General features: G+C 57.7%; 1 protein-coding gene and 3 pseudogenes across 1 annotated transcript; 2 read left to right on the top strand and 2 right to left on the bottom strand.

The window, feature by feature from the left end:
* Positions 1 to 11,157, top strand: part of LOC142074670 (TATA box-binding protein-associated factor, RNA polymerase I, subunit C-like) — an 11,766-nt pseudogene extending 609 nt beyond the window's left edge.
* A 196-nt stretch (positions 11,158 to 11,353) lies between these two features.
* Positions 11,354 to 12,495, top strand: LOC142074966 (putative HIT-like protein Synpcc7942_1390; annotated as a pseudogene).
* Positions 12,496 to 21,010: 8,515 nt separating this feature from the next.
* On the bottom strand, positions 21,011 to 43,168 carry LOC142074965 (atrial natriuretic peptide receptor 2-like). The gene is given in 20 exon segments (XM_075135972.1): positions 21,011 to 21,073; positions 21,248 to 21,339; positions 21,435 to 21,530; positions 21,613 to 21,787; positions 21,882 to 21,950; positions 22,054 to 22,177; positions 22,370 to 22,516; positions 22,629 to 22,662; positions 22,665 to 22,796; positions 22,877 to 23,032; positions 23,106 to 23,265; positions 23,351 to 23,422; positions 23,689 to 23,793; positions 23,939 to 24,016; positions 24,182 to 24,256; positions 36,727 to 36,847; positions 36,965 to 37,049; positions 41,153 to 41,806; positions 41,809 to 42,055; positions 42,977 to 43,168. Coding segments are annotated over 20 exon segments (2,877 nt in total).
* Positions 43,169 to 51,510: 8,342 nt separating this feature from the next.
* LOC142074964 (TATA box-binding protein-associated factor, RNA polymerase I, subunit C-like) lies at positions 51,511 to 55,486 on the bottom strand (annotated as a pseudogene).
* Between the last annotated feature and the right edge of the window lie 14,479 nt (positions 55,487 to 69,965).

The following is a 69,965-nucleotide window of genomic DNA, read 5'->3' as shown; positions in this document are numbered from 1 at the left end:
GGACATCTTCTACCGCGGCATTCTGCGCAGGAAGCTCTGGGCAGGCAAGATCCGGAGACACCCTGGGCTTCACCAAGCAGGTAGGGCCTGGGGTGCTGTGTCCTGCCAAGGACCTGGGGGGATGGTGTGGGATCCCTGCATGTCCCAACCCCTCCCTGTCCTTCCTGCACAGCTGGGCCACTTCTTTGTGGATCACCCAGATGATGCATTTGGCTCCCTGGGGCAGCTGCTGCACAAGAACTTCTACCTGGGCAACTCCAAGCTGAGGGTCAGTGTCCATCCAGGGGTGACAATGTCATCCCCCACCCCTCCCCTTGCAGCTGCCAGCCCCAACCTCTGCCCCCTCTCCTCCCTGCAGAGACAGGCCCGGGACAGCACCAGCCAGATGACGGCCTTGATGGAGGAAATTGACCGTCTGGAGGCCAGGCGGTAAGCGCCCCCCATTCCCGAGAGGGCTGGGGGGGCTCCTGCTCTCTCCCCCTACCTGATGCTGATTGTCCCCCCGCAGCAGCTGCCCCCCAGCAGCACCTCGCCTCCCACCTGCACTGGTTCACCCACCTCTGCCGCGACTGGCTCTTCAAGGTGCCACTGGGGCTGCTGGCAGACTGCGTGCACGAGGAGCTGCTGCTGCAGTGGGCCGGCCTGCTCTTTTGATGACAGCTCTGCGGGGGGGGGGGGCGCGCTGGCCTGGCTGCCCCCAAAAGATGTGGGGGCACACATGGACCGCCTGGTGTACCCTGGAGGGCAGGCCATGAACCACCTCTGTATCCTTCCCCACAGGGCATCCCCAGGGAGGGAGGGATCATGTTGCACCGCCCTTAGCCGGCACCCCAGATTTCCAGGATGTGGTACTGGAGGAGCTGCCCCATGCCCAGGGCTCCCCAGCACAGTTTGAGCTCAACGGGCGCATCCGGTAAATGGCTGCTGCTCGGGCGGATGGGGAAGGTGAGCGAGCCCCAGGATCCATGCCCCAGGTTGGGCAGAGAGCCCCCAGCTGGCAGGGGGCCCCCAGGACGCTGCCCTCTCATGTGCCGCCTCCTGTCCCCTGCCAGATTTCATTGGCGTCCGCTTGGACTCTCACTGCGGTGTTTGGAGGGTGCCAGGCAGGACAGGGTCCACCTTCACCCTGCTGCAGGTTATCCGCACTGGCGTGCCTGCCTCCTGCCTCACCATCAGGTAGGCACTGGGGGAACGGAGCTTTGTGAGGAGGGGGCTCTGCTGCCTCTGCAGCCATCCCCGTGGTGATGCCATGGCCCCCGTCCCACAACCCTCACCTCCCTGGGGAGCTGGCCATCTGCACCCAGAGCAGAGCCGTCTATCTCTGGAGCGTCGAGACAGGGTGAGACCAGGCACTCGGGGCCAGGAGGGGGCTCATGCAGATCCCTGGGTCTTGGGGGGGGGTGGGGCAAGCGAGAGGGACAGCTCTGCCCTGTGCCGGTGCTGCCTTCTCCCCACAGGCTGCAGCGGCTCCACCACAACCCCCAGACCGTGTTTTTTCGGGACCATTTGCCCTGGTGCTGGAGTGACTTCACTGCCCACCTGCGGGTGCTGAGCTGCACTGACTGCACCAGCCTGCAGTGCCTGGACACCCAGGTGAGCCCAGAAGAGAGGGTGGGCATGGGGCCGGTGACAGGTGGGGGAGAGGGTCCCCCAGCCTGGGGTGCTGACAGCACCCCCATTTGCTGCTGCAGGCCCCCGAGAGATGCCACTTTGACTTGTTCAAGGTGGGTGAGGAAGCCGGCTGCCAGCAGGGCGAGCGTGTGGTGCTGCCCGTGTACCTGGGCAGGGCTCACCCCTCCCAGCACCTCGTCACCACCCAGGTGAGTCCTGCCACACCCAGGGGGACAGCCAGGAACCGGGGGGGGGACACACGACCCCAGCACAGCACCGGCTCCCAGCGCCCACAGGGCAGGGGGATCACCCAGCTGAGAGGGGCTGACACAGGCTGTTGGGGTGAGCCCCACTGAGCTGTGCTCCCCATCCCAGTTCTCCGTGTACATGCTGGATGAACAGTTGCCGCTGGTGCCTGTGCTGAAGTGGGCACACATGATGAAGGTCCCCCCTCTCTTTGCCCACGTGATGTCAGGGGGCCCTGGGAGGAGCCATAAGGTGCTGCTCGGCACATCCCGCACCCAGGAGCTGCTGCTGCTGCAATACCAGAGTGAGAGACGGGGCTCCAGGGTTGCTGCGGGGCTGGGTCTTCTCTGTGCCCGCATCCCAGCCTCCTCGCCGCTGGCATCGGTGCTCACCGGGCAGTTTTTGGCATGTCCTTCTGTTACGTCCTGCCAAGAAGGAGGGAGAGGTGACTCAGATTCGCTGATTCTCTTGGTTGGAAATAGGGTATACACAACACCCGAGGTCTGTAGGTAAACAAAAACTTTTATTCCAAAACTAGGCTCATCGGTAAATAATTGGGTAGCAGAAATACTTATTGTTTGCCGTGCCTTGCGTTACTTACTAGGAAAAGGTAAAAGAATAAAAGAAGAAGGGGAGAGAGAGGTCACTGGTAAAAGAATGAGAGAAGAAGAGAGATCACCGGTCCGGGTTCCAGCGTTGGTCCAGCCAACGGGGGTCTCTGGTCTGTAGGAGCGCTTGATGTAGTAGGTACAGTATCTACTATTCCATACTGCTCACTTCTGTAATTCTACTGTTCTCTTCTGTAATTCTAAACAATGAAGACTTGTTGCTTAGAAGTTAGGTAACTAGCAGGTGTTGTGTTTGCAGGTGTGTAGTATTGTAACTAGTCTAAATTGTGTATCCTGGAAGCATTGTTAGGCTCTAGTGAAGAGTAACCTTGGAAACTATAAACAAACGTGGTCCAAGCATGGCTCAGGGACAAATTGCGACCCTATAAGGTAAAGAGGAAACAAGTTCATGAAGAGTTCACTACCCTGCCGACCACCAGAGACCACCCGAGACCCTCAAGGAGACCCTAAAGGCTTTAGTGCGCATGTGTCTAGGATGATGTAATGTTATAATGAGTTCTCGGAAATGTAATGAATATGTAAAAGAGAAACTTAAAATATGTATGAGAAGCATGGATATAAACAGAAAGGTGACTAGACCAGGTGTGCTTGATTTGTGGCAAGTCCACCGAGCACCCAGGCCTGAATAAAACAATATCTCTCCTGAGCGTGTGGAATTGGTTACTTGCACGCCGGGCACGAATCCGCTTTTCAGACAACAGTTTTTGGCGACCCAGGTGGGACTGCTGTGAAGCCTTGCCCGGATCGACTTGCCGGCTCTCGGTGGGGAGACCCTGCTCTCTGGACTCCAGCGCACACCGACCTTTTGATCGGGGACTCCGTGAGTATTCTCCCCGACCAGAGCAGGTGAGCGACTCAACGGTGCAACACTAAGGTAAATGAGATATTGTTCTGGGGTATAAAATTGTGCATGCATTTGGTAAGGAATTGTGGCCACGGGTAAAGAGGTATATTCATATGCGTTTGACAGTGACGACTGGAGTATATGAAGTTGTGGTTAAGAACGTTCTTTTTAGGTAAAGGTATGGGAGCTCAACCATCAAAAGTAACACCTTGTTCCCCCTTAGGATGCATCATTAAACATTGGGGAAAATTTGGGGGTGATCCTTTGAGAAAGGATAAATTAATTGAATATTGTACTAGATGGTGGCCAATGTATAAATTAGAAGATGAGGAAAAATGGCCAGAATTGGGAACCTTGCAATATAATACTATTTCACAATTAATGTTATTTTGTAGAAGACAAGGAAAATAGGATGAGGTACCTTATGTAGATTTGGTTTTTTTTTCTTTGAGAAATGATCATGAAATTTGGAGAAAATGTAAACTTTTAGATTCAGATTCTAATGTGGTGATGATGATGATGGAAAATAAGGAACCAAAAGCGCATTGTTGTTCTGCTTGTAGCATAGGAAAACGATGTTTAAAACTAGAAGAAGAGGAGGATACACAAATGTTAGTACCACTAAGCAAGAGGAAGCAATATTTTTCGTCCGATAGCTGGCAGGACTAGAACCCAGCAAGGGTCTGTATTGTTAGCACCCCTTCGCCAGGCAGTGGGCCCAAGGGGGGAGCCAGTATTTGTGAAAGTACCATTTACAACTTCTGATTTAATGAATTGGAAGGAGTTAGCAGGATCATATAGAGAGAATCCTGAAAAGGTGTATAGATCTTTTTGAACAATTATTGAAAATCATAATCCAGATTGGCAAGATATTCAAATTCTTTTGAATAATTTGTTTACTCCTGAAGAAAAGAGGGTAGTATTAGAAAAAGCAAATATGGAAAATGAGAGAATAAATGCAAGAGAAGGTCCTGCTCATTTTATGCCAACTCAAGACCCAAATTGGCATCCTAATAGTAATGATGGGAAATTGATGATTAAACAGTATCAACAATTAATTTTGCATGGAGTAAAGAATGGAATATCCCGCCCAAAGAATTTGGCGAAATTGACTCAAATGATTCAAGGAAAAACAGAGGACCCATCCGCCTTTTATGAACGATTATGTGAGGCAACTAGGAAATGGACAGACTTAGATCCTGAGAGTGATGAGAATAGAGCAATATTTACTACTTTGTTTGTAGGGCAAGCTGCTCCAGATATTCGAAAGAAATTGCAGAAAGTGGATGGGATTACAGGAATGACTATATCACAGTTAATTGAAATTGCTTATAAGGTGTATAATAATAGGGAAGAGGAGGAAAAGAAAAATCAGGAAAAAGAAAAAATAAAAGACAGGAAACAAAAAGCTGCTATTCTAGCAGCTGCTTTTGTAAATGCCCAAGGATCAGCTGGAGGAAAAGATAGAAGATATTTGAGAGGTAGAGGATATTTGAGAGGAAAAGGTAGAGGAGGTAGAGATATGTTTAAACAATATACCCCATTAGGATTTAATCAATGTGCTGTATGTAAGAAACAAGGACACTGGAAGAGTGAGTGTCCAGAGAACAAAGAAGCAGTCGTGACTCAGTCACAGCAGATACCACCTGAGGCTGATTTACTTATGATGGGAGGAGATTCTGAATGATGGGGACTGGGGGCAGAAAATTATATTTTCCCAGCTGAGACCCTGGTTCCAGTAAAGCTGGGAGATGAAGTAGTCGATTTTTTAGTAGATACTGGAGCAAAATATTCTGTTATAAATACATGTAAAGGACCAATGAGTAATTTTAATGTATCTATTGTTGGGGTCACGGGAAAGAAGGAGGTAAGGCCTTTTTTGAAACCTTTAAAATGTAAAATTGGAGGAAAAACATTGATGCATGAATTTTAATATATACTGGAATGTACCATGCCTCTCTTAGGACGGGATTTATTGAATAAATTGGGAGCACAAATTAACTTTAAAAAAGAAAGAATCCAAGTTCATTTTCCTGAAGCTAATGCCTGGCAAGCCCAAGTTTATTTATTACAGACAAACACAGATGAATCTGAAGAAATTCCAGAAGAGATTAAAGATGCAGTTTACCCTTTTGTTTGGGCAACAGAAAAACCAGGAAGAGCGAAAAATGTGGAACTGGTAAAAGTTGAATTGAAAACAGGAGTTCGACCGGTAAGAAAGAAACAATATCCTATTAGTACAGAAGCCAGAAAAGGTTTGGAACCAATAATAAATAATTTTCTTAAATATGGACTTTTAAGAGAATGTCAATCTGATTATAATACTCCTATCCTTCCAGTGGAAAAAAAAAAGCCACATAACCAAGGATATAGGCTGGTTCAAAATCTAAAAACAATAAACCAGTTAGTGGTGGACATTCATCCAGTAGTCCCTAATCCATATACGCTGCTAACAACTATCATTGAATCAAATGCATATTTCTCAGTTATAGATCTGAAAGATGCTTTCTTTTGTATACCTCTGGAAGAAAACAGTCAAAAGATTTTTGCTTTTGAATGGGAAGATCCGTCAACTGGGAGGAGGACTCAGCTCTGCTGGACCGTGCTGCCACAAGGGTTTAAAAATAGCCCAACCATCTTTGGAGCAGCTCTGAATAAGGAACTGGAACAGTGGTCCGGTAAGGAAGATCAAATCACCCTCCTTCAGTATGTTGATGACATCCTATTGGGAGCAGATACTATTGAGATCTGCAAAGAAAAGACTGTTAGCCTCCTAAACTTTTTGGGAATGGCCGGGTATAGGGTGTCAGAGAAGAAAGCACAAATTGCAAAACAAACTGTAATTTATTTGGGGTTTGAGATTTCCCAAGGACAGCGAAGATTGGGAAATGATAGAAAAGAAGCCATTTGCAGGATGGCACCCCCTCAATCCAAAAGAGAGTTGAGAGGATTTCTAGGAATGGCTGGATGGTGTCGCCTTTGGATTCCAAATTATGGTTTGATGGCAAAACCATTGTATGAGGCAACCAAAGGCCCTGAAGAAAATCCTGCCTCTTTAATGCTAAGTGAAAAAGAGAGTGATCCTAATCATGATTGTTTACAAGTTATCGAACAGGTATATGCCAGCAGGCCAGCTCTGAAAGATGTCCCTCTCCAAACTCCGGATGAAGAATTATTTACTGATGGAAGCAGCTTTGTTGTAAAAGGAGAAAGGAGGGCTGGCTATGCCGTGGTAACTTTAACTGAAGATCGAGAAATAAAAGCATTACCTCCAAATACATCCGCCCAGAAGGCAGAAATTATAGCCCTGACAAAAGCCTTAAATTTGGCTAAAGGTAAAAGAGTCAACATCTATACAGATTCTAAATATGCCTTTGGAGTTGTGCATGCTCATGGAGCAATATGGAAGGAGCGAGGACTTTTGTCTGCCAGTGGTACCCCTATAAAATATGGAACAAAGATTTTAAATTTGTTGGAAGCAGTACAGAAACCTAAAGAAGTTGCAGTGATTCATTCTAAGGCTCATCAAAAAAGGGGACTCAAAAGTAATACAAGGAAATCAGAAAGCAGATGAGGTTGCTAAATGTGTAGCATTAAATACTATGATTTATGTTTTAATTCCATCAAAAGAAATTCAGGTGGAATCCCCAAATTATAATGAGAAAGAAAATAAATTAGCTATGCTATTACATTGTAAGAAGAATGATCAAGGATGGTGGATAACTTCACATGGACAATGTATAGTAACCCCTGAAATTATGAAGAAATTAATGGGCAAAACCCATGCTGAAACACATATGGGAGCAGAGGCAATGGTGGAATCAGTAAAACGATATGCGATAGGAACTAAAATGTTATTGATTGCTAAAAGTGTGAGTAATAAATGTGAGATTTGTCTTAGGAACAATCCGAAAATACAAATCCGACCCCCTCCTGGAGAGGAAAAGAGAAGCATAACTCCCGGTGAATATTGGCAAATAGATTTTTCAGAGTTACCGCGATGTAACCAATACCGATATCTCTTGGTATTGGTAGATACCTTCTCTGGATGGCCGGAAGCTTTCCCATGTTGAACCAACAAGGCAAAAGAGGTTGTGAAACGTTTGTTGAAAGAAATAATTCCAAGGTTTGGAGTCCCTTTAGGAATGTCCTCTGATAGAGGCCCACATTTTGTAGCGGAGGTTATTAAAAATGTGAGGAACCAAATATTAAAGAAACAAATTCCTAAAATATATCCAGAAGCTCAGTGGAAATAGATTGAAGCTTTACCATTTGCCTTGTTAAGAATTAGGGTGACCCCGAGAGTTAGAGAAAAAGTAAGTTTATTTGAAATTTTGTATGGTAAACCTTATGATGTCAATCTAACAGGAAGATTTAAACAAATGCATGTAATAGGAGAAAAAAATGTTAACCGAGTATCTCTTGTCTTTGAATAAAATATTAAGTTCTTTACACAAATATGTTCTTTTAAGGACACATTTACCCCTTGAATTTTTGGTACATTCATTCAGTCCAGGAGACCAAGTCTACCTGTGAACGTGGAAGGATGACTCCCTTGAAGAAAAGTGGAAAAGACCCTTCCAAGTGTTAATGACAACAAACACTGCTGTACAATTAGAAGGAATAGACTCTTAGATTCATTATACCAGAATAAAAAAAAAAAAACAACATCCTAGATTGTGGACATCTATACCTAAGGGACCATTGAAATTAACTTTAAGGCGTACTTGATGAGTTATCAGAGAGATGTTGTTAAATTATTTGTGATATTTAAAATATTTATTGTTAGAAAAGAAACCAAATTAATTAAGAAATTGTAGGTTTAGGAGTAGAAAATATAAAGCCTGTTGATATTAATTATGACGATCAGTAAAGCTGAATCCCAATTTCTATTGCCAAAATAAGATAGAAATTCCAAATTTAAATTGGCTTAGACAATTGTTCTTATTTGCAATACTGATCGTCATCTTAGTTATAATTACTTGTTGTATAATTTAATGTATGTCTTTTTGTAGACCAAATGCTTATGAATAAATGATGTGAGACTCATGATGCTCAACATCATAAGTCTCAAAGGGGGGAATTGATGCAGTAGGCACAGTATCTACTATTCCATACTGCTTGCTTCTGTAATTCTAAACAATGAAGACTTGTTGCTTAGAAGTTAGGTAACTAGCAGGTGTGGTGTTTGCAGGTGTGTAGAATTGTAACTAGTCTAAATCGTGTATCCTGGAAGCATTGTTAGGCTCTAGTGAAGAGTAACCTTGGAAACTATAAACAAACGTGGTCCAAGCATGGCTCAGGGACAAATTGCGACCCTATAAGGTAAAGAGGAAATAAGTTCATGAAGAGTTCACTACCCTGCCGACCACCAGAGACCACCCGAGACCCTCAAGGAGACCCTAAAGGCTTTAGTGCGCATGTGTCTAGGATGATGTAATGTTATAATGAGTTCTCGGAAATGTAATGAATATGTAAAAGAGAAACTTAAAATATGTATGAGAAGCATGGATATAAACAGAAAGGTGACTAGACCAGGTGTGCTTGATTTGTGGCAAGTCCACCGAGCACCCAGGCCTGAATAAAACAATATCTCTCCTGAGCGTGTGGAATTGGTTACTTGCACGCCGGGCACGAATCCGCTTTTCGGACAACACGTTCGTTCAAATGTTCCCACCCTATGGCATTTGCCTTCCCCTTTTATGTCCGCCGTTCCCCTCTGCTACGGTGGCAGTTTCGTAGTTCGCTTCTATTGGTTCTTGTATGCCTCGTCTTCACTTAAAGTCACAGCGTCCTTTCTTTTTACTGCGCATATTCAGTGGGGAAGCGGCGTTGTTGGATAGGGGGCTTTTCCTGTTGGTCGGTGTGGTTTTTTTTACCATGCTAATTAGGATAGTTCACCCGTAGTCCAAGTAGTTTCTGGCAGTCTTTGTTCTCTTGGTGCTTATCTTACTTAGCATGTTTCTTCCCCCAAGGCCAGGCCCAGTTCACTCTCTACAGAGGTTGCATTCCTTTATCTCACCAGAGCCTTCCTGGGATTCACCATCCCCCAGTCTTGCGAGTGTTTGAGACATACCTCGGACAGTCTCAGGGGATCTCCACCCCCTGCTCCCTTATCGAGTTTTATCTCCTGTCGTTATCCGCCCTCTTCTGAGAAAACAGCTCTTTGTTCCAGGGGGTTACAAGTTAGCCTTGGTGTTAGCTTCCCGGTGGTCTCCTACACCTTCCACAGGGGGCAGCCGGCCAGCTGGCAGGGCCTCCGCCGAAGCTGCACAGCATCACTGGCTGCCTGCAGCACCTGCCCGCCCAGCTCTCACACCGCCACTGCCTGCTCCAGCAGCGCCTTGGTACCCCCGCTGCCGGTGGGTGTCCCGTGCCTTCCTGGGGTGCAGGTCCTGGGGGAGGATGCAACCCCCAAGCTGTGAGGATGGAGGCGAGGGTACAGCCCTCGCTGTGCCCTGGGGTGGGGGGTGAAAAAGCAAAAGCAAAGCCCTGAACAACCCCGTGCACAGGGCAAGATTAAATACCTAGAAAAGGACGTGGGGGGCAAGAGCCAGCAGTGAGTGTGCTCATGAGGGTACAGAGCCAGACCCCACTGCTGGCCAGGCTCCAGGAGGGGCCCCAGGGCCCAGACCCCGGTGGCAATGCCCACCCTATCCCCGCAGGGCTGGCTGCTGCACTGCAGGAGGACAGGCCGCGGGAGTCCCTGCTGGTTTTCCCGCACTGCAAGGCTGGGGATGTCTTCTGCCAGAGGCTGACCCACGAGGCAGCACAGCCCCCTGCTCCCGCCTGAGGGGACAAGGCCGTGGCAGACTCCAGCTCTTCCCCTCTCTTCGAGGCTCTGGCTGGCAGCCTGCCAGGCTTGGGCAGTGAGGAAGAAGAGGAAGAGCAGACCTTCTACCTGTCCAACCTGGAGGTGATTATCAACGAGGACTGGGAGGAAGAGGAGGACACGGGCATGCCAGTGGCCCTGGAGGAAGCTGGGTGCTCCCAGGAGCCCTATACCAGCCCCCAGCCCTCCCTGGCTGTGCCCAGTCCAGGTGCCGCACTGCTGTACCGCCATTGGCTGAAGGTGCTTTCCAAAGGCTGCGGGGAGCCCCCCTGGCACGCCTGGCCCCCCAACCCTCAGCCAGAAGCACCTCTTCACCCAGAAAGAGCTGGAGGTGCCAGCGGGCCCCAGCACCCTGCACGGGCAGGTGTGCCAGCGGCTGCACCAGGCCGTGCGGGAAGGGGGCTGCATCCAGCACTGAGAACCCCCAGGCCCCTGCCCTGCCGCAGCCCCCGAAGCCAGCAGGGGGTTCGGACCCCCTGAGCGCCCGTCTGATGGCGGCCTGGTCTGGGGACTGGGGGCAGTGGTGGGAGAGGACGAGCCTCAACCTGGCGCAGAGGCAGCGGGCGCTGCGGGAGCAGCGGCATAAGCGAGCCCGGGGCCGGCGCAGTCTCTCGGCCAGCTTCACCTACCTCCCTCATCTACCAGTCCGAGCTGTTGGAGCTGAGCGATGCGGACCCCCTGCCGCCGCCGCTCTCCCCCGGCCAGCCCCCGTGCTCGCCCGGGAAGGCTCCCCGCCGGGCGGGGCAGCCCCCCGGCATCGCCGGCGCCCGACGAAGCCCTGCTTTCCTCCCAGAGCCTGCGCTGCCGCAGCATCCCCAAGAAGCGGCAGAAGACGCTGCGGGACTACCTGGCAGTGTGGGCCGAGGGCCCCCTGGAGTCCCCCAGCAGCCAGGTCAGCCAGCTCTGCATCCCCTCCTCCCAGAGTCAGCTCTCTTCCGCCTCCAAGCCCCGCCGCAAACGCCACTGCATGGGCTTCTGAGCACCCAATAAACCCCACCTGGTCTAGCCTCCACCCTGGGGTCCTTGGCGGGGCACTGACAGCGGGGAGGGTCGGGCGGGAGCTCGGCGCGCTCCTCTCCGGCGGGGGTTCGCGGGCCGGTGCGTGGGTGGTGCCTGCATGGTGCCCCGCGGGGGCGTGCGGGCGCTTTAAGGCGCTGGGGTCCAGGCGTGGGAGTGACGGGGCGGGAGCCAATGGGGTGGCGGGCCGGGCCGGTTCGGCGCGCGGCTGGGCGATGCGGGGGACGCTGCGCGCGGGGCGGGGAGGCGGAGGGGTTGGCCGTGCCTTCGCTCTGCGCCCCGCTCTCCGCTGCTCCCACCTCGGGGCAAGGTCCGCGGCGGGCGTGAGCCCCGCCGTGCGCACCCTCACGGCACGGCACTGCACGGGACCTCCGAGCACCTATGTGCATCCACTCTCACCCCCGCGTGCATCCCCCATCACCCCCATGTGCCCCCCATCATCCCCGCTGCACCCTCCATTACCCCCACATGCACCCCCCATCACCCTCGCCTGTGTGTCCCCCTGTCCCCCCCGCATGCCCCCGCCACCCCAGGCCACGGGGTCACCGTCCCCGCGGGGGCAGGCTGCGAGGCTACGTGTGCCCCCCCGCCCCAGCGGCGCTTCACGGCGCCCGGCGGGCAGGATGGGGAGGTGGGCAAGGCGCAGCGGCGGCCGGCGAGGAGGCGGGCGGACAGCCCACCATCTTCAGCAAGATCATCGCCCGCAGCGTGCCTGCCACCATCCTCTATGAAGACGACAAGGTAGCGGGGACAGCAGGGCGCGTGTCCCCACCGGGGGGGGGGGGGGGGCAACACTCACGGGTGCGGGGCTCACCCTGCTTCCCCCGGCAGTGCCTGGTATTCTGCGACGTGGCCCCCCCAAGCCCCCGTCCACTTCCTGGTGATCCCCAAGCGCCCCAAGCGCCCCATCCCCCGGATCAGCCGCGTGGGTCCCCAGGACGCCGAGGTGAGTCTGGGGGGGTCCCTGGGATGTGGAGGGGGGGACATGCACGGTGCTGACCCTCCCGCTCCCTCCCCCAGCTCCTGGGGCACTTGCTGGTTGGTGGCGGCGCGCACGGCGCAGGCGGAGGGGCTGGCCGACGGCTACCGCCTCGGTGAGTTGGTGTCCCCTCCACCACCCTGCCGTGCTATGGGGCAGGACCCTCGCCGGTGGTCCCGGGGGAGCAGGGCCGTGGGAGGTGGCACGGCGTGGGGCTGGCCTGACCTCTGTCCCTCTCCCAGCAGTGATCAACGATGGGAAGCACGGCACCCAGTCTGTCTACCACCTGCGCCTCCACGTGCTGGGGGGGCAGCAGCTGGGCTGGCCCCCCGGCTGAAACCCCCCACCCGCCACCCCCCAACAAAGCATCTCCTTGGTGGTAGCTTCAGTGGCTCCGTGTCGGGGTGGCCCTCCCGGGGGTGGGGGCAGCCGGCCTGGGACAGCGGTGGCCTCGGGTGTCACAGCAGCAGGGACACCCCAGCAGGACCCGGGGTGGGGACACGGGTGGGACTTGGTGCCCCCCTTCTCAGAGGGGGGGAGTCCGGGCTCCCTGTGTCCCAACCTGCCCACGCTGGAGATGCTTTGGAGCCCCCCCCACTTGGAGCAAGAGTTTTTTTGGGAGGTGCCCACGTCCAACAGGGCAAAAGACCCATCCTGGTGCCAGGTGCCAGGCAGGGAGGGAGCAGGCTGGGTGCCATGGGGCCACCATGTGTGCCACAACCAGGCCGTGTCCCTGAGCTGGAGCACATCCCAGGGGTGCCAGCAGCACCCCATGCCCTGGGCTGCCTGCCCAGCCCCGCTGCCACAACCCAGCCCCAGCACCCCTGCGTGCCCCCCACCCTGCCCGTGGGTGCCCCCCAAGCACCCCCATGTTGCTGCCTGAGCCTCGCGCCAAGCACTGATGCTTCTCTGCCTTGCAAAAGTGAACTAATTGCACTAAATTTAACTAAAAGCACTAATTGCACATTTACTCCTCCTTATCCCCAGAGGGCCCTCATTGGGAGCTCCCAGGTGGTTCATAGTCGTGAGCTAATGGCACTGCGGGACAGTCTGCATGGTGGGCATGCTGCCCCCTGCACATACGCATACCCCTGTACCACCACACTCTCCACACTGCCTACATGTGCACCGCTGTGCAAAACTCACTGCATTGCACACCCCAGACCCCCTGCACATGCACCACTGTGCAAAACGTTGTGTTGTGCACACCAGATCCCCGTGCCTGCATTGCGTCACACACACCAGACCCCTTGTGTATGCACCACTGTGCAAAACACATTGTGTTGCACACAGCAGACCCCCTGTGCATCCAGAACACGGGCAGCACTGTACACACGCAGCAGCGCTCACACACACGTGTGTACACACATTGACCACAGACACATCCACACATGACCATGTCCACCCCAAGAGGGGTGCACACACAGCGGGGCTCACACACACGCATGCAGCCACACACTCGCCATGAGCCAGGCCACACATGGGCGCAACAGGCCGCTCACTTGCTGCCAGTGCGCAGGTGCCTGCGTGCTCCCTGCCCTGCGCCTCCCACTCCTGCTGCACACTTGGCCACGGCCAGGTGCCATGGCTATATTTAGCAGTGGGGGCCGGGGCTGGCGTGGCTCACGGCCCACCTGGCACCGCCGGCAGGGCTGCCTGGGCCCCCGCCAGCTGCGCAGGGGACCGCAGCCTGCCAGGGTGAATGGCAGCTCTGTTCAGTCTCCAGCTCAGTGGCGCTGGCGGCAGGGGCCCCCTGGGAGCAGCGTGGGACTGGCAGAACCCGGTCACACCCCCCCCCCCTTTTAGCATGGGGAATGTTTTTGGGGTGCAAATGAACCTTAAAAATGTTGGATGCTGCTGCTTCCCACCTCCGACAGCAGGAACCTGCCCAAGCCTCAGCACAGGCTGGGGCCACTATTGGACATGGGGCTGGGGACTCCTCTTGGCTGGGGATCCCCAAGGGCATGAGGACCCCAAAGAGGGGCTGGGGATCCCCACGCTCCTCAGTGCATCGTCCCCCAGGGCTCACCCAGAGCAGCCCCACCCAGGGCCACCATACCTGGTGGAGGGTGAGTGCTGGCACGCAAGTTCAGGGTATGGATGCCTGCAATCGTGTTTCCTCCTGCGCCAGGTTTATTTTGTCAGGCCCCAAGCAGCCCCAGGGCAGCACAGTGGTCATGGCCCTGGGGGACTGGGCCAGGGAGGGCCCAGGGCTGTTTTCGTTCCTCAGCTGAAGACTATCACAAATGATGCAAGTTCCCAAAAGAGCCGGGCGGGGGGGTGGCAGGGAATGTGTCAGCTAGCGAGAGGCGGCCAGATGTGCTCCAGCAGCTCCAGGGCTGCTGCCCCACCACGATGCTGCCGGGGTGCCGCCCCATGGCAATGCCTCATGTGCCACCCCAGAGTGGTTTGCCCCACAGTGAGTGCACACCCTCAGGCTGGCATCACCCTGTCCCACACTGTACTGCAGTGCCTCCAGCATCCCTTCAGTGTCCCCAGGCACCTGTGCTGCCCGGCCAGGTTGCCCCAAGGACAAGCCCACACACATCTGGTGGGGAAGAGCACCCTGGGGTGCAAGCTGGGGCAGGGTGCCCAGGCTGCCACCCCACCCCCCCCAGCATAGGCTGGGGCATGGATACACCTCCAGTGCCAGCCTTGGGTCTGGGGCTGAGCGTGGGATCATAGCCGGCAGCATGCACCCTGGCACCCTCGCAGCGAGCACCCAGCCCTTGGGGCACCCAGGCACCCACCTCCGCTGGTGGCGGGGCTGGTGTGACCCTGGCACAGGGGGGCCCTTTGCTGAGCCTGAGCTCCGAGACACCTCTCTCCCTCTTCCTCGCAGCTGTGTGGCAGATGGGCTCAGAGGAGCCCCTGCTTGGCACGGGGCAGAGCGCCCGGAGGGAGGAGCAGTCCCTGCTGGGGGCCCTGGCCGGCCGAGGCCAGAGGGGCCAAGCACAGCTCTGGCCAGGAAAAACAGGCCTGCAGTGGCCCTGGCAGCACGCACCACAGAGCGCTGGAATAACAGCCCTCGCGGCCAGAGCCCCTTGTGTGCTATCAAAGGGCCCTTCTTCTGCCCGGCCTCTGCGGGGATGGAGGCCAGGGGCTGGCAAGGGCTGGCAGCAAGGGGAACCGCTCCACACCACAGGGTGAGTGGGGCCACCCTCCTGCCAGCACCCCGGCACATGCCTGCAGGGGACCGGCTCTTCCCAGCCAGGCACTGGGCCCATCCTGCTGCATCACCCTGGGCCAGCCATGGGTCCCTGGGGCAGACAGGCACGCCCAAGGGCCAGGCCGAAATGGTGGGGGGGGGTCACTTGGGTCGAGTGATGGGGAGCAGTGTGTCCCTGGGCACCTCACGCCCAGCACAGGGCACATCCCTCCTGCCGCCCCAGCAGGGCCGAGCTGTCCCTGCCTGGGTCTGGTGCCAGGGGGGCATTAAGGGGACAGGGGGCCATTAGAAGATGGGGGGCCCAGCCTGGGAGGGGGATCGGGCCTGGGGAGGATGTGGGGGGCAGAGCCCAGGCAGGGGGTGCTGGGGGGGGCAGAGCCCTAGGAGGGGGTATGGGGGGGACACTGGGGGTATGTTGCTGGGGGGGGCAGAGGGGGAGGCTGGGGGCCATGGAGGGGGAAACCCCCCCCTGGAGCAGAGACCCAGCAGCAGGTGCTGCTTTATGCCCCGCCCCAAAGGGAGAGGAGTACCTTGTCCCCTGCCCCAGGTTGGGGGTTACACTGCGGGGGACCCAGGGTCCCCAGCCTCAGGGCCCTGCCCGTGCTGGTGTGGGCTGGGGTCACGGCAGGCGAGTGGGGGCTGAAGGGTGCACCCCGCTGCCTTGCTTCAGGGACTGCGTCCCCATCCACAGGATGGCTCTGACGGGCCACATGCCTCCCGTGCGCCCCAGGGAGAGGCAACCATGCGTGGTCAGGGTCCACAGCAATGTCCTTCTGCCTGAGATGCCCACAGAGAAGCCCCCATGCCACAGGGAGACACTAGTGGCCACAACTGAGATGCCCCAGGAGATGCTGGTGGCCACGAACAAGATACCCTAGGAGATGTCAGCTATGGCCAAGGTGCCCCGGGAGATGCTGGTGGCCACGGCTGAGGTGCCCTAGGAGATGTCAGCCATGGCCAAGGTGCCCCAGGAGATGCTGTCGGCCAAGGTGCCTGCTGAGGTCCTGCTGGCTGTGCCCAGTGTGGTGCCACCCGCTGAGGCCAGGAAGGAGCCCTGCAGGGTCGAGCTGCCTCCCTGCCCTGGAAAGCCGGGGACCTGCCCTGGTGAGGTGCCCCCCATCACAGTGCTGGCACTGCCCGCCTCCCTGCAGAGGCCAGCAGAGCAGCCCAGCCCATTGGTGCCCCGGGGGAGCTGCTTGATCCACAATCGGCAGGAGGAGGTAACCACTAGCTGGGGGCTGTAAGGGGAAATGCCCTTCAAAACCTGCTCCATTTGTGTCCCACCTGCTGACCCTATGAAGCCCCCCGCTCCTGGGCAGCCCCCTCTCTTTAAATAGCCACCCTTGTCCAAGCCAGAGCTCCCTGGATGACCTTAAGCCCGGCTGGATGGAAAGGGGATGAAATTCAATAGCGTGAAAGGCACGGGCAGGCATGTGGGGAGTGACAGCAAGGCTTTGGGCGGAGGGAGCTGGGTGTCGCAGCCCGTCACAGGGATGTGGGGATGCCTGCTTGGGTGAGCTGGTCTGGGGGGGACATGGGGCCAAGCCGTGTCACATCCCAGGGACCCCCTGGTTTGTTTGAATGCCATAAGAGCACTTGCCCAGCCGTAAGGGCAGGCTGGGCACCTGGTGCCCAGGGGGTCTGGGTGGCCGTATGAGGCCAGCTGACCCCTGGCAGGCAAGAGAGGCTCAGCCCTGCCCAAGCTGCAGGTGCCCCTGCTCCAGCTTTCCCGGGGAGCCAGCTAGAAGGACTGTCACTCCTTTTTGCAGCTCGTGCCTCTGGGGCTGCTCCCAGGGCTTGTGCTGGGCACCCAGTTTCAGGGTGACGGGCATGTGTTGGGGGTGATGTAAAGCTTTGGCCCAGTGCAGGACCCAGCTGTGGTGCACCCTGCTGCCAGGGCGCTGGGGGCCCACCTGGAGACCCGAGATGAGGGTGCTGCCGGCATAGCAGTGCGGGCAGGACCCTGCGCTGGGGCAGCGCTCTGGGTGGGCAAAGCTTGGGGGAAACACAAGGTTGGCATGGCCTTGGGTATAGGGTAGTGCCCCCAACTTGGGGACGTTCAGCAGGAGGGGGTGGATTCACCCCCACCTCCTAACCCTGCCCAGAGCCCCATGGGACCATCAAAAGCCTAAAAGCCGGGAGCGGGCATGAGGCACCACTGTTACCATAAGTCGGCAAAATAAGAACTCTCTAAGACTCGTTTTGGAGTTTTAGAAAGCAGGCATTCTTTAATGCGGCGCCAGGCACACAGGGGATTGCTCCACCTAGTGTGCACCCCAAATTATTCAACCATAGAAGTTATATACAATTAGAATATATATATTCATTACATTTCCGAGAAATAATCTAAATATTCATGTTATTTCCCGGAATTCATTAGCGTATGCAAAAGTCTTTGACGCATGCACCCTTGTGTTCATTGGTGGTCTTTCAGGGTCTTCTGGTGGTCTTTCAGGATCCTCTGGTGGTCGTTGATAGTCTTCCTCACAGTGCCCTTTAGTTGAACTCAGTCTTTACGCATGCTCAGTTTAACCCTTGGCTTGGTTTGCACAATTCTCATTAGCACAAACTAGCTTAGGCTGGCACAACCCCCTTGTCTATTCTACTCAAGATACAAAGTTTCAAGGCCTTTTTATCTACTGAATGTCCGGCCTATCTATTCATAAAGCATTCCTAACCCATCTGCATCATTTCAACCAAAGAACCATATGTCTCTTCACTGTTCCTTTGTAATCGGTATCACCACAGGGTGGGCTCCTGCCCCCTTCCCCACTGTCCATCCCCAGAGAGCCACAAACCACCCGGACCCTGTGCCGGGGCGGGAGCCGGGCAGCAAGGGCTTTGCCTACTGGCATGGCCACAGCAGACTGCTGGCCCACCAGCTCCTCTCCCAGCCCACTGACAGCACTGCCGCGAAGGACACCTAACTGCTTGCTGCACATGGCCCCACTGCGGGGGTGAGGTGAGGCTGAGCCCCCCTCCCAAGCCGTGTGCCCCTCAAAAAGGCAGCAAGGGGGGCTCGGCTGCGGGGCTGACGGTGCCTACCCCCCCCAGGGCAGTGGGAGGCCACGCTGGAGTCCATGCTCTACCAGAAATACAGGCAAGCCTGTGCTCCCGTGTGCCACTCACCCCTGGAGTGATACCCCAGAGGGGGGGACCCTGCTGCAGATGCCTGCACAGGGCAGGGGGGACCCCAGAGCCAAGTGGTGAGGGGGGCAGCTCGTGCCTCCTCGCTCTGCCAGCAGGAAGGAGATGCTGGAGGAGATCTGTCCCCTGCGGATGCCCATGGAGTCGGTCTCCACCATGCACCAGGACTACTGTGTCAGAGGCTGCCAGCCCATGCTGCTGCCCGCTACCCAGGTATGGCTCGGCCCAGCCCGGTGCTGCCGGAGCTTGCCTGCAGCAGGCAGGAGACAGCCCCCCCAGCTTGCAGCAGTCCCCAGGGAGCCTGCAAGGCTCCTGTGGCCCCCCTGGGCACACAGTCCCCCCTGCCCATGTGTGTCACATAGCTTCCACCCACAGCCCCACAGCTACTGCATGGAGCAGCCCCGCAGCTACTGGCTGGAGCAAGCCCGCAGCCTGCCTGTAAGCCCCCTGGCACCCTGCCTTGCCAGCACCCGGGGGACTCGGCTGCTGACAGGGACCTCTCTGCTTTCCTCTCCTCCAGGGTGTCACCAGTCCCTTTCGGAGGAACACAGCCTTCTCCACCCCTATGTGACTGTTCACTCAACTCCTGCTTAGATTTTGGCTAACCCAGCTCATGCTAAGGCCTGATGTATGCTGGGAGCAGCGCCATTAGGTCAAAGTGAGAGCACCACATAGGCGGGACAGGTGGCCAGGAAGAGCTGAAGGGCCATGATGCAGCCATTATCACCTGCAAATTGCTGTCTCCTGCAGCCATCATCTTTTGTCTGGCAGTTTTGTCAGAATCCACTAACTTATGGAAATGGTATAGACCAAACCTCCAAGCTGGAAGGTATAAAACATCAGCTTACCAAAAAAAGCTTTTGAAGCAGATCCAACAGCAGCTGGACTGCTGAGGTTTTCATGCTTCCCGGTGTGATACAGGGGACACCCACACGGTGACGGAGGAGGAAGGATGAGCACTCTCACTCTCGGCTAGGTAACTAATTCTTTTTTTTGCTCATAGGTGCACAATATTAAGAGTTACGGGTTATAAGTTATGAAACCTTATGACTTGAATGGTGAATAAGTGAATTCACACGATAGACTAGTCTGGGCAAAAGGGGATTGAGCCCCTGTTTGTCATGTTTGTTTATTGTATTTCTTAATGAGCTCATGAAATAAAGTTTAAATCACAGAGTATGTTGTCCTGTAAATTTGAGAGATCCGAACGGACCTTGACACCCCCATCACTGAGTACCTGGAGCAGCTCCTGCCCTGTGCCCCCCAGAGCTGCTGGCTCCAGCCACACAAGCAATAAAGAGCAGGGGGGCACAGGCGGTCCCAGCGTCCCTGCCACCCCAGGGCATCCTCAGGCTGGGCATTTGGAGGGGGAGCCCCGTGTCCCAGGCACCCCGAGCCCCATGGGGCCACGCAGTGCAGGCATGGGGACACCCTGCAGCCCTTCTGCGAGTCACCGCTGCTCCAAAATGTGGGGGCAGCCCCACTGCTGCCCCATCTGCCCCCCAGGGCATGGCATGGTCCCAACCCTCCTCCTTGGGCATGGAGGGAGAGCCCTGGCATGGTCCCATCCCCTGGGACGTGCCCTCTCCTGGCGCCTGCAGCGGGTGACACGCAGCCCCCGTCCCCAGGCACAGGTGGATTCCAGTAAGAGGTGGTGGTGTGGCCAGAGCATGAGCTCAGAGGAACGCACCGCAGCCCTCATGCCAAAGCAAACCCTGCCATGACGGCTCTGCCTTCCCAGCACCGCCATGAGCCCTCGCCAGTCGCCACCGTGCTGCAGCTGCCCTGTCCTGGCTCCCTGCGCCCGCCCGGACCCCTGCTCCACTCCATGGCCGGACCCCCGGGGTACAGTGCTTCCGGGATGCTCCGGGCAGCCATCCCCAGCCCAGGCTGAGCTTGATGTTGTGGTCTCCCCTGGCCCCCCACCCTGCTTGGCACTCCGGGGCAGAGCAAAGCAGAGGTCAGAGGATGGAGGGGTTTGGGGAAGTTTGTATTTCAACAAAATAGTTTGCAGCAACTCATATTTACACCCGGGGGGGTGTATTTACATGACCCCGTGGGGCTATATACAGGGGAGGGGGAGATTGGGGCATTGAAGCCTGCCCTGCTCTGGCCGAGGAGCCAGTCCCAACGTGATGTGGGCACAACTTCTGCCAGGGGCCAGGTACTGAAAAGAGACGGCAAAGTGCCCTGTGGGGCAGCCAGGCCCCGGGAGCAGCTCAGAGCCAGCTGAGCCGCGGGGGAGAGGGCAGGGGGGGCAAAGAGCCCAGAGGGTGGGGAGATATGGGGTCCCCCAGGCTGGATCGGGGCTGGTTCCCCCCCTCCAGTGGAGGCTGCGGAGGGATGTGGGCTTTGCTGGTGCCAATGGAGGGGGGCAGGCGGTGCTGTGGCCACTGGCCCACCCAAGCCCTGCTGAAGCAGGGGGGCTGCGGTGGTGGTGGGGTGGCTGCAGTGGTAGGGGGCCCTGGTGCATCCCGGGGGGCCAGGCGCTGGGAAGCGTGGCAGCCCATTGAGGTTGGGGGCTCCACCACTGGGCTCAAATGACTTTGGGGTCTTTCCTCTCACCCAGCAGCCAGTACGTCCGCATCTTCCCCTTGCCCTGGGGGACAGAGCGGGGCGGTGAGACCCTCCCCAGTCCAGCCCCTGGTGCTGTCCCTCAGGTGTCATCCCCAACATCGAGGGGGACAGAGGGTCCAAGCCCCGACCCATCCACCCAGCACACGCCCCTGTGGCAGGAAGAGCTGGCACCCCGCTGGGGTCTCTGCACCCTCACCTTCATCTCCACGTCCCTGTGCAGCTCCAGCTTGAAGCAGCCAAACTCATCCAGGACTTCCTTGGTGGTGGAGGAGACGTGGATCTTCAGGGCTGGGCGGCACAGAGGGGCAAAAGGGACATGGCTGGGTCCGGGAGCGAGGCACAACCTGCAGCACTGGACCCCAGCTGCCAGCCCCGCAGCTCACCCTGGCTGTTGGACTCTATGCGGGATGCGGTGTTCACCATGTCCCTGAACAGGCAGTACCGCAGCATCTTCAGACCAACTCCGGCGCACACAGGACCTGCGGGCACAGAGATGCCCGGGGCTGCTGCAGGGCAGGCGAGCACCCCCCAGCCGCGGTGCCAGCCAGTGCAGGGGCTCACCGGTGTGTATGCCGATGCGCAGGCGGAGCTGGTCATTGGGCCGGTGACGGATCTTGAAGGTTTTGACGGTCTCAAGGAGGGCCAGGGCCATGCGGACAATCTCGTGGGCATGCAGCTTCCCGTTGTGCACTGGCAGGCCTGACACCACCATGTAGGCATCCCCAATGGTCTCCACCTGCAGGGTCAGGGGGAGTGAGTACACCCTGGGCTCCCCACTACCCACCTCACTTCGGGGGGCTGTGCTTGCTCACCCCCCCCTCACCCCTCACCTTGTAGACATCAAAGTTGTTGATGATGGCATCAAAGCAAGTGTAGAGATCATTCAGCAGTGTCATGACCTGGAAGGAACAAAGGGGTATGTGGGGCTGGGAGTGGGCACATCCCCCCAGCCCCGGGGATGGCACTGCCAGGGTATGAGCCCCCCCCGAGCCCTGCTCTCACCTGTATGGGGGTGCTCTCTGCCGAGAGGGCAGTGAAGCCCACAATGTCGCTGAAGTAGATGGTGACGCTGTCGAAAGCCTCAGCTCGCACCGTCTCCCTGTGCTTCAGCTGCTCCGCCACAGAGCTGGCGAGGACAGGGGGGACAGTGGTGGGCTCCCTTCCTCCCCAAACCCTGCACCCCCTGTTCCCCCTGCCCCCCCTTGCCCTACACCAGCACAGAGAGCCAGCAAGGGAACCCACGCTTGCATGGCAGTGGGTGCACGCTGACCCCACGCCAACCCCCAGCCCCACACACTCCCATCTCTCATCCTCTCGCTGGGGCAGGATCTGGTAGAGGAGGTTCTCTGCCTTGCGCTTCTCCTCCAGGTAGGCCTGCGTCCGCTCCTCCACCAGCTTCTCCAGGTTGTTGGCGTACTGCTCCATGCACAACAGCAGGTTGTCCAGGATGCTGGTGCTGCCCTCCCTGCTGGGGCACAGGCAGCTGGCACCGCGGGTGGGTAGAGGTGCCCCCCAATCCCCCCATGGCTGTCCCCACTCCCACCCAGGGCCACTTTCCCTGCTCGCCAGCCACCCACTTGTTGAATCTACAGATGAAGATCTTGATCTGCTGAAGTCAGGGCGCTCGGCTGGCTCCTGCACCCAGCAGTGCTCCATCAGCACTGCCAGCTCCTCGCTGTGCACCCCAATGTTGATGAAGGGGTGGAAGAAGGGCTTCTGGCTGTTCCGCACCTTCTGCACGATCTCTGCCAGGGGATGGCTTACATTGAACACCGGACCCCCCTGGCGGGGATGGGACCACCCCATGCCCACCCCCCACCCTCACCTTTGGGGCTCAGGCCCATGCCCTCAATGTAGAAGGGGCCATTACGCAGGGCGACCTCCTGCACGATGATGCCAAAGCTGTAGACGTCAGCTTTCTGCATGCCTGGGGCAGGCAGGCGCCCCTTCTGCAGCAGCTCCGGGGCCGTCCACAGCTTCTCTGGTGGGACACGGCCATGGGGTGGTGAGGCAGGGCCATCCCGTCCCCCCAGTCCCCACTGACGGGCACTCACTGGCGTAGAGGGCATGCGTGTCCTCGTCGTCGCAGGGCGAGTGGAAGCTGGCCAGCCCATAGTCAGTGATCTTCAGCACGAAGCGGCTGTCCACCACGCAGTTGGACGACTTGAGGCTGCCATGGTGGCTGATGATGCTGTTGTGCAGGAAGGCCATTCCCTGGGACAGATGGACAGATGGACATGGTAAAGCTGGCACCCCCCAGGCACCCCCCTCCAGCCCCTCGTGCCCCTTGCTTGGGTACCTTGACAATGTCATTGATGAGAGAGTAGCGAAACATCCAGTCCAGGTTGATGCTCTCATTCTCCAGGACGTCCTGGGGCAGCACATTGAGCAGGTCCCACTGACCGCCCGGGACGGCAGCACTGGCACCAGCCTCACTGAGCACCCAGACACAGGGCGCTCTGTGGCACCCACCCCCTCCCCTCCACCGGCCTCTGATGCCTGTTTGGACAACTCTGCCATGAGTCTTGTGGGGCTTGGGTGGCCACTAGCATCTACAGCCCTGTCCTCAACACCCAGCCCAGCCAGGTCACTAGGAGTGTCTAAGTGTCACCCCCGGTGCCCCCCCCACCCCCCTACCTGCAGGCTGCCCCGTGGGCAGTACTCAGTGACGATGCAGATGTTGGGGGGGTCGATGCATGCCCCGATGAAGCGGATCAAGTGGTTGAACTGGATGTCCCGCATCTGGAGGCGGAAACGCAGCCCAGACAGTGCTGAGGTCGGGGCGGGGGGGATGCACTGCTGCTCCCACCAACCCCCCCACCACTACCAGGACCAGCCCCTGCACCCCCAAGCAAGGTGCCCACCCCAGCCCAGACCCCAAACCTACGTGTTTCAGCTCGAAAAGCACCTGCTGCGTCAGCTCGATGCACTTCTTGTTGATGTGCCTGATGGCCACCACGTTGCCCTGGGGTGCCAGGGAGGGGGAAGAGGTCAGCGCCTGCTGGGCAGATTTGGGGAGGGGAGGAAGGTGCTGGCATCCCGCAGGGTAGGGGTGCAGCAAAGGGGGAGCACCCCAATGGGGCTGGGGGGTTTTGGGGGGAGGGCTCAGCTCCCCACCTGCCACACTGACCTTGAAGTGGCCGGTGTTGGCAAAGATCTGGTACTTGCCATGGGTGGTCATCAGGGAGCCGTAGCTGGAGCCGCGCTGCGGGGGGTTAGGGATGGGGACCCCGGAGTGGGGGATGACAGGCACCGATGGAGGCAGGCAGGGACACCCAGGGATGTACAGGGGATGGTGAAGGACAAGCTCTGAAGGGTCAGCACAAGGTCTGCATGCTCTGTAGGGAGGTTGAAGTCTATAGGATGAGGTATGGTGCACTGCAGGGGATGGAGGGGGGCGTAGGGGATGGATAAGGTGGGACTGCATAGGGGACAGAGGGCTGCGTAGAGGATGGATGAGGTCTGGTGCTCTGTAGAGGATTCAGGGCTGTGTAGGGGATGGAGGGTCACGTAGGGGATGGATGAAATGTGGCTTTATAGGGGATGGAGAGCTATGTAGGGAGGGAGGGCTGTGTAGGGGATGGATGCAATGGGGCTGTAGCTCTGTAGGGGATGGAGGGCCATGTAGGGGATCGACATGATGCAGCCCTGTAAGGGAGGAGTGTCGTGCAGGGAGGGAGGGTGGCTGTCGTGGTTTAACCTGGCAGGCAGCCAAATACCACGCAGCCGCTCACTCACTCCCCCCGCCCCCCCAGTGGGACGGGGAGAGAATCGGAAGGGTAAGAGTGAGAAAAACTCGTGGGTTGAGATAAAGACAGTTTAATAGAACAGAAAAGGGAAAATAATGATAATAAATAATGATAGAATATACAAAATGAGCGATGCACAATGCAATTGCTCACCACCCGCGCTGACCGATAACCAAGTAGCGATCGGTACTTCCTGGATCACGCCTACCGTTCATATACTGAGCATGACGTCACATGGTATGGAATACCCCATTAGCCAGCTGGGCTGGCTGTCCTGATTATGTTCCCTCCCATCTTGTGTACCTAGCTCAGTCAGTAGGCATGGGAGCTGTCCTTGGACTAGGAGGGCACTTAGCAACAACTGAAAACATCAGTGTGTTATCAACATTCTCCTCATACTAAATCCAAAACACAGCACTAGGAAGAAATTTAACCCTATCCCAGCCGAAACTGGGACAGTATCCACCCCTTATTCCATACCATTTACGTTATGCTTAGGTCTCACATTTTTCGATACATTTCAATTAATATTTTTTATAAATATATTAAATATATATAAAAAATGCATATACATACATATATACATATATATACATAAATATACAAATGTCCATTGAGTTCATTTAGTCCACAACTTTGGGCTCCATCTGTCATAACAGTCTTTCAGGGCCAGAAAGATGGTGTGTGGTGTTGGGCTGTTGCATCCTGAAGCCAGTTCTCATTTCGGTACTGCTGCGCTCGTCCAGTTCTATCATCGTTGCACTTTGCTCGGTTTCATCAGAGTTAGTTCATTCTTCGTTAATTTGGGTGATTTCACTGCTATACCATTGGTAGCAACCATAGAAATGATGATATACAATATCATGTAACAACTGACATCATAAAATTCAGTTCATTGGCTATTTTCACCCAAAATCAAATCCCCTTGAGGTACACACCGGACTTCCCCATCCTTTCGCATCACCCACCAAGTGTACCCAGGTCCTTGAGCAAAAGCAATCCCACGGATGGGTTTTCCCTTGCCAGAGGCAGGAGTAACCCAGACTGTCTTCCCCAGCATATTTCTCATGTGCACGACAGGGACTTTATCTCCATCTACAGTATGTAAGAGTCTTGATTGGGCAGGGCCAGCTCGATTAACAGACCCCCTAGTGTTGACTAACCAGGTGGCTTTTGCTAAATGTGTGTCCCAATGCTTGAATGTCCCACCACGCATTGCCCTCAGTGTTGTCTTTAGCAGCCCGTTGAATCGTTCGATTTTCCCGGAGACTGGTGCATGGTAGGGGATGTGATAGACCCACTCAATGCCATGCTCTTTGGCCCAGGTGTCTATGAGGGTGTTTCGGAAATGAGTCCCGTTGTCTGACTCAATTCTTTCTGGGGTGCCATGTCGCCACAGGACTTGCTTTTCAAGGCCCAGGATGGTGTTCCGGGCAGTGGCATGGGGCACGGGATATGTTTCTAGCCATCCGGTGCTTGCTTCCACCATGGTGAGCACATAGCGCTTGCCCTGTCGGGTTTGTGGGAGTGTGATATAATCAATCTGCCAGGCCTCCCCATATTTGTATTTCAACCATCGTCCTCCATACCAGAGAGGCTTTACTCGCTTGGCTTGCTTGATGGCAGCGCATGTTTCACATTAATGGATAACCTGTGCAGTAGCGTCCATGGTCAAGTCCACCCCTCGATCACGAGCCCATCTATATGTTGCATCTCTTCCTTGATGGCCTGAGGCATCATGGGCCCACCAAGCTATAAATAATTCACCTTATGTTGCCAGTCCAGATCCACCTGAGCCACTTCAATCTTAGCAGCCTGGTCCACCTGCTGGTTGTTTTGGTGTTCCTCAGTAGCCCGACTCTTGGGTACGTGAGCATCTACGTGACGTACTTTTACAGTCAGGTTCTCTACTCGGGCAGCAATATCTTGCCACAGTGCGGCAGCCCAGATGGGTTTACCTCTGCGCTGCCAGTTGTTCTGCTTCCACTGCTGCAACCACCCCCACAGGGCATTTGCCACCATCCATGAGTCAGTATAGAGATAAAGTACTGGCCATTTTTCTCGTTCAGCAATGTCCAAGGCCAGCTGGATGGCTTTCACCTCTGCAAACTGGCTCGATTCACCTTCTCCTTCAGCAGTTTCTGCAACTTGGCGTATAGGACTCCATACAGCAGCTTTCCACCTCCAATGCTTTCCCACAAGGCGACAGGACCCATCAGTGAACAGGGCATATTGCTTCTCGTTTTCTGGTAGTTTATTATACAGTGGGGCTTCTTCAGTACGTGTCACCTCCTCCTCTGGGGATATTCCGAAATCTTTCCCTTCTGGCCAGTTCGTGATCACCTCCAAGATTCCTGGGCGACTGGGGTTTCCTATTCGGCCCGTTGTGTGATCAGTGCGACCCACTTACTCCACGTAGCATCGGTTGCATGATGTGTAGAGGGGACCCTCCCTTTGAACATCCAGCCCAGCACCGGCAGTCGGGGTGCCAGGAGGAGCTGTGCTTCAGTACCAACCACTTCCGAAGCAGCTCGAATCCCTTCATATGCTGCCAATATCTCCTTCTCAGTTGGAGTGTAGCGGGCCTCGGATCCTCTGTATCCCCGACTCCAGAACCCTAAGGGTCGACCTCGAGTCTCCCCTGGTGCTTTCTGCCAGAGGCTCCAGGTAGGACCATTCTCCCCGGCTGCGGTGTAGAGCACATTCTTCACATCTTGTCCTGCCCGGACTGGCCCAAGGGCTACTGCCTGAACTCTCTCCTGTTTAATTTGTTCAAAGGCTTGTCGTTGCTCAGGGCCCCATTTGAATTGTTCTTCTTCCTGGTCACTTGATAGAGAGGGCTTACAATCAGGCTGTAATTTGGAATATGCATTCTCCAAAAGCCCACAACGCCTAAGAAAGCTTGCGTTTCCTTTTTGCTAGTTGGTGGGGACATGGCTGTTATTTTGTTGATCACATCTGTTGGGATCTGACGACGTCCATCTTGCCATTTTATTCCTAAACACTGGATCTCCTGTGCAGGTCCCTTGACCTTACTTTGTTTTATGGCAGAACCGACCTTCAGAAGGATTTGGACTATTCTCTCCCCTTTCTCAAAAACTTCCTCTGCTGTGTTGCCCCACACGATGATGTCATCAATGTATTGCAGGTGTTCTGGAGCCTCACCCTGTTCCAGTGCGGTGTGGATCAGTCCATGGCAAATGGTAGGGCTGTGTTTCCACCCCTGGGGCAGTCAGTTCCAGGTGTACTGGACGCCCCTCCAAGTGAAAGCAAACTGTGGCCTGCACTCTGCCGCCAAAGGGATGGAGAAGAAGGCATTAGCAACGTCAATTGTGGCGTACCACTTGGCTGCCTTTGACTCCAGTTCGTATTGAAGTTCTAGCATGTCAGGCACGGCAGCACTCAGTGGCGGCGTGACTTCGTTCAGGCCACGGTAGTCTACTGTTAGTCTCCACTCTCCATTGGACTTTCGCACTGGCCATATGGGACTGTTAAAGGGTGAGCGAGTCTTGCTGATCACTCCTTGGCTCTCCAGTCGACGAATCAGCTCATGGATGGGGATCAGAGAGTCTCGGTTGGTGCGATATTGCCGCCGGTGCACCATTGTGGTAGCGATTGGTACTTGTTGTTCTTCAACCCTCAGCAACCCCACAACAGAAGGATCCTGTGAGAGACCGGGCAAGGTGGACAGCTGTTTAATTTCTTCCGTCTCCAGGGCAGCTATACCAAAAGCCCACCGGTACCCTTTTGGGTCCTTGAAATACCCTCTCCTGAGGTAGTCTATGCCAAGGATGCACGGAGCCTCTGGGCCAGTCACAATGGGGTGCTTCTGCCACTCATTCCCGGTCAGGCTCACTTCGGCCTCCAATACAGTTAACTCTTGGGATCCCCCTGTCACTCCAGAAATACAAATGGGTTCTGCCCCTTTATAGCCTGATGGCATCAGGGTGCACTGTGCACCGGTGTCTACTAGAGCCTTATACTCCTGTGGGTCTGATGTGCCAGGCCATCGAATCCACACAGTCCAGTAAACCCGGTTGTCCCTTTCCTCCACCTGGCTGGAGGCAGGGCCCCTCTAGTTCTGGTCATAGTATCCGCTTCTCACTTCTTGCAAACGTGAGTCAAGAATTTCTTCATTGCAATTACAATCCAAAGTAAGATCAGCCCTTCTACTCTGTCTGGGGAACTGTTCACTGGAAACTGGACCGTCGTGAGACAGGTTTTTCCTGAAAACTGGAGCAGCATTTTTCCTGGGAGAACCCCCTTGTGTGATTGTTTTTCCTTGCAACTCACGTACACGTGCCTCTAGGATGAAGGTAGGTTTTCCATCCCACTGCCTCATGTCCTCTCCGTGGTCACGCAGGTAAAACCACAGGGTGCCCCATGGTGTGTACTTTCTATATCCTCTCTCTTGAGGAGAAAAACGCTGACTCCTAATGGCTGAGATACTCGTCCGTACAGGTGGAGAATAGGACCTATCGTCTTTGAGTTGCTGGACCTCCCGGGACAGTTTCTCCACAGCCGAGACAACGGAGGAGGAGATAGTTTCTTCGAAATCCCGAAGTCTGCTAACCACCTCATCCACCGTTGGTGCTTCTTCCTCTTTCCAGCACAGTACTGCCAACGAACTGGCGTACGATGCTGGTGCGCTCCGTACCAACTTCCGCCACATGGGTCGCGTGCACTGGACGTCATCTGGATCTTTGGGTGTTCGGGGGTCATCCAGGTCACTATAAACCACCTCCAGCACGCCTAGTTCTCTCAGGTACTGGATACCTCTCTCCATAGTGGTCCATTTGCCTGGGCGATATATAACATCTTCCTTGAAGGGATACCTTTCCTTCACGCCTGACAGCAGTCGCCTCCAGAGGCTGAGGACCTGTGTCCCTTTTCCAATTGCTTTGTCAGTGCCTCCTTCCCTGGCAAGGGATCCCAGCTGTTTGGTTTCTTTCCCCTCTAATTCCAGGCTACTGGCCCCATTATCCCAGCATCGGAGCAGCCAGGTAACAATATGCTCGCCTGGACGACGGCCGAAATCTTTCCGCATATCTCGCAACTCATTCAGGGATAAGGATCGGGTGGTTTCCGTCTCGTTTATGAGTTCTTCCTCTTCCTCCTCCTCTCCTCGTGATGGCCCTGGTTTTCCATCATCCTTTTCTACACGACCTGACTTCCGCTTCAAAGATTTCTTCTTCTGTACAGGGGCGACGGATACCAGCGACGGTTGGTCCTCTGGTTCAGCTGTAGTACCCGTCGCGAGGGTTTTGGTAGCTGCAGTGTCTGTCGCGGGGGTTGGAGTAATTGTAGTGACTGTTGCCGGGGTTTGAGTGGCTGCAGTGCCTGTTGCGGGGGTTGGAGTAACTGTAGTGACTGTTGCCGGGGTCTGAGTAGCCATAGTGGTTGTTGTGGGGGTTGAAGTAGCCACGGTGCCTGTCGCAGGGGTTTGAGTAGCCACAGTGGTTGTCGTGCGGGTTGAAGGAGCTACAGTGCCTGTCATGGGGGTTTGAGTAGTCACTGTATCTGTTGCTGGGGTTGATCTCTGGACAGTATTCCTGAATAGTTGTTTAACTCTAAACAAGGCCTGAACCACATTCAGGAGACATAGCAATATGATCATGCTTGTTTGAACATCCCAAGGATATTCAAAATTCTCAGGGAATATTGTAGACGTCTTCATGAAGAGGATAGAAGAAAAAGGAGTTTCTGAAGATATGGAGGGGAAGGTGAACAAGTGGGAGAAAGTGTCCCATCCTGTCTCCCCCCTAAATTCATCCTCTGAGGTGAAGTGGTAAAAAGTGTAATTATTAATAGTTTCCAAAAGATAGCTCCCGAAGAACAGGAATGATGGCAGTGCTGAGTACAGGCTCGTGACCAATAATTTTATCATAACATAAAGCCAGGTCACACAGTATAGCAAAGCAATGACCTTAATCCATTTCCCAGAGATGACCAACCCCACATAAAAACTGATAATCAGCAGTATAGACAGCCAGTAAGGTGCTATATACCACAACTGCAAGAACAGATCCAACAACTCTGAGAGCAAATAAATCAACATTGTGAACATCGAGTACTAAACTGATATAATGAATGCTTATAACAAATTTGTTTTAACCCGTTCGGGTCAGATGTGTCGTTATCTCAACCCTTCGAGCCCCACGTTGGGCGCCAAAAAGGACTGTCGTGGTTTAACCTGGCAGGCAGCCAAATACCACGCAGCCGCTCACTCACTCCCCCCACCCCCAGCGGGACGGGGAGAGAATCGGAAGGGTAAGAGTGAGAAAAACTCGTGGGTTGAGATAAAGACAGTTTAATAGAACAGGGAAAAAAAAGGGAAAATAATAATGATAATGATAAAATATACAAAATGAGTGATGCGCAATGCAATTGCTCACCACCCGCGCTGACCGATAACCAAGTAGCGATCGGTACTTCCTGGATCACGCCTACCGTTCATATACTGAGCATGACGTCACATGGTATGGAATACCCCATTAGCCAGCTGGGCTGGCTGTCCTGATTATGTTCCCTCCCATCTTGTGTACCTAGCTCAGTCAGTAGGCATGGGAGCTGTCCTTGGACTAGGAGGGCACTTAGCAACAACTGAAAACATCAGTGTGTTATCAACATTCTCCTCGTACTAAATCCAAAACACAGCACTAGGAAGAAATTTAACCCTATCCCAGCCCTACCATTTTATGAGGTGATAAAATCATTGGTCGTAAGTCTAACCTGGTATTAATACTCAGTACTGCCGTCATTTCTTCACATCGGGAACCACCTCTTAGAAATTATTAGTAATTGCACTTTTTTCTCCTCGGAGAATGAATTTAAGGGGGAGACAGGATGGGACACTTTCTCCCACTTGTTCATCTTCCCTTCCATATTGTCAGAAACTCCTTTTTCTTCTATCCTCTTCATGAAGATGTCCACAATATTCCCTGAGAATTTTGAATATCCTTGGGATGTTCAAACAAGCATGATCATATTGCTATGTCTCCTGAATGTGGTTCAGGCCTTGTTTAGGGTTAAACAACTATTCAGGAATACTGTCCGGAGATCAACCCTCAGGAACAAGAAAAGAGGGAGGGCAAACGGCAGTGCCTCGTCGGGGCGGGTGGAGCAGCGAGTCTCAGAGGCGGTGGGAAGCGGGAGATCAACCCCGGCAACAGACACAGTAGCTACTCAAAACCCCACGACAGGCACTGCGGCTACTTCAACCCCCACGACAACCCCTGTGGCTACTCAAACCCCGGCAACAGTCACCGTAGCTTCTCCAAGCCCTGCAACAGGCACTGCAGCCACTCAAACTCCGGCAACAGGTACTACAGTTACTCCAACCCCCATGACAAGCACTGCAGCTACCCAAACCCCAGCAACAGGCACTGCAGCTGAACCAGAGGACCAACCCTTGCTGGTATCCATTGCCCCTGTACAGAAGAGGAAATCTTGGAAGCGGAGATCAGGTCGTTTAGAAAGGGATGATGAAAGAGCAGGGCCATCATGAGGAGAGGAGGAGGAAGAGGAAGAACCAGAACTAGAGGGGCCCTGCCTCCAGCCAGGTGGAGGAAAGGGACAACCGGGTTTACTGGACTGTGTGGATTCGATGGCCTGGCACATCAGACCCACAGGAGTATAAGGCTCTCGTAGACACCGGTGCACAGTGTACCCTGATGCCATCAGGCTATAAAGGGGCAGAACCCATTTGTATTTCTGGAGTGACAGGGGGATCCCAAGAGTTAACTGTATTGGAGGCCGAAGTGAGCCTGACCGGGAATGAGTGGCAGAAGCACCCCATTGTGACTGGCCCAGAGGCTCCGTGCATCCTTGGCATAGACTACCTCAGGAGAGGGTATTTCAAGGACCCAAAAGGGTACCGGTGGGCTTTTGGTATAGCTGCCCTGGAGACGGAAGAAATTAAACAGCTGTCCACCTTGCCCGGTCTCTCACAGGATCCTTCTGTTGTGGGGTTGCTGAGGGTTGAAGAACAACAAGTACCAATCGCTACCACAATGGTGCACCGGCGGCAATATCGCACCAACCGAGACTCTCTGATCCCCATCCATGAGCTGATTCGTCGACTGGAGAGCCAAGGAGTGATCAGCAAGACTCGCTCACCCTTTAACAGTCCCATATGGCCAGTGCGAAAGTCCAATGGAGAGTGGAGACTAACAGTAGACTACCGTGGCCTGAACGAAGTCACGCCGCCACTGAGTGCTGCCGTGCCGGACATGCTAGAACTTCAATACGAACTGGAGTCAAAGGCAGCCAAGTGGTACGCCACAATTGACGTTGCTAATGCCTTCTTCTCCATCCCTTTGGCGGCAGAGTGCAGGCCACAGTTTGCTTTCACTTGGAGGGGCGTCCAGTACACCTGGAACTGACTGCCCCAGGGGTGGAAACACAGCCCTACCATTTGCCATGGACTGATCCACACCGCACTGGAACAGGGTGAGGCTCCAGAACACCTGCAATACATTGACGACATCATCGTATGGGGCAACACAGCAGAAGAAGTTTTTGAGAAAGGGAAGAAAATAATTCAAATCCTTCTGAAATCTGGTTTTGCCATAAAACAAAGTAAGGTCAAGGGACCTGCACAGGAGATCCAGTTTTTAGGAATAAAATGGCAAGATGGACGTCGTCAGATCCCAACAGATGTGATCAATAAAATAACAGCCATGTCTCCACCGACTAACAAAAAGGAAACGCAAGCTTTCTTAGGCGTTGTGGGTTTTTGGAGAATGCATATTCCAAATTACAGTCAGATCGTAAGCCCTCTCTATCAAGTGACCAGGAAGAAGAACGACTTCAAATGGGGCCCTGAGCAACAACAAGCCTTTGAACAAATTAAACAGGAGATAGTTCATGCAGTAGCCCTTGGGCCAGTCCGGGCAGGACAAGATGTGAAGAATGTGCTCTACACCGCAGCCGGGGAGAATGGCCCTACCTGGAGCCTCTGGCAGAAAGCACCAGGGGAGACTCGAGGTCGACCCTTAGGGTTCTGGAGTCGGGGATACAGAGGATCCGAGGCCCGCTACACTCCAACTGAGAAGGAGATATTGGCAGCATATGAAGGGGTTCAAGCTGCTTCGGAAGTGGTTTGTACTGAAGCACAGCTCCTCCTGGCACCCCGACTGCCGGTGCTGGGCTGGATGTTCAAAGGGAGGGTCCCCTCTACACATCATGTAACCGATGCTACGTGGAGTAAGTGGGTCGCACTGATCACACAACGGGCCCGAATAGGAAACCCCAGTCGCCCAGGAATCTTGGAGGTGATCACAAACTGGCCAGAAGGCAAAGATTTTGACATATCCCCAGAGGAGGAGGTGATACGTGCTGAAGAAGCCCCACTGTATAATAAACTACCAGAAAATGAGAAGCAATATGCCCTGTTCACTGATGGGTCCTGTCGCCTTGTGGGAAAACATCGGAGGTGGAAAGCTGCTGTATGGAGTCCTATACGCCAAGTTGCAGAAACTGCTGAAGGAGAAGGTGAATCGAGCCAGTTTGCAGAGGTGAAAGCCATCCAGCTGGCCTTGGACATTGCTGAACGAGAAAAATGGCCAGTACTTTATCTCTATACTGACTCATGGATGGTGGCAAATGCCCTGTGGGGGTGGTTGCAGCAGTGGAAGCAGAACAACTGGCAGCGCAGAGGTAAACCCATCTGGGCTGCCGCACTGTGGCAAGATATTGCTGCCCGGGTAGAGAACCTGACTGTAAAAGTACGTCACGTAGATGCTCACGTACCCAAGAGTCGGGCTACTGAGGAACATCAAAATAACGAGCAGGTGGACCAGGCTGCTAAGATTGAAGTGGCTCAGGTGGATCTGGACTGGCAACATAAGGGTGAACTATTTATAGCTCGGTGGGCCCATGACGCGTCAGGCCATCAAGGAAGAGATGCAACATATAGATGGGCTCGTGATCGAGGGGTGGACTTAACCATGGACACTATTGCACAGGTTATCCACGAATGTGAAACGTGCGCTGCAATCAAGCAAGCCAAGCGAGTAAAGCCTCTTTGGTATGGAGGACAATGGTTGAAATATAAATATGGGGAGGCCTGGCAGATTGATTATATCACACTCCCACAAACCCGACACGGTAAGCGCTATGTGCTCACCATGGTGGAAGCAACCACCGGATGGCTGGAAACATATCCTGTGCCCCATGCCACTGCCCGGAACACCATCCTGGGCCTTGAAAAGCAAGTCCTGTGGCGACATGGCACCCCGGAAAGAATTGAGTCAGACAACGGGACTCACTTCCGAAACGCCCTCATAGACACCTGGGCCAAAGAGCACGGCATTGAGTGGGTCTATCACATCCCCTACCATGCACCAGCCTCCGGGAAAATCGAACGATACAATGGACTGCTAAAAACTACGCTGAGAGCAATGGGTGGTGGGACATTCAAACATTGGGACACACATTTAGCAAAGGCCACCTGGTTAGTCAATACCAGGGGATCTGCCAATCGAGCTGGCCCTGCCCAATCAAGACTCTTACGTACTGTAGATGGAGATAAAGTCCCTGTCGTGCACATAAGAAATATGCTGGGGAAGACAGTCTGGGTTACTCCTGCCTCTGGAAAGGGAAAACTCATCCGTGGGATTGCTTTTGCTCAAGGACCTGGGTACACTTGGTGGGTGATGCGAAAGGATGGGGAGGTCCGGTGTGTACCTCAAGGGGATTTGATTTTGGGTGAAAATAGCCAATGAACTGAATTTTGATGTCAACTGTTACATGATATTGTATGTCATTATTTCTATGATATAGCAGTGGTATAGCAGTGAAAATCACCCAGATTAGTGAAGAATGAACTAACTCCAATGAAACCAAGCGAAGTGCAACGATGATAGAACTGGACGAGCGCAGCAGTACCGAAATGAGAACTGGCTTCAGGATGCAACAGCCCAACACCGCACACCATCTCTTCGGCCCTGAAAGACTGTTATGACAGATGGAGCCCAAAGTCATGGACTAAATGAACTCAGTGGACATTTTAGAGGGATAGTCCATAGACCGAGGGAATGATATCTGTGCGTGCATATATATATATGCGTGTATATATAAAGAAAGATAGTGGTGGTTAATTGAAATGTATTAAAAAAGATGTGAGACCTAAGCACGACGTAAATGGTATGGAATAAGGGGTGGATACTGTCCTGGTTTCGGCTGGGATAGGGTTAAATTTCTTCCTAGTGCTGTGTTTTGGATTTAGTATGAGGAGAATGTTGATAACACACTGATGTTTCCAGTTGTTGCTAAGTGCCCTGCTGGTCCAAGGACAGCTCCCATGCCTACTGACTGAGCTAGGTACACAAGATGGGAGGGAACATAATCAGGACAGCCAGCCCAGCTGGCTAATGGGGTATTCCATACCATGTGACGTCATGCTCAGTATATGAATGGTAGGCGTGATCCAGGAAGTACCGATCGCTACTTGGTTATCGGTCAGCGCGGGTGGTGAGCAATTGCATTGTGCATCACTCATTTTGTATATTCTATCATTATTTATTATCATTATTTTCCCTTTTTCTGTTCTATTAAACTGTCTTTATCTCAACCCACGAGTTTTTCTCACTCTTACCCTTCTGATTCTCTCCCCGTCCCACTGGGGGTGGCGGGGGGAGTGAGTGAGCGGCTGCGTGGTATTTGGCTGCCTGCCAGGTTAAACCACGACACCTGATTATGTTCCCTCCCATCTTGTGTACCTAGCTCAGTCAGTAGGCATGGGAGCTGTCCTTGGACTAGGAGGGCACTTAGCAACAACTGAAAACATCAGTGTTATAAACATTCTCCTCATACTAAATCCAAAACACAGCACTAGGAAGAAATTTAACCCTATCCCAGCCAAAACCGGGACAGTGGCGCAGGGTCAGGAGGAGGGTGGTGCTCCAAGACTGGCAGCTCTCACCAGGGACAGGGTGAGCTGGCTGCCCGCTGTCTTGTGGTACTGCTTGGGGCTCCCAAATTGCAGCTCATCCCAGCAGATCCTCCAGAGCATGCTGGCAAACTCCTTCTCCAGCATCAGCTTCCTGGGGGGCACATGGGGGTCAGGCCACCGCAGGCCCCTGTCCTGCCTGTTCCCCTGCCAGGCTGAGGGGTGCCCAGTGCCCGGTGCCCAGGCAGAGGCTCCCCCAGCCCTGACTGACCTGAAGATGAGGAAGCTGGAGATGCCAAACATGATGAAGGTGAGGCCAGTGCCCAAAGCCACAATGGCCAGCATGGAGAGGGGGGCTGCAGGCAGGAGGGGCTGTCAGCGTGGCCCAGCTGGCTGTGGGCACCGGGTTCCCATGCACCCACAGGGAAGGGTGCATGCACCCACAGGGAAGGGTGGGGGCTCAGCCAGCTCCGATGCACAGGGCACTGTGGGCCGTGAGGACAGGTGCCTGAGAGTGTCCAAAACCCCCCCAAGCAGGGGCCCTCCTCGTCCTCGTGGAGGATCCTGCCACCGCCTCCCCCCAGAAAATCAGGCCCCCTGCTCCAGCCAGCCTGGCTGGGAACCTGGGATTGAGCAACAGAGGAGGCAGCAGCGGCAGGCGCCGGAGGAATGTCACGCTCAGGTGCTGGCCCCAGCACGCAGCCCTTCTGCATGGGACCCAGCACCCCGGCTGGATCCGGAGCGCAGAGAGGGCTGGGAAGAGCAAGGAAGCCCTGTGCCCCGGGATGGGGTCCCTGCTGCCAGCAGTCACCTGGCCACGCAGGCAGCAGGGCTGGCAGGGGGTCACCCGCGGGGGCAGCAAGGCAGCCCATGGGTGGGAGAAGAAACCCAGCACAGCCACCCTGGGCATGGGAAACCCACAGCAACATGGGGAGCTGCTCCTGGGCACGGGGGAGAGGGAAATCGTGGCAGCTTAGGCTGTGCATGAGCAAAAGCCCATTTCAGGGTCAGAAATGGTTTCCCTCCAAGTGCTGCAATACCTCAAATAAACACTCTCTGCTTCCCCACTTCGCCGGTCCTGCACCCAGAAATGTGCCATCTCCCACTCCCCAAATCACTCTGCCGGGACAGGCAGCCCAGCATCTCCCCAGCACACAGAGGCTGAGGGTCTTCCCGTGGGGACGCAGCGTGGGACCCTCCCCATCCCAGCACAGGCACCAGGAAAAGGCAGAGTGCGGCACCACATGGGCTGGGGAACCATAACAGCTGGTGGCAGATGGTGGGACACCCCGGGCAGCCAGCCCCTGCGGTGGCAGTGGCAAAACCCCACCTGGTCAAAGGCCACTGAGCGGGGGGGGATGGTGCCCAAATGGATCCTCAGGGACAGGTTGCAGGAGCCATGCAGAAGGGAAGGGTCAATGCTCGGGGCTCTCCATGATGCTGGCAGCTGCCTCCAGCTGGCAGCCTCCTGCCTGACCAGCAGCACCCCTGTCTGCTCACGCACCCCGCCAGGGGTCGGTGAATGGCCAAAAGCAGCCTCAGCATCACCAAGGACAAGGGGAATGGGGTCCTGTAAGGCTGAGGTGCACGCAGCCCCCAGGCATTTATTTAGGGGGTGCCCATGATGCAGGAACCAGAGTGCACGGCCCCAGGGGATGGGCAGGACCCCGAGCACGCAGATGGGGTGGCAGGACACTGTCTGACCCCTGCATGATGGAAGAAAACCTTAAAGTGAGGGCAAATCCCGGTTTCAGGCAGCAAATCCCTGCAAATCCTGGTTTCAGGCAGCCCCACCAGCGCAGGGCACTGCAGTGCAGAGACCCCTGCCCCATCCGAGCGGCCATCCCACACCCAGAGATTGCGGGGATGAGGACCAAATGCAATCCTCTCCCGGTGGCAGCACCTGGCCATCTCCCCAGGCAGGGGACCTGGGCTTTGCAGGCAGATGCTCCGGTAATTCCCTCAACCACAGCTCTAATTATATCAGCGCTTTTGCAAGTGGCAGGAGAGATGTGGGCCCCTGCACGTCGCCCAGGCACCAGCGAGAGGGGCAACAGGAAGCGCAAGGCGGCCATACGCGGGATGGGGCGATGCACCCACATCCCCCCCCACACCCGCTCTTTAGAGCTGTGAATGTTGGGGATCGGCAGCTTCAGGGGCCCACAGCGTGGCAGGGAAGCGGCTTTCCCCAGGAAAGGTTCACCAAACTCCTGCCCATCACCTGGGAGAAGGAAGGTGATGCCAAGAGGGATGACATGCGGTGTCATTGCAGGGCATGGACATGGATGCAGCTGCGACCGAAGCTCCTGCTTCCCTCTCCATGCCATGCCACACAGGGGTGGGCACCCTGGGACAGCCTTGCAGGGTCCCCACTCCCCGCCCCACACCCCTGGGTTAGGAAAGCATCTAACGTCAGCATCGCAGCCCTGAGCACCCATCCCCATGGGGCCAAGCACCCAGCCCCACACCCTGCCCCCAGCTCCAGGCTGTGGCCAGAGGGCCCAGAGCCCTCCACATCCCTGCTTGGAGGGCCCCCAGGTCTCTACCCACACCTGGCCTCCTCCTCTGGCCCCCAGCAGCCACAACCCCCTGCCTGCACCAGGAGGGATCGATTCCCTTTGGGGTGATTTATGGCACCAAGCTGGAAACATTGATGGGAATCGCTGATTTTAGCCTTTTTCCCTGTGTGGTCCTTTGCCCCTGTCCCACATGAAGCTCCACACCCCACAACTGGTGATGGCTCACACAGGGAGCCTCCATCCCAGCCCCTCAGCCAAGCAAACGAGAGGGGCAGCCACAAGCTGCTCAGCTCCCGCAGCCCGCCATGGGATGCCCAGCCCCATGGACCCAGCCCCATTGGCCTCAGTCCTGGGGGAACCCTGTCTAGTACCCCAAAGCGCCCCAGCCACGTGACCCCAGCCTGGCCCCATGCAGCCTCGGCCATGTCTCCCACTGGCCCATCTGGCTCCACTCCTCCTGTCTCGATGTCCTTCTTAATGACACAGCATCTTAGGATCCATTAAGAAGCATCGCAGACTGGCTGGCTCCAGGATCGATACACCCCATTCATCAATAATGAAAGAGCATCAGGCTGCCCTTGCTCTCCAGCTGCCTCTGTAAGCCCCTCCATTTCCTCCCACTCCCAATATAGCTGCTCTCCCAGGGCGCTCGCAAGGCACCAAACTGACTTATCCCTCCATCAGCAGAGTGGGGCCGTCCCCAGCCCCGTCCCTGGGGTGCAGTAGGGACCAGCACAGCCCGGGGCACCCAGGTGCCAGGCTGGGGGGGCTCTCCCTGAGCAGGGCACGGCTGTCTCAGTGTGCCGGCGCTGGGCTGCTCCAGGCATGTAACCACAGTCAGCGCTGCCCTTCAGCTGGCCACGCCCACACCGTCACCCACAGCCTCCAAAGTGGTTGCTGGGTCCAGCCTGCTCCTGGGGACACCCTGATCCCGCTAACGCAGAGGGCAGGGAGGCCCCGGTGCCCCTCACACCAATGCATCCCACCAGGGTGAGGGTCTGCCCCGGCTCTCCCCCGGCACAGGGTGACAGGGGGACCCCATGGCCCCCCACCCTGCCCTGGACCCCCCCACTGGCACCGGGGTGGCCCGGGGGTCCCAGGGACTGCCTTGTCCCCTGTGCACCCACCAACTCGGGGCCGCCAGTGCAGGTCCCGCTGCTCCCCCAGCCCCACCGCAACCAAATGCGCCTACCCCTCACTGCGCCCTACATACAGCCCGCTTTACCCACCCCTCCCCATGCCCCACACGGGTCCCACTGCGCCCCTGGCCCCTTGCTGTGCCCCACATGGGTCCCACTGTGCTCACCCCCTGCTGCACCCCACATAGGTCCCACCGTATCCTTGGCCCCTCACTGCACCTCACACGGGTCCCACTGTGCTCACCCCCTGCTGCACCCCACATAGGTCCCACCGTATCCTTGGCCCCTCACTGCACCTCACACGGGTCCCACTGTGCTCACCCCCTGCTGCACCCCACATAGGTCCCACCGTATCCTTGGCCCCTCACTGCACCTCACACAGGTCCCGCTGTGTCCTCAGACCCTCGCTGTGCCCCACAAAGGTCCCACTGTGTCCTTGCCCCTTTGCTGTGCCCCACATGGGTCCCACTGCCCTCCTAGTCTCTTGCTTTGCCCCACACGGGCCTCACTGTGTCCCTGTCCCCTTGTTGTACCCCACACAGGTCCCACTGCCCTCCCAGCCCCTTGCTGTGCCCCACACGGGTCCCACTGCGTCCCTGTCCCCTCGCTGTGCCCCAGACGGGTCCTGCCGCACCCCTGTCCCCTCGCTGCACCCCGCGGAGGATTTTGCTTTCTCACCAACTCGAGCCCCGCGCGGTTCCCCCGCGGGGAGCCCCCTCCGCTCCCCCCCCGGGCGCTCAGCCCTGTCCCGCGCGGGGTCCCTCCACGCCCCCCCTCCCCACGCCGCGCCGCCCCACGCACGGCGCCCGTTGGCCTTGATGAAGTTCACGGCCGTGTCGGGGCCGCCCTCGTCGGGGGAGTAGATGTGGTGGAGCACGGTGAGGTTGCTGCCGTCCTGCAGCTCCTGGTAGACACCCTCGATGGTGAAGTAGTAGGGTCGGTCGTCGGTCTTGCGGTCCACGTAGAGGAGGACGGCGCGGGCGCTCCAGTTGAAGTGGGCGTGGAGGTGGGAGACGAAGGCACCCAGTTTAGGGGCCGAGGGCCCGGTACGCACCGTGGTGCTGTAATGCTCCCGTTTGCGGCTGAAGCCGGCCGCCACCACCCCGCCGGTGATGAGCGGCAGCCGCCAGTGCGAGGCGAAGCGCCCCACAGAAGCGGCGGGGTAGACGCAGCCCGGCCCGAAAAGGACGTCGGGGTCGTGGTAGAGCTTCAGGTCCACGGCGTTGAGCGGTGCCACGTACTCGGAGCAAGAGCCCTCCAGCTCCGAGCTCATGAACTCGACGCGCACCGAGAAGGGCCGCGGCAATAGCGGCGGCTTGCCCCGCTCCAGCGCTTCCAGCGCCAGGCTCAGCGCCGGCCCCACGCGCGGCCAAGCCCGCGCGTAGCTCACGTTGCGCTCCGGCAGTACCACCGCCACCGTCAGGTTGGCGACCTCCCCGTCGGGGGTCGCCTCCCCCGCCCCCCGCCCGCCGCCGGCGGCACCAGCGGCACCAGCAGCACCGGCAGCAGCAGCGGCAGCCGCGGAGCTATGGGCCGCGCTGGCTCCGCCGCTCGCGGCTCCTGCGCCCCGCCGCCTGCGCTCTCCCCCAGGCGGCACCGCCCCGGGCCGGCCAGCGCCCCCTGCCGCCGCTCCCCGCCCGGCCGGACGGCACGGGGACGGGCGGCACCGCGGGGCGGGGGGGGCGGTGTCCCCAGAGAGGGGGGCTGGGGAGGGGGCGCCTCGGGTGTGGCGGTGTCCGGTGGGGGAGGGGTGGGGGGGTGCTCGCGTTCGGGGTGTCCCCAGTGGAGGGGTTGGGGAGGGGCTCTGGAGTCTCCAGTGGGGGGTTTAGGGAAGAGGCACTCCAGGTCTGGCGGCCCCCAGTTGGCGGGGATTGAGGAAGGGTTGCCTGGGTTCTGGGGGTCCCCACCAGGGCTTGGGGAAGGTCTTGGGCACTGGGGTGCAGGGGGGTGATGGGGCCTTGGCAAAGGTGTGTCCTGGGGAGGGCTGTCCCCACTGGGGGGGGGAAGGTTTGAGGAGGCACATGGCTGTGGGGCTGTGGGGCTGTGGGCACATGGCAGCAGCCAGCTGGCAGGGAAGGGGACATTCTGGGTGTGAGTGTCTCCACCAGGGATTTCAGGGAGGTCTTGGGCTGTGGGTGCAGGGGGAGTTGGGCTCTGGGGAGGGGGCGCCTGGGATCTGGGTGTCTCCTAGGGGACCATCCAGTGCCCTGGGTGTGGGTTTCCCCACTGGGGGTGGGGGAGGGTGGGGTTGGGGAGGTCCCTGGGGATTTGGGGTGCAAGGGGATGATGGGGGAGTTGGGCCCAGTGGCTGCACAGGGACACCGCGGGTCTTGCTGGTACCGCTGGCCCTGCAAGGTCCCGCAGGGATCGGATGCGTGAGGGATGCTGCGCTAAGCGGCGGGCAGGGGGTCCCTGTCCCCTCCTGGGATTTGGGGCAGGCCACCAGAGCTGCCCGTGCGGAGCTGTGGGCATGGCACCCCCAGGTGCTCCGGCACAGGTCCCTCTGCAGCTGGGGCTGCCAGGAATCACGGACCCTCTTGCTGTCCCTGCCGGTGCCACTGCAGGTGTCCCTGCCATGAGTGACACGTCCTTTCCACCATCGCAGGGTCGCGGAGCTCAGCTCACCTGAGCCAGGGGGATTGGGTTGCTGGCTATAAATACCCCGGAGCGGTCGTGGCACAGAGCCAGCAGCGGTGCCTGAGCCGAAGGACAGCGCTGACGTAGGATGGTGAAATCCAACCAGCAGCAAATATAGGTGAGAAAGGAGAAGCTGGGAGGGTCTGGAAGAGCTTCCCCATGGGGTGTGGGGCTGGGCATGGCGGGTCGGTGACAGTCCCACTGGGGACCACAGCCTCTGCAAAATAGCCCCTGCTGCCAGGGAGGGTCACGGGGTGCTGATGGTGCCCAGTCCTGTGCCCCCCGCACGCCCCCATGCCAGGCAGCCCAGCCCTGGGGTTTGTGTCCTGAGCCATGGTGGTATCTCTGAGCCTTGGGCTGGGCTCACTCGGTGGCACGGGCCAGGGTGCACCGTGGGGCAAAGTGGCTGGCAGCAGCCCGGGTGGGAAAAGCCTTCTCCCACCTGTCCTCTCCCTGCCTGCAGCGGGCAGGAAGCAGGCAGCCAGTCACTCGTCTGGGAGGTGGTGATGCTCTCACAGGACCTGCTGCAGGCAGAATGCAGCCAGCAGAGGCAACGACCCTGGCAAATTAAAAAAAACAGAGATGTGGGGGAAAAAAGCAGATGGGGGTGGAGGGAGCGTGGGGGCAGCCCGGGGGGACTCGCTGCAGGCAGGATGGGGTGCATGGGGTGCCCCGCGTGGGGGGGCCGTGGGTGCCGGAGCACCCCGTGTTTGCGTGTGCATGCCAGCAGAGGGGGCCCGGTCACCGCCGCCTATACACCGTGCACCTCTACAACCGGGGACACCGGCTACAACCTACCCGGCTGTGCCCACTGCCGCTCGGACACCCAGGCAGCCGGAGGGCACGTGGGGCGTCTGCCCCGGCTCTGCGTCCCTTGTGGCACCAGGGCATCCCCCGACAAGTGCACATGGGGGAGAGGAGCCGGGGTGGGGATGGGTTTTCCCAGGGCTTGGTGCGTGGCCAGTGCCATGCCCCGGGCAGGCAGCCGGGCATATGCTTGCTGTCCCCCAGCCTGCTCCCTGGGGCACGCAGGGCTGGGGCTCGCCATGCCTTAGGGTTTCTGTAACTCCATCTCGCCTTCCCCGTCCCCCAGTCTCACGCTGAGTTTTAGTCTTTCTGCGCTTGGCATCCCATGTCTTGGAGCTGACAAGTTTTCTTTCCACGGGGCTGTGCCCAGCACCCTGGTCCTGGTGGTCTGTGGTGGTCCGTGGTGGTCTTTGGCAGTCCATGGTGGTTTCTGGTGGTCTGTAGTAGTCTGTGATGGTCCACGGAGGTCTATAGTGGACTGTGGTGGTCTGTGGTGGTCCGTGGTGGTCCATGGTGGTCTGTGGCAGTCCATGGTGGTCCACGGTGGTCTGTGGTGGTCCGTGGTGGTCCATGGTAGTCCATGGTGGTCCCTGCACTGCACCAGAGCATGGTGGGCACCAAGGGCACAGCCGTGCCCACCTGTCCCAGGGAGCTCATGCCCATGAGGTTCCCATCTTGTTTTCTGGGTTCTCATCAGGCAAAACCAAGCCCCAGGTCCCCAAAGCTGATGACTGTTTAATTGCTAAAAAAAGTTTTTCCACCTCCTGGAGCGCAGCAACGCGAGCTAGCGGGCTGCAGGGCCCCGCCAAGCACCTTCACCTCTGCACCAAGAGCGGGGCCAGAAACGTGTCAGCCCCGGGAGGTGGCTGTAAAGAGCGCGGCAGGCACCACAAGCAGGTGCCTGTGGCACAGCTGGCTCCTCCGGGACTGGGTGGAGGAGCTGTGCGGGCACTGCTGTGCCAGGGCACATATGGGACTGGGGCATGGGGAGGTCTAGCATGGATAGGCAGCAGCCACATCCTGCTGGGGGCTGTAAATAGAGTTGCAAAGGGGGGGCATGGGAAGAGGGCAGGGATGGAGAAGGTCCCCATCTCCATCCAGGCAGGAGCCAGGGCCCTGCTGGGCTCTCCATCCCCAATGCTGGAGGAGCGCAGCGCCTCCAAAGGCCACCCCATCCCAAATGGGAGAAGAACATCTCCAGAAGGTCAGGGTGGCTTTGGCCAGGCGGGCAAGAGACGGGCACAGGCACACAGGGCGATCTTTGCACATATGCGCTTCCTGTGCTCCTGTTGTCAGGGCAACCTGAAGGGCTCCTTGTTTGGGTTCGGGGTTTGCGTGCCAATAGCGGAAAAAATGGAGCAGAGGCAAATGTTTTAAAGGGAAAAACGTGGGTAATGCAGCAGCTGTGTCATCTCCCTGGTTCAGGGCAAGGTGTTGTCCGAAAAGCGGATTCATGCCCGGCGTGCAAGTAACCAATTCCACACGCTCAGGAGAGATATTGTTTTATTCAGGCCTGGGTGCTCGGTGGACTTGCCACAAATCAAGCACACCTGGTCTAGTCACCTTTCTGTTTATATCCATGCTTCTCATACATATTTTAAGTTTCTCTTTTACATATTCATTACATTTCCGAGAACTCATTATAACATTACATCATCCTAGACACATGCGCACTAAAGCCTTTAGGGTCTCCTTGAGGGTCTCGGGTGGTCTCTGGTGGTCGGCAGGGTAGTGAACTCTTCATGAACTTATTTCCTCTTTACCTTATAGGGTCGCAATTTGTCCCTGAGCCATGCTTGGACCACGTTTGTTTATAGTTTCCAAGGTTACTCTTCACTAGAGCCTAACAATGCTTCCAGGATACACGATTTAGACTAGTTACAATTCTACACACCTGCAAACACAACACCTGCTAGTTACCTAACTTCTAAGCAACAAGTCTTCATTGTTTAGAATTACAGAAGCAAGCAGTATGGAATAGTAGATACTGTGCCTACTGCATCAATTCCCCCCTTTGAGACTTATGATGTTGAGCATCATGAGTCTCACATCATTTATTCATAAGCATTTGGTCTACAAAAAGACATACATTAAATTATACAACAAGTAATTATAACTAAGATGACGATCAGTATTGCAAATAAGAACAATTGTCTAAGCCAATTTAAATTTGGAATTTCTATCTTATTTTGGCAATAGAAATTGGGATTCAGCTTTACTGATCGTCATAATTAATATCAACAGGCTTTATATTTTCTACTCCTAAACCTACAATTTCTTAATTAATTTGGTTTCTTTTCTAACAATAAATATTTTAAATATCACAAATAATTTAACAACATCTCTCTGATAACTCATCAAGTACGCCTTAAAGTTAATTTCAATGGTCCCTTAGGTATAGATGTCCACAATCTAGGATGTTGTTTTTTTTTTTTTATTCTGGTATAATGAATCTAAGAGTCTATTCCTTCTAATTGTACAGCAGTGTTTGTTGTCATTAACACTTGGAAGGGTCTTTTCCACTTTTCTTCAAGGGAGTCATCCTTCCACGTTCACAGGTAGACTTGGTCTCCTGGACTGAATGAATGTACCAAAAATTCAAGGGGTAAATGTGTCCTTAAAAGAACATATTTGTGTAAAGAACTTAATATTTTATTCAAAGACAAGAGATACTCGGTTAACATTTTTTTCTCCTATTACATGCATTTGTTTAAATCTTCCTGTTAGATTGACATCATAAGGTTTACCATACAAAATTTCAAATAAACTTACTTTTTCTCTAACTCTCGGGGTCACCCTAATTCTTAACAAGGCAAATGGTAAAGCTTCAATCTATTTCCACTGAGCTTCTGGATATATTTTAGGAATTTGTTTCTTTAATATTTGGTTCCTCACATTTTTAATAACCTCCGCTACAAAATGTGGGCCTCTATCAGAGGACATTCCTAAAGGGACTCCAAACCTTGGAATTATTTCTTTCAACAAACGTTTCACAACCTCTTTTGCCTTGTTGGTTCAACATGGGAAAGCTTCCGGCCATCCAGAGAAGGTATCTACCAATACCAAGAGATATCGGTATTGGTTACATCGCGGTAACTCTGAAAAATCTATTTGCCAATATTCACCGGGAGTTATGCTTCTCTTTTCCTCTCCAGGAGGGGGTCGGATTTGTATTTTCGGATTGTTCCTAAGACAAATCTCACATTTATTACTCACACTTTTAGCAATCAATAACATTTTAGTTCCTATCGCATATCGTTTTACTGATTCCACCATTGCCTCTGCTCCCATATGTGTTTCAGCATGGGTTTTGCCCATTAATTTCTTCATAATTTCAGGGGTTACTATACATTGTCCATGTGAAGTTATCCACCATCCTTGATCATTCTTCTTACAATGTAATAGCATAGCTAATTTATTTTCTTTCTCATTATAATTTGGGGATTCCACCTGAATTTCTTTTGATGGAATTAAAACATAAATCATAGTATTTAATGCTACACATTTAGCAACCTCATCTGCTTTCTGATTTCCTTGTATTACTTTTGAGTCCCCTTTTTTGATGAGCCTTAGAATGAATCACTGCAACTTCTTTAGGTTTCTGTACTGCTTCCAACAAATTTAAAATCTTTGTTCCATATTTTATAGGGGTACCACTGGCAGACAAAAGTCCTCGCTCCTTCCATATTGCTCCATGAGCATGCACAACTCCAAAGGCATATTTAGAATCTGTATAGATGTTGACTCTTTTACCTTTAGCCAAATTTAAGGCTTTTGTCAGGGCTATAATTTCTGCCTTCTGGGCGGATGTATTTGGAGGTAATGCTTTTATTTCTCGATCTTCAGTTAAAGTTACCACGGCATAGCCAGCCCTCCTTTCTCCTTTTACAACAAAGCTGCTTCCATCAGTAAATAATTCTTCATCCGGAGTTTGGAGAGGGACATCTTTCAGAGCTGGCCTGCTGGCATATACCTGTTCGATAACTTGTAAACAATCATGATTAGGATCACTCTCTTTTTCACTTAGCATTAAAGAGGCAGGATTTTCTTCAGGGCCTTTGGTTGCCTCATACAATGGTTTTGCCATCAAACCATAATTTGGAATCCAAAGGCGACACCATCCAGCCATTCCTAGAAATCCTCTCAACTCTCTTTTGGATTGAGGGGGTGCCATCCTGCAAATGGCTTCTTTTCTATCATTTCCCAATCTTCGCTGTCCTTGGGAAATCTCAAACCCCAAATAAATTACAGTTTGTTTTGCAATTTGTGCTTTCTTCTCTGACACCCTATACCCGGCCATTCCCAAAAAGTTTAGGAGGCTAACAGTCTTTTCTTTGCAGATCTCAATAGTATCTGCTCCCAATAGGATGTCATCAACATACTGAAGGAGGGTGATTTGATCTTCCTTACCGGACCACTGTTCCAGTTCCTTATTCAGAGCTGCTCCAAAGATGGTTGGGCTATTTTTAAACCCTTGTGGCAGCACGGTCCAGCAGAGCTGAGTCCTCCTCCCAGTTGACGGATCTTCCCATTCAAAAGCAAAAATCTTTTGACTGTTTTCTTCCAGAGGTATACAAAAGAAAGCATCTTTCAGATCTATAACTGAGAAATATGCATTTGATTCAATGATAGTTGTTAGCAGCGTATATGGATTAGGGACTACTGGATGAATGTCCACCACTAACTGGTTTATTGTTTTTAGATTTTGAACCAGCCTATATCCTTGGTTATGTGGCTTTTTTTTTTCCACTGGAAGGATAGGAGTATTATAATCAGATTGACATTCTCTTAAAAGTCCATATTTAAGAAAATTATTTATTATTGGTTCCAAACCTTTTCTGGCTTCTGTACTAATAGGATATTGTTTCTTTCTTACCGGTCGAACTCCTGTTTTCAATTCAACTTTTACCAGTTCCACATTTTTCGCTCTTCCTGGTTTTTCTGTTGCCCAAACAAAAGGGTAAACTGCATCTTTAATCTCTTCTGGAATTTCTTCAGATTCATCTGTGTTTGTCTGTAATAAATAAACTTGGGCTTGCCAGGCATTAGCTTCAGGAAAATGAACTTGGATTCTTTCTTTTTTAAAGTTAATTTGTGCTCCCAATTTATTCAATAAATCCCGTCCTAAGAGAGGCATGGTACATTCCAGTATATATTAAAATTCATGCATCAATGTTTTTCCTCCAATTTTACATTTTAAAGGTTTCAAAAAAGGCCTTACCTCCTTCTTTCCCGTGACCCCAACAATAGATACATTAAAATTACTCATTGGTCCTTTACATGTATTTATAACAGAATATTTTGCTCCAGTATCTACTAAAAAATCGACTACTTCATCTCCCAGCTTTACTGGAACCAGGGTCTCAGCTGGGAAAATATAATTTTCTGCCCCCAGTCCCCATCATTCAGAATCTCCTCCCATCATAAGTAAATCAGCCTCAGGTGGTATCTGCTGTGACTGAGTCACGACTGCTTCTTTGTTCTCTGGACACTCACTCTTCCAGTGTCCTTGTTTCTTACATACAGCACATTGATTAAATCCTAATGGGGTATATTGTTTAAACATATCTCTACCTCCTCTACCTTTTCCTCTCAAATATCCTCTACCTCTCAAATATCTTCTATCTTTTCCTCCAGCTGATCCTTGGGCATTTACAAAAGCAGCTGCTAGAATAGCAGCTTTTTGTTTCCTGTCTTTTATTTTTTCTTTTTCCTGATTTTTCTTTTCCTCCTCTTCCCTATTATTATACACCTTATAAGCAATTTCAATTAACTGTGATATAGTCATTCCTGTAATCCCATCCACTTTCTGCAATTTCTTTCGAATATCTGGAGCAGCTTGCCCTACAAACAAAGTAGTAAATATTGCTCTATTCTCATCACTCTCAGGATCTAAGTCTGTCCATTTCCTAGTTGCCTCACATAATCGTTCATAAAAGGCGGATGGGTCCTCTGTTTTTCCTTGAATCATTTGAGTCAATTTCGCCAAATTCTTTGGGCGGGATATTCCATTCTTTACTCCATGCAAAATTAATTGTTGATACTGTTTAATCATCAATTTCCCATCATTACTATTAGGATGCCAATTTGGGTCTTGAGTTGGCATAAAATGAGCAGGACCTTCTCTTGCATTTATTCTCTCATTTTCCATATTTGCTTTTTCTAATACTACCCTCTTTTCTTCAGGAGTAAACAAATTATTCAAAAGAATTTGAATATCTTGCCAATCTGGATTATGATTTTCAATAATTGTTCAAAAAGATCTATACACCTTTTCAGGATTCTCTCTATATGATCCTGCTAACTCCTTCCAATTCATTAAATCAGAAGTTGTAAATGGTACTTTCACAAATACTGGCTCCCCCCTTGGGCCCACTGCCTGGCGAAGGGGTGCTAACAATACAGACCCTTGCTGGGTTCTAGTCCTGCCAGCTATCGGACGAAAAATATTGCTTCCTCTTGCTTAGTGGTACTAACATTTGTGTATCCTCCTCTTCTTCTAGTTTTAAACATCGTTTTCCTATGCTACAAGCAGAACAACAATGCGCTTTTGGTTCCTTATTTTCCATCATCATCATCACCACATTAGAATCTGAATCTAAAAGTTTACATTTTCTCCAAATTTCATGATCATTTCTCAAAGAAAAAAAAACCAAATCTACATAAGGTACCTCATCCTATTTTCCTTGTCTTCTACAAAATAACATTAATTGTGAAATAGTATTATATTGCAAGGTTCCCAATTCTGGCCATTTTTCCTCATCTTCTAATTTATACATTGGCCACCATCTAGTACAATATTCAATTAATTTATCCTTTCTCAAAGGATCACCCCCAAATTTTCCCCAATGTTTAATGATGCATCCTAAGGGGGAACAAGGTGTTACTTTTGATGGTTGAGCTCCCATACCTTTACCTAAAAAGAACGTTCTTAACCACAACTTCATATACTCCAGTCGTCACTGTCAAACGCATATGAATATACCTCTTTACCCGTGGCCACAATTCCTTACCAAATGCATGCACAATTTTATACCCCAGAACAATATCTCATTTACCTTAGTGTTGCACCGTTGAGTCGCTCACCTGCTCTGGTCGGGGAGAATACTCACGGAGTCCCCGATCAAAAGGTCGGTGTGCGCTGGAGTCCAGAGAGCAGGGTCTCCCCACCGAGAGCCGGCAAGTCGATCCGGGCAAGGCTTCACAGCAGTCCCACCTGGGTCGCCAAAAACTGTTGTCTGAAAAGCGGATTCGTGCCCGGCGTGCAAGTAACCAATTCCACACGCTCAGGAGAGATATTGTTTTATTCAGGCCTGGGTGCTCGGTGGACTTGCCACAAATCAAGCACACCTGGTCTAGTCACCTTTCTGTTTATATCCATGCTTCTCATACATATTTTAAGTTTCTCTTTTACATATTCATTACATTTCCGAGAACTCATTATAACATTACATCATCCTAGACACATGCGCACTAAAGCCTTTAGGGTCTCCTTGAGGGTCTCGGGTGGTCTCTGGTGGTCGGCAGGGTAGTGAACTCTTCATGAACTTGTTTCCTCTTTACCTTATAGGGTCGCAATTTGTCCCTGAGCCATGCTTGGACCACGTTTGTTTATAGTTTCCAAGGTTACTCTTCACTAGAGCCTAACAATGCTTCCAGGATACACAATTTAGACTAGTTACAATACTACACACCTGCAAACACAACACCTGCTAGTTACCTAACTTCTAAGCAACAAGTCTTCATTGTTTAGAATTACAGAAGAGAACAGTAGAATTACAGAAGTGAGCAGTATGGAATAGTAGATACTGTACCTACTACATCAAGCGCTCCTACAGACCAGAGACCCCCGTTGGCTGGACCAACGCTGGAACCCGGACCGGTGATCTCTCTTCTTCTCTCATTCTTTTACCAGTGACCTCTCTCTCCCCTTCTTCTTTTATTCTTTTACCTTTTCCTAGTAAGTAACGCAAGGCACGGCAAACAATAAGTATTTCTGCTACCCAATTATTTACCGATGAGCCTAGTTTTGGAATAAAAGTTTTTGTTTACCTACAGACCTCGGGTGTTGTGTATACCCTATTTCCAACCAAGAGAATCAGCGAATCTGAGTCACCTCTCCCTCCTTCTTGGCAGGACGTAACAGAAGGACATGCCAAAAACTGCCCGGTGAGCACCGATGCCAGCGGCGAGGAGGCTGGGATGCGGGCACAGAGAAGACCCAGCCCCGCAGCAACCCTGGAGCCCCGTCTCTCACTCTGGTATTGCAGCAGCAGCAGCTCCTGGGTGCGGGATGTGCCGAGCAGCACCTTATGGCTCCTCCCAGGGCCCCCTGACATCACGTGGGCAAAGAGAGGGGGGACCTTCATCATGTGTGCCCACTTCAGCACAGGCACCAGCGGCAACTGTTCATCCAGCATGTACACGGAGAACTGGGATGGGGAGCACAGCTCAGTGGGGCTCACCCCAACAGCCTGTGTCAGCCCCTCTCAGCTGGGTGATCCCCCTGCCCTGTGGGCGCTGGGAGCCGGTGCTGTGCTGGGGTCGTGTGTCCCCCCCCCGGTTCCTGGCTGTCCCCCTGGGTGTGGCAGGACTCACCTGGGTGGTGACGAGGTGCTGGGAGGGGTGAGCCCTGCCCAGGTACACGGGCAGCACCACACGCTCGCCCTGCTGGCAGCCGGCTTCCTCACCCACCTTGAACAAGTCAAAGTGGCATCTCTCGGGGGCCTGCAGCAGCAAATGGGGGTGCTGTCAGCACCCCAGGCTGGGGGACCCTCTCCCCCACCTGTCACCGGCCCCATGCCCACCCTCTCTTCTGGGCTCACCTGGGTGTCCAGGCACTGCAGGCTGGTGCAGTCAGTGCAGCTCAGCACCCGCAGGTGGGCAGTGAAGTCACTCCAGCACCAGGGCAAATGGTCCCGAAAAAACACGGTCTGGGGGTTGTGGTGGAGCCGCTGCAGCCTGTGGGGAGAAGGCAGCACCGGCACAGGGCAGAGCTGTCCCTCTCGCTTGCCCCACCCCCCCCCAAGACCCAGGGATCTGCATGAGCCCCCTCCTGGCCCCGAGTGCCTGGTCTCACCCTGTCTCGACGCTCCAGAGATAGACGGCTCTGCTCTGGGTGCAGATGGCCAGCTCCCCAGGGAGGTGAGGGTTGTGGGACGGGGGCCATGGCATCACCACGGGGATGGCTGCAGAGGCAGCAGAGCCCCCTCCTCACAAAGCTCCGTTCCCCCAGTGCCTACCTGATGGTGAGGCAGGAGGCAGGCACGCCAGTGCGGATAACCTGCAGCAGGGTGAAGGTGGACCCTGTCCTGCCTGGCACCCTCCAAACACCGCAGTGAGAGTCCAAGCGGACGCCAATGAAATCTGGCAGGGGACAGGAGGCGGCACATGAGAGGGCAGCGTCCTGGGGGCCCCCTGCCAGCTGGGGGCTCTCTGCCCAACCTGGGGCATGGATCCTGGGGCTCGCTCACCTTCCCCATCCGCCCGAGCAGCAGCCATTTACCGGATGCGCCCGTTGAGCTCAAACTGTGCTGGGGAGCCCTGGGCATGGGGCAGCTCCTCCAGTACCACATCCTGGAAATCTGGGGTGCCGGCTAAGGGCGGTGCAACATGATCCCTCCCTCCCTGGGGATGCCCTGTGGGGAAGGATACAGAGGTGGTTCATGGCCTGCCCTCCAGGGTACACCAGGCGGTCCATGTGTGCCCCCACATCTTTTGGGGGCAGCCAGGCCAGCGCGCCCCCCCCCCCCGCAGAGCTGTCATCAAAAGAGCAGGCCGGCCCACTGCAGCAGCAGCTCCTCGTGCACGCAGTCTGCCAGCAGCCCCAGTGGCACCTTGAAGAGCCAGTCGCGGCAGAGGTGGGTGAACCAGTGCAGGTGGGAGGCGAGGTGCTGCTGGGGGGCAGCTGCTGCGGGGGGACAATCAGCATCAGGTAGGGGGAGAGAGCAGGAGCCCCCCCAGCCCTCTCGGGAATGGGGGGCGCTTACCGCCTGGCCTCCAGACGGTCAATTTCCTCCATCAAGGCCGTCATCTGGCTGGTGCTGTCCCGGGCCTGTCTCTGCAGGGAGGAGAGGGGGCAGAGGTTGGGGCTGGCAGCTGCAAGGGGAGGGGTGGGGGATGACATTGTCACCCCTGGATGGACACTGACCCTCAGCTTGGAGTTGCCCAGGTAGAAGTTCTTGTGCAGCAGCTGCCCCAGGGAGCCAAATGCATCATCTGGGTGATCCACAAAGAAGTGGCCCAGCTGTGCAGGAAGGACAGGGAGGGGTTGGGACATGCAGGGATCCCACACCATCCCCCCAGGTCCTTGGCAGGACACAGCACCCCAGGCCCTACCTGCTTGGTGAAGCCCAGGGTGTCTCCGGATCTTGCCTGCCCAGAGCTTCCTGCGCAGAATGCCGCGGTAGAAGATGTCCTGAGGCGCGAGCGAGGTGACCCAGCAGCCTGTGGGGAGAGGGCAGGGGCCGGCTGGTACCACACAAGTACCTGGACACCGCTGCAGCACCGCGGGGCAATGGCTTGCCCATCCCCACTCCCTCCTGTGCGAGCACCGCCGGGGAGAGTTGCTAAAGTTCCCCGTGCCAGAGCGGCAGAGCCGGCAGGGATCCCGAGCCGCAGGGCAGCTCGGAGGGCGGGTGCGGAGATGGAACAGGGCGTCCCCCCCTCCCGCCCCCAGCGGCCCTCACTCGTGTTGGGAGGCAGGAAGGGTACGGCAGCGGCGTCGGCAGGTTCCCAGCTCTCACCCATCCCGCCGGGGCGGGGCACGAACGCCGTCTCGGCCTGCAGGGAGAGGAGGCGGGAGGCGAGAGCGGCCCCTGCCCGCCCCCCGCCGAGCTCGCCCAGCCCCGACCCCCCGGGCTCGGGCAGGGAGGGCTGCGCCGCAGCCTCATCTGGCGGCGGCCGGGCCGGCCTCCAGCACCTGCCCATGTTCGTCGCCCCAGCCGGCGGCCGGAGCGGGGTCCCCCTCCTCCCGGGGCGGGCCAGCGCCGAAGTAGGAGGGGATGAGAGCGGCCGAGAACTCCATGGCCCCTGGGGCGCCGGTACTGGGCTGGGGGCACAGGGGGAGGGGCGAGACGGGACGGGGGCGGTCGCCGGTCGGTGCCTGCGCGAGAACGGCACCGCCACCGGAAGTACCTCTGCGTCGCGCTGCTGGCGCCGCTCACCAATCAGCGCCTGGGCATGGAGCGGGACTAGAGCGGCGCGGCCGGCAGAGCGCCGTGGAGTACTACCGTTCTCCTGGCGTCCGGCGGGAGCGCACACGCCTCTACCGCCGGGACCCGGGGGAGCCGCGGGGACCGGAGCGGGACCGGGAGCGGGGGGCGCCGCTGCGGGGACCCTACCCGACCGGGCCGGGAACGAGGAGCGTCGCAGGAGTGTGACCAAGACCGAGACAGGGAACGGATCGGGGGTGCCACGGGATCGGACCGGGACCGGACCCGTGGGAGCTTGGGGGACCGTGCCGGGACCGTGCCGGATCAGGGAGAGCCACGTGGAGCGGAACGGGCCCAGGGGGAGCCGCAGGGAGTGGCCCACATCGGGACGGAGGGGAGCCGCGCGGATCGCCCCGGGATCGGGGAGATCCGTGGGGACCGGACCGGGACCAGAGGGAGCTGCGGGCACCGGGACGGGACCGGGCGGGGGGGAGCGATGGGGACCGGACTGGTCCGGGACCGGCGCTGGGGGAGCCATCGGGACCGGACCACACTGGGGGGCGGGCAGGCGTGGGTATTGTCCCCCCCCTCCTCGCCCCCAGGCCGGCTAGAGGGGGAACCGCCTCACGGGTCCTGCCGTGGGCACACCTCGTCCTCTGTGGCCGGCCTGGCTCCGGTGCTGCGTGGCCGGAGCCACCCGGCCCGGGCGCTCTGGGTTGGCAGGGAACTGCCGTGGCCGTGACTTGTGACGGAGGGGTCTGCTGTGCCCCGGGAAGCGGGATGGTGCCTAGGGGGCTGCACAGCCACGGGGCATCCCACGTACCTGGGGGATGTGGGGCCATGGGGCAGCTCCTGAAGAGTTGGGGTATGTAGGACTGTTCCAGCCCCCCCCCAGCCCACCCTGCCCTTCCCATATGACCCCATGCCAGCTTGGCCCCGGGGACCCCCCTCCTGCCCTGACTCCGGTGCCTCTTCCTCCCACCCAGGGCGGCTGCAGGCTCCCCATGAGGGTCCCGCCTGGCCTAGCACCCCCATGGGTACCCACACCCACTGGTGTTGCTCACAGGGGACGGGTCTTTATTCCACGGAGCTCCGGTGGGACCCTGGAGCCTTTGGGGAGTATCCTGGGGAGGCCAGACTCCCCTGTCCCCTTCCCAAGGAGAGAGGGACCAGGTTGCTCCTGGAAGGACCACAGGCCCAGGGCAGAGCTGCCCACCCAGGAGGTCTGCGCTGGGGAGGGGACCCCAGCCATGCTTGGAGGGGGGCTGCGCTCTGGGGAGGGGCCGCTGGGCAGTTGGGCTGGACTGCTGGGGGTGGCTGCTCCCTCCTGCAGCTCCTGGCGTGCTCCGTGATGGGCGCACGGGGCGGGAGAGGGGCTGGCGCAGGGCAGAGCACCCCCGGGAGTGGGGCTGTGCCCACGAGTCACCTGCCCGCCTCTGCCATGGCCAAGGAGGATGGTGATGTCAGGGGAGTTTGGAGATGATGTCAGGGGAGTTTTGGGAAGTATGATGAGATTGTTTCCAGTCTGGATGCCCTCATCCCCACAGGCAGTGCCCAGACCCCCTCTCCTGGACACCTCCTCTATAAGATAAATATTCTAATTTATTATAATAAGATGGTAGCCGCTGTTAGAAAACCACCCGACCCCCATTAGACAGCCCCTATAGGTAGCCCTCGCTGCCTCCCATCCTCTCTCCACAGGTCACCCCGTTTGCCCCTGGTGTTGTAGCCCCCTTGTCCCCCTACATCCCAGCCCCACAGCCCCTTTCACCTATGTCCTATGTTCCCCTTGTAGCCTGGCCCCATGGCCACCTGCATCCCAACTCCACGTCCCCGGCCCCAGCTTGTGCCGCTGTCCCCCAGTCCATATCCCTGTCCGCAGCCTGTATCCTTGACCCGAGCCCCAGGTCCCTGTCCCCCAGACCTGTATCCCTGCCCCAGACCATGTCCCTGGCCCCATACTGTATCCTTGTCCCCAACCCCAGATCCCTGGCCCCAGCCCATATCCCTATCCCCAACCTGTATCCCTGGCCCCAGCCCCATATCCCTGTGCCCCAGTGCCTGTCCCCCAGCCCATGTCCCTGTCCCCCAGCCCCGTATCCCTGTCCCCAGCCTGTATCCTTGTCCCCAGGTCCCTGTCCCCCAGCCTGTGTCCCTGTCCCCAACCCCATATCCCTGTGCCCCAGTGCCTGTCCCCCAGCCCGTGTCCCTGTCCCCCAGCCCCATATCCCTGTCCCCAGCCTGTATCCTTGTCCCCAGGTCCCTGTCCCCAACCCCATATCCCTGTGCCCCAGTGCCTGTCCCCCAGCCCGTGTCCCTGTCCCCCAGCCCCGTATCCCTGTCCCCAGCCTGTATCCTTGTCCCCAGGTCCCTGTCCCCCAGCCTGTGTCCCTGTCCCCAACCCCATATCCCTGTGCCCCAGTGCCTGTCCCCCAGCCTGTGTCCCTGTCCCCCAGCCCCGTATCCCTGTCCCCAGCCTGTATCCTTGTCCCCAGGTCCCTGTCCCCAACCCCATATCCCTGTGCCCCAGTGCCTGTCCCCCAGCCCGTGTCCCTGTCCCCCAGCCCCGTATCCCTGTCCCCAGCCTGTATCCTTGTCCCCAGGTCCCTGTCCCCCAGCCTGTGTCCCTGTCCCCAACCCCATATCCCTGTGCCCCAGTGCCTGTCCCCCAGGCCGTGTCCCTGTCCCCCAGCCCCGTATCCCTGTCCCCAGCCTGTATCCTTGTCCCCAGGTCCCTGTCCCCCAGCCTGTGTCCCTGTCCCCAACCCCATATCCCTGTGCCCCAGTGCCTGTCCCCCAGCCTGTGTCCCTGTCCCCCAGCCCCGTATCCCTGTCCCCAGCCTGTATCCTTGTCCCCAGGTCCCTGTCCCCCAGCCTGTGTCCCTGTCCCCAACCCCATATCCCTGTGCCCCAGTGCCTGTCCCCCAGCCTGTATCCCTGTCCCCCAGCCCCATATCCCTGTCCCCAGCCTGTATCCTTGTCCCCAGGTCCCTGTCCCCAACCCCATATCCCTGTGCCCCAGTGCCTGTCCACCAGCCCGTGTCCCTGTCCCCCAGCCCCGTATCCCTGTCCCCAGCCTGTATCCTTGTCCCCAGGTCCCTGTCCCCCAGCCTGTGTCCCTGTCCCCAACCCCATATCCCTGTGCCCCAGTGCCTGTCCCCCAGCCCGTGTCCCTGTCCCCCAGCCCCATATCCCTGTCCCCAGCCTGTATCCTTGTCCCCAGGTCCCTGTCCCCAACCCCATATCCCTGTGCCCCAGTGCCTGTCCCCCAGCCCGTGTCCCTGTCCCCCAGCCCCGTATCCCTGTCCCCAGCCTGTATCCTTGTCCCCAGGTCCCTGTCCCCAACCCCATATCCCTGTGCCCCAGTGCCTGTCCACCAGCCCGTGTCCCTGTCCCCCAGCCCCGTATCCCTGTCCCCAGCCTGTATCCTTGTCCCCAGGTCCCTGTCCCCCAGCCTGTGTCCCTGTCCCCAACCCCATATCCCTGTGCCCCAGTGCCTGTCCCCCAGCCCGTGTCCCTGTCCCCCAGCCCCATATCCCTGTCCCCAGCCTGTATCCTTGTCCCCAGGTCCCTGTCCCCAACCCCATATCCCTGTGCCCCAGTGCCTGTCCCCCAGCCCGTGTCCCTGTCCCCCAGCCCCGTATCCCTGTCCCCAGCCTGTATCCTTGTCCCCAGGTCCCTGTCCCCCAGCCTGTGTCCCTGTCCCCAACCCCATATCCCTGTGCCCCAGTGCCTGTCCCCCAGCCTGTGTCCCTGTCCCCCAGCCCCGTATCCCTGTCCCCAGCCTGTATCCTTGTCCCCAGGTCCCTGTCCCCAACCCCATATCCCTGTGCCCCAGTGCCTGTCCCCCAGCCCGTGTCCCTGTCCCCCAGCCCCGTATCCCTGTCCCCAGCCTGTATCCTTGTCCCCAGGTCCCTGTCCCCCAGCCTGTGTCCCTGTCCCCAACCCCATATCCCTGTGCCCCAGTGCCTGTCCCCCAGGCCGTGTCCCTGTCCCCCAGCCCCGTATCCCTGTCCCCAGCCTGTATCCTTGTCCCCAGGTCCCTGTCCCCCAGCCTGTGTCCCTGTCCCCAACCCCATATCCCTGTGCCCCAGTGCCTGTCCCCCAGCCTGTGTCCCTGTCCCCCAGCCCCGTATCCCTGTCCCCAGCCTGTATCCTTGTCCCCAGGTCCCTGTCCCCCAGCCTGTGTCCCTGTCCCCAACCCCATATCCCTGTGCCCCAGTGCCTGTCCCCCAGCCTGTATCCCTGTCCCCCAGCCCCATATCCCTGTCCCCAGCCTGTATCCTTGTCCCCAGGTCCCTGTCCCCAACCCCATATCCCTGTGCCCCAGTGCCTGTCCACCAGCCCGTGTCCCTGTCCCCCAGCCCCGTATCCCTGTCCCCAGCCTGTATCCTTGTCCCCAGGTCCCTGTCCCCCAGCCTGTGTCCCTGTCCCCAACCCCATATCCCTGTGCCCCAGTGCCTGTCCCCCAGCCCGTGTCCCTGTCCCCCAGCCCCATATCCCTGTCCCCAGCCTGTATCCTTGTCCCCAGGTCCCTGTCCCCAACCCCATATCCCTGTGCCCCAGTGCCTGTCCCCCAGCCCGTGTCCCTGTCCCACAGCCCCGTATCCCTGTCCCCAGCCTGTATCCTTGTCCCCAGGTCCCTGTCCCCAACCCCATATCCCTGTGCCCCAGTGCCTGTCCCCCAGCCCGTGTCCCTGTCCCCCAGCCCCGTATCCCTGTCCCCAGCCTGTATCCTGTCCCCAGGTCCCTGTCCCCCAGCCTGTGTCCCTGTCCCCAACCCCATATCCCTGTGCCCCAGTGCCTGTCCCCCAGCCCGTGTCCCTGTCCCCCAGCCCCATATCCCTGTCCCCAGCCTGTATCCTTGTCCCCAGGTCCCTGTCCCCAACCCCATATCCCTGTGCCCCAGTGCCTGTCCCCCAGGCCGTGTCCCTGTCCCCCAGCCCCGTATCCCTGTCCCCAGCCTGTATCCTTGTCCCCAGGTCCCTGTCCCCAACCCCATATCCCTGTGCCCCAGTGCCTGTCCCCCAGCCCGTGTCCCTGTCCCCCAGCCCCGTATCCCTGTCCCCAGCCTGTATCCTTGTCCCCAGGTCCCTGTCCCCCAGCCTGTGTCCCTGTCCCCAACCCCATATCCCTGTGCCCCAGTGCCTGTCCCCCAGCCTGTGTCCCTGTCCCCCAGCCCCGTATCCCTGTCCCCAGCCTGTATCCTTGTCCCCAGGTCCCTGTCCCCAACCCCATATCCCTGTGCCCCAGTGCCTGTCCCCCAGCCCGTGTCCCTGTCCCCCAGCCCCGTATCCCTGTCCCCAGCCTGTATCCTTGTCCCCAGGTCCCTGTCCCCCAGCCTGTGTCCCTGTCCCCAACCCCATATCCCTGTGCCCCAGTGCCTGTCCCCCAGCCTGTGTCCCTGTCCCCCAGCCCCGTATCCCTGTCCCCAGCCTGTATCCTTGTCCCCAGGTCCCTGTCCCCAACCCCATATCCCTGTGCCCCAGTGCCTGTCCCCCAGCCCGTGTCCCTGTCCCCCAGCCCCGTATCCCTGTCCCCAGCCTGTATCCTTGTCCCCAGGTCCCTGTCCCCCAGCCTGTGTCCCTGTCCCCAACCCCATATCCCTGTGCCCCAGTGCCTGTCCCCCAGGCCGTGTCCCTGTCCCCCAGCCCCGTATCCCTGTCCCCAGCCTGTATCCTTGTCCCCAGGTCCCTGTCCCCCAGCCTGTGTCCCTGTCCCCAACCCCATATCCCTGTGCCCCAGTGCCTGTCCCCCAGCCTGTGTCCCTGTCCCCCAGCCCCGTATCCCTGTCCCCAGCCTGTATCCTTGTCCCCAGGTCCCTGTCCCCCAGCCTGTGTCCCTGTCCCCAACCCCATATCCCTGTGCCCCAGTGCCTGTCCCCCAGCCTGTATCCCTGTCCCCCAGCCCCATATCCCTGTCCCCAGCCTGTATCCTTGTCCCCAGGTCCCTGTCCCCAACCCCATATCCCTGTGCCCCAGTGCCTGTCCACCAGCCCGTGTCCCTGTCCCCCAGCCCCGTATCCCTGTCCCCAGCCTGTATCCTTGTCCCCAGGTCCCTGTCCCCCAGCCTGTGTCCCTGTCCCCAACCCCATATCCCTGTGCCCCAGTGCCTGTCCCCCAGCCCGTGTCCCTGTCCCCCAGCCCCATATCCCTGTCCCCAGCCTGTATCCTTGTCCCCAGGTCCCTGTCCCCAACCCCATATCCCTGTGCCCCAGTGCCTGTCCCCCAGCCCGTGTCCCTGTCCCCCAGCCCCGTATCCCTGTCCCCAGCCTGTATCCTTGTCCCCAGGTCCCTGTCCCCAACCCCATATCCCTGTGCCCCAGTGCCTGTCCCCCAGCCCGTGTCCCTGTCCCCCAGCCCCGTATCCCTGTCCCCAGCCTGTATCCTGTCCCCAGGTCCCTGTCCCCCAGCCTGTGTCCCTGTCCCCAACCCCATATCCCTGTGCCCCAGTGCCTGTCCCCCAGCCCGTGTCCCTGTCCCCCAGCCCCATATCCCTGTCCCCAGCCTGTATCCTTGTCCCCAGGTCCCTGTCCCCAACCCCATATCCCTGTGCCCCAGTGCCTGTCCCCCAGGCCGTGTCCCTGTCCCCCAGCCCCGTATCCCTGTCCCCAGCCTGTATCCTTGTCCCCAGGTCCCTGTCCCCAACCCCATATCCCTGTGCCCCAGTGCCTGTCCCCCAGCCCGTGTCCCTGTCCCCCAGCCCCGTATCCCTGTCCCCAGCCTGTATCCTTGTCCCCAGGTCCCTGTCCCCCAGCCTGTGTCCCTGTCCCCAACCCCATATCCCTGTGCCCCAGTGCCTGTCCCCCAGCCTGTGTCCCTGTCCCCCAGCCCCGTATCCCTGTCCCCAGCCTGTATCCTTGTCCCCAGGTCCCTGTCCCCAACCCCATATCCCTGTGCCCCAGTGCCTGTCCCCCAGCCCGTGTCCCTGTCCCCCAGCCCCGTATCCCTGTCCCCAGCCTGTATCCTTGTCCCCAGGTCCCTGTCCCCCAGCCTGTGTCCCTGTCCCCAACCCCATATCCCTGTGCCCCAGTGCCTGTCCCCCAGCCCGTGTCCCTGTCCCCCAGCCCCGTATCCCTGTCCCCAGCCTGTATCCTTGTCCCCAGGTCCCTGTCCCCCAGCCTGTGTCCCTGTCCCCAACCCCATATCCCTGTGCCCCAGTGCCTGTCCCCCAGCCTGTGTCCCTGTCCCCCAGCCCCGTATCCCTGTCCCCAGCCTGTATCCTTGTCCCCAGGTCCCTGTCCCCCAGCCTGTGTCCCTGTCCCCAACCCCATATCCCTGTGCCCCAGTGCCTGTCCCCCAGCCTGTATCCCTGTCCCCCAGCCCCATATCCCTGTCCCCAGCCTGTATCCTTGTCCCCAGGTCCCTGTCCCCAACCCCATATCCCTGTGCCCCAGTGCCTGTCCACCAGCCCGTGTCCCTGTCCCCCAGCCCCGTATCCCTGTCCCCAGCCTGTATCCTTGTCCCCAGGTCCCTGTCCCCCAGCCTGTGTCCCTGTCCCCAACCCCATATCCCTGTGCCCCAGTGCCTGTCCCCCAGCCCGTGTCCCTGTCCCCCAGCCCCATATCCCTGTCCCCAGCCTGTATCCTTGTCCCCAGGTCCCTGTCCCCAACCCCATATCCCTGTGCCCCAGTGCCTGTCCCCCAGCCCGTGTCCCTGTCCCACAGCCCCGTATCCCTGTCCCCAGCCTGTATCCTTGTCCCCAGGTCCCTGTCCCCAACCCCATATCCCTGTGCCCCAGTGCCTGTCCCCCAGCCCGTGTCCCTGTCCCCCAGCCCCGTATCCCTGTCCCCAGCCTGTATCCTTGTCCCCAGGTCCCTGTCCCCCAGCCTGTGTCCCTGTCCCCAACCCCATATCCCTGTGCCCCAGTGCCTGTCCCCCAGCCCGTGTCCCTGTCCCCCAGCCCCATATCCCTGTCCCCAGCCTGTATCCTTGTCCCCAGGTCCCTGTCCCCAACCCCATATCCCTGTGCCCCAGTGCCTGTCCCCCAGCCCGTGTCCCTGTCCCCCAGCCCCGTATCCCTGTCCCCAGCCTGTATCCTTGTCCCCAGGTCCCTGTCCCCAACCCCATATCCCTGTGCCCCAGTGCCTGTCCCCCAGCCCGTGTCCCTGTCCCCCAGCCCCGTATCCCTGTCCCCAGCCTGTATCCTTGTCCCCAGGTCCCTGTCCCCCAGCCTGTGTCCCTGTCCCCAACCCCATATCCCTGTGCCCCAGTGCCTGTCCCCCAGCCCGTGTCCCTGTCCCCCAGCCCCGTATCCCTGTCCCCAGCCTGTATCCTTGTCCCCAGGTCCCTGTCCCCCAGCCTGTGTCCCTGTCCCCAACCCCATATCCCTGTGCCCCAGTGCCTGACCCCAGCCTCTGTCCCTGTCCCCCAGCCCCATATCCCTGTCCCCAGCCTGTATCCTTGTCCCCAGGTCCCTGTCCCCAACCCCATATCCCTGTGCCCCAGTGCCTGTCCCCCAGCCCCGTGTCCCTGTCCCCCAGCCCCGTATCCCTGTCCCCAGCCTGTATCCTTGTCCCCAGGTCCCTGTCCCCAACCCCATATCCCTGTGCCCCAGTGCCTGTCCCCCAGGCCGTGTCCCTGTCCCCCAGCCCCGTATCCCTGTCCCCAGCCTGTATCCTTGTCCCCAGGTCCCTGTCCCCCAGCCTGTGTCCCTGTCCCCAACCCCATATCCCTGTGCCCCAGTGCCTGTCCGCCAGCCCGTGTCCCTGTCCCCCAGCCCCGTATCCCTGTCCCCAGCCTGTATCCTTGTCCCCAGGTCCCTGTCCCCCAGCCTGTGTCCCTGTCCCCAACCCCATATCCCTGTGCCCCAGTGCCTGTCCGCCAGCCCGTGTCCCTGTCCCCCAGCCCCGTATCCCTGTCCCCAGCCTGTATCCTTGTCCCCAGGTCCCTGTCCCCAACCCCATATCCCTGTGCCCCAGTGCCTGTCCCCCAGCCCGTGTCCCTGTCCCCCAGCCCCGTATCCCTGTCCCCAGCCTGTATCCTTGTCCCCAAGTCCCTGTCCCCCAGCCTGTGTCCCTGTCCCCAACCCCATATCCCTGTGCCCCAGTGCCTGTCCCCCAGCCTGTGTCCCTGTCCCCCAGCCCCGTATCCCTGTCCCCAGCCTGTATCCTTGTCCCCAGGTCCCTGTCCCCCAGCCTGTGTCCCTGTCCCCAACCCCATATCCCTGTGCCCCAGTGCCTGTCCCCCAGCCCGTGTCCCTGTCCCCCAGCCCCATATCCCTGTCCCCAGCCTGTATCCTTGTCCCCAGGTCCCTGTCCCCAACCCCATATCCCTGTGCCCCAGTGCCTGTCCCCCAGCCCGTGTCCCTGTCCCCCAGCCCCGTATCCCTGTCCCCAGCCTGTATCCTTGTCCCCAGGTCCCTGTCCCCCAGCCTGTGTCCCTGTCCCCAACCCCATATCCCTGTGCCCCAGTGCCTGTCCCCCAGCCTGTGTCCCTGTCCCCCAGCACCGTATCCCTGTCCCCAGCCTGTATCCTTGTCCCCAGGTCCCTGTCCCCCAGCCTGTGTCCCTGTCCCCAACCCCATATCCCTGTGCCCCAGTGCCTGTCCCCCAGCCTGTATCCCTGTCCCCCAGCCCCATATCCCTGTCCCCAGCCTGTATCCTTGTCCCCAGGTCCCTGTCCCCAACCCCATATCCCTGTGCCCCAGTGCCTGTCCCCCAGCCCGTGTCCCTGTCCCCCAGCCCCGTATCCCTGTCCCCAGCCTGTATCCTTGTCCCCAGGTCCCTGTCCCCCAGCCTGTGTCCCTGTCCCCAACCCCATATCCCTGTGCCCCAGTGCCTGTCCCCCAGCCCGTGTCCCTGTCCCCCAGCCCCGTATCCCTGGCCCAGCCTGTATCCTTGTCCCCAGGTCCCTGTCCCCCAGCCTGTGTCCCTGTCCCCAACCCCATATCCCTGTGCCCCAGTGCCTGACCCCAGCCTCTGTCCCTGTCCCCCAGCCCCATATCCCTGTCCCCAGCCTGTGTCCTTGTCCCCAGGTCCCTGTCCCCAACCCCATATCCCTGTGCCCCAGTGCCTGTCCCCCAGCCCCGTGTCCCTGTCCCCCAGCCCCGTATCCCTGTCCCCAGCCTGTATCCTTGTCCCCAGGTCCCTGTCCCCCAGCCTGTGTCCCTGTCCCCAACCCCATATCCCTGTGCCCCAGTGCCTGTCCGCCAGCCCGTGTCCCTGTCCCCCAGCCCCGTATCCCTGTCCCCAGCCTGTATCCTTGTCCCCAGGTCCCTGTCCCCCAACCTGTGTCCCTGTCCCCAACCCCATATCCCTGTGCCCCAGTGCCTGTCCCCCAGCCCGTGTCCCTGTCCCCCAGCCCCATATCCCTGTCCCCAGCCTGTATCCTTGTCCCCAGGTCCCTGTCCCCAACCCCATATCCCTGTGCCCCAGTGCCTGTCCCCCAGCCCGTGTCCCTGTCCCCCAGCCCCGTATCCCTGTCCCCAGCCTGTATCCTTGTCCCCAGGTCCCTGTCCCCCAGCCTGTGTCCCTGTCCCCAACCCCATATCCCTGTGCCCCAGTGCCTGTCCCCCAGCCCGTGTCCCTGTCCCCCAGCACCGTATCCCTGTCCCCAGCCTGTATCCTTGTCCCCAGGTCCCTGTCCCCCAGCCTGTGTCCCTGTCCCCAACCCCATATCCCTGTGCCCCAGTGCCTGTCCCCCAGCCTGTATCCCTGTCCCCAACCCCATATCCCTGTGCCCCAGTGCCTGTATCCTTGTCCCCAGGTCCCTGTCCCCAACCCCATATCCCTGTGCCCCAGTGCCTGTCCACCAGCCCGTGTCCCTGTCCCCCAGCCCCGTATCCCTGTCCCCAGCCTGTATCCTTGTCCCCAGGTCCCTGTCCCCCAGCCTGTGTCCCTGTCCCCAACCCCATATCCCTGTGCCCCAGTGCCTGTCCCCCAGCCCGTGTCCCTGTCCCCCAGCCCCATATCCCTGTCCCCAGCCTGTATCCTTGTCCCCAGGTCCCTGTCCCCAACCCCATATCCCTGTGCCCCAGTGCCTGTCCCCCAGGCCGTGTCCCTGTCCCCCAGCCCCGTATCCCTGTCCCCAGCCTGTATCCTTGTCCCCAGGTCCCTGTCCCCAACCCCATATCCCTGTGCCCCAGTGCCTGACCCCAGCCTCTGTCCCTGTCCCCAACCCCATATCCCTGTGCCCCAGTGCCTGTCCCCCAGCCCCGTGTCCCTGTCCCCCAGCCCCGTATCCCTGTCCCCAGCCTGTATCCTGTCCCCAGGTCCCTGTCCCCAACCCCATATCCCTGTGCCCCAGTGCCTGTCCCCCAGCCCGTGTCCCTGTCCCCCAGCCCCGTATCCCTGTCCCCAGCCTGTATCCTTGTCCCCAGGTCCCTGTCCCCCAGCCTGTGTCCCTGTCCCCAACCCCATATCCCTGTGCCCCAGTGCCTGTCCGCCAGCCCGTGTCCCTGTCCCCCAGCCCCGTATCCCTGTCCCCAGCCTGTATCCTTGTCCCCAGGTCCCTGTCCCCCAGCCTGTGTCCCTGTCCCCAACCCCATATCCCTGTGCCCCAGTGCCTGTCCCCCAGCCCGTGTCCCTGTCCCCCAGCCCCGTATCCCTGTCCCCAGCCTGTATCCTTGTCCCCAGGTCCCTGTCCCCCAGCCTGTGTCCCTGTCCCCAACCCCATATCCCTGTGCCCCAGTGCCTGTCCCCCAGCCCGTGTCCCTGTCCCCCAGCCCCATATCCCTGTCCCCAGCCTGTATCCTTGTCCCCAGGTCCCTGTCCCCAACCCCATATCCCTGTGCCCCAGTGCCTGTCCCCCAGCCCGTGTCCCTGTCCCCCAGCCCCGTATCCCTGTCCCCAGCCTGTATCCTTGTCCCCAGGTCCCTGTCCCCCAGCCTGTGTCCCTGTCCCCAACCCCATATCCCTGTGCCCCAGTGCCTGTCCCCCAGCCTGTGTCCCTGTCCCCCAGCACCGTATCCCTGTCCCCAGCCTGTATCCTTGTCCCCAGGTCCCTGTCCCCCAGCCTGTGTCCCTGTCCCCAACCCCATATCCCTGTGCCCCAGTGCCTGTCCCCCAGCCTGTATCCCTGTCCCCCAGCCCCATATCCCTGTCCCCAGCCTGTATCCTTGTCCCCAGGTCCCTGTCCCCAACCCCATATCCCTGTGCCCCAGTGCCTGTCCACCAGCCCGTGTCCCTGTCCCCCAGCCCCGTATCCCTGTCCCCAGCCTGTATCCTTGTCCCCAGGTCCCTGTCCCCCAGCCTGTGTCCCTGTCCCCAACCCCATATCCCTGTGCCCCAGTGCCTGACCCCAGCCTCTGTCCCTGTCCCCCAGCCCCATATCCCTGTCCCCAGCCTGTATCCTTGTCCCCAGGTCCCTGTCCCCAACCCCATATCCCTGTGCCCCAGTGCCTGTCCCCCAGGCCGTGTCCCTGTCCCCCAGCCCCGTATCCCTGTCCCCAGCCTGTATCCTTGTCCCCAGGTCCCTGTCCCCAACCCCATATCCCTGTGCCCCAGTGCCTGTCCGCCAGCCCGTGTCCCTGTCCCCCAGCCCCGTATCCCTGTCCCCAGCCTGTATCCTTGTCCCCAGGTCCCTGTCCCCCAGCCTGTGTCCCTGTCCCCAACCCCATATCCCTGTGCCCCAGTGCCTGTCCGCCAGCCCGTGTCCCTGTCCCCCAGCCCCGTATCCCTGTCCCCAGCCTGTATCCTTGTCCCCAGGTCCCTGTCCCCAACCCCATATCCCTGTGCCCCAGTGCCTGTCCGCCAGCCCGTGTCCCTGTCCCCCAGCCCCGTATCCCTGTCCCCAGCCTGTATCCTTGTCCCCAGGTCCCTGTCCCCCAGCCTGTGTCCCTGTCCCCAACCCCATATCCCTGTGCCCCAGTGCCTGTCCCCCAGCCTGTGTCCCTGTCCCCCAGCCCCATGTCCCTGTCCCCAGCCTGTATCCTTGTCCCCAGGTCCCTGTCCCCAACCCCATATCCCTGTGCCCCAGTGCCTGTCCCCCAGCCCGTTTCCCTGTCCCCCAGCCCCGTATCCCTGTCCCCAGCCTGTATCCTTGTCCCCAGGTCCCTGTCCCCCAGCCTGTGTCCCTGTCCCCAACCCCATATCCCTGTGCCCCAGTGCCTGTCCCCCAGCCTCTGTCCCTGTCCCCCAGCCCCATATCCCTGTCCCCAGCCTGTATCCTTGTCCCCAGGTCCCTGTCCCCAACCCCATATCCCTGTGCCCCAGTGCCTGACCCCAGCCTCTGTCCCTGTCCCCCAGCCCCATATCCCTGTCCCCAGCCTGTATCCTTGTCCCCAGGTCCCTGTCCCCAACCCCATATCCCTGTGCCCCAGTGCCTGTCCCCCAGGCCGTGTCCCTGTCCCCCAGCCCCGTATCCCTGTCCCCAGCCTGTATCCTTGTCCCCAGGTCCCTGTCCCCAACCCCATATCCCTGTGCCCCAGTGCCTGTCCCCCAGCCCGTGTCCCTGTCCCCCAGCCCCGTATCCCTGTCCCCAGCCTGTATCCTTGTCCCCAGGTCCCTGTCCCCCAGCCTGTGTCCCTGTCCCCAACCCCATATCCCTGTGCCCCAGTGCCTGACCCCAGCCTCTGTCCCTGTCCCCCAGCCCCATATCCCTGTCCCCAGCCTGTATCCTTGTCCCCAGGTCCCTGTCCCCAACCCCATATCCCTGTGCCCCAGTGCCTGTCCCCCAGCCCCGTGTCCCTGTCCCCCAGCCCCGTATCCCTGTCCCCAGCCTGTATCCTTGTCCCCAGGTCCCTGTCCCCAACCCCATATCCCTGTGCCCCAGTGCCTGTCCCCCAGCCCGTGTCCCTGTCCCCCAGCCCCGTATCCCTGTCCCCAGCCTGTATCCTTGTCCCCAGGTCCCTGTCCCCCAGCCTGTGTCCCTGTCCCCAACCCCATATCCCTGTGCCCCAGTGCCTGTCCCCCAGCCCGTGTCCCTGTCCCCCAGCCCCGTATCCCTGTCCCCAGCCTGTATCCTTGTCCCCAGGTCCCTGTCCCCCAGCCTGTGTCCCTGTCCCCAACCCCATATCCCTGTGCCCCAGTGCCTGTCCGCCAGCCCGTGTCCCTGTCCCCCAGCCCCGTATCCCTGTCCCCAGCCTGTATCCTTGTCCCCAGGTCCCTGTCCCCAACCCCATATCCCTGTGCCCCAGTGCCTGTCCCCCAGCCCGTGTCCCTGTCCCCCAGCCCCGTATCCCTGTCCCCAGCCTGTATCCTTGTCCCCAGGTCCCTGTCCCCCAGCCTGTGTCCCTGTCCCCAACCCCATATCCCTGTGCCCCAGTGCCTGTCCCCCAGCCTGTGTCCCTGTCCCCCAGCCCCGTATCCCTGTCCCCAGCCTGTATCCTTGTCCCCAGGTCCCTGTCGCCCAGCCTGTGTCCCTGTCCCCAACCCCATATCCCTGTGCCCCAGTGCCTGTCCCCCAGCCTGTGTCCCTGTCCCCCAGCCCCATATCCCTGTCCCCAGCCTGTATCCTTGTCCCCAGGTCCCTGTCCCCAACCCCATATCCCTGTGCCCCAGTGCCTGTCCCCCAGCCCGTTTCCCTGTCCCCCAGCCCCGTATCCCTGTCCCCAGCCTGTATCCTTGTCCCCAGGTCCTTGTCCCCCAGCCTGTGTCCCTGTCCCCAACCCCATATCCCTGTGCCCCAGTGCCTGACCCCAGCCCGTGTCCCTGTCCCCCAGCCCCATATCCCTGTCCCCAGCCTGTATCCTTGTCCCCAGGTCCCTGTCCCCAACCCCATATCCCTGTGCCCCAGTGCCTGTCCCCCAGCCCGTGTCCCTGTCCCCCAGCCCCGTATCCCTGTCCCCAGCCTGTATCCTTGTCCCCAGGTCCCTGTCCCCCAGCCTGTGTCCCTGTCCCCAACCCCATATCCCTGTGCCCCAGTGCCTGTCCCCCAGGCCGTGTCCCTGTCCCCCAGCCCCGTATCCCTGTCCCCAGCCTGTATCCTGTCCCCAGGTCCCTGTCCCCAACCCCATATCCCTGTGCCCCAGTGCCTGTCCCCCAGCCCGTGTCCCTGTCCCCCAGCCCCGTATCCCTGTCCCCAGCCTGTATCCTTGTCCCCAGGTCCCTGTCCCCCAGCCTGTGTCCCTGTCCCCAA

Source organism: Calonectris borealis, chromosome W (assembly GCF_964195595.1).
Source record: "Calonectris borealis chromosome W, bCalBor7.hap1.2, whole genome shotgun sequence".
In the NCBI taxonomy this organism is placed as follows: Eukaryota; Metazoa; Chordata; class Aves; order Procellariiformes; family Procellariidae; genus Calonectris; species Calonectris borealis.
This window is presented reverse-complemented; position numbering and strand designations above follow the sequence as displayed.